Source organism: Sodiomyces alcalophilus, assembly GCF_042370955.1.
Source record: "Sodiomyces alcalophilus JCM 7366 unplaced genomic scaffold ACRALscaffold_5, whole genome shotgun sequence".
Taxonomy (NCBI): domain Eukaryota; kingdom Fungi; phylum Ascomycota; class Sordariomycetes; order Glomerellales; family Plectosphaerellaceae; genus Sodiomyces; species Sodiomyces alcalophilus.
The window spans coordinates 5,029,561-5,101,649 of record NW_027263536.1 but is presented as its reverse complement, the minus strand read 5'-3'; the positions used below and the strand labels follow the sequence as shown (position 1 = coordinate 5,101,649).

Sequence of the window (72,089 nt, the reverse complement as noted above, 5' to 3'; positions counted from 1 at the left end):
AAGAGGATCGGCGAATAAGCGTATAGGGTTCGCCTTCCTGCGTAGTATATAAGGATACACGATATATTCCCGGTATCCTTATTAGAACCGTGGAAAGACCGAGTAGCTATAAAGCTATCGGCGAAGGATCTCCCGCTTCTAGAGGAGGAGTAAGATAAATAGGAGGTAGAAGATATCGTTAGTTATAAGGAAGAATAAGGGAAAACGTTCTACCTTATGAAGTAGGCGGGTTAACTAGTAGAATATAATACCTAGGGACTAAAGGACTACCTAGAGAACGCTCCAGGATCCGGAAAAGGTACTAGAAGTATAAAACACATATATATAAAAAGTAGGATAACTACGAGATAGTATAAAGCGCTAAAGGGTTATCGGATATAAAATAAGAAAACTTAATTTTAGGTTATAATAACCTTTTTTCCTTAATAGTGACTTAGTAAACGGGGTCGAACCCCGACTAGGTCTAAAATTCTAAACTATTAGTATGAAGTTTAACGCTATTATAGGCGATTAATACCGGCGAACGCTTAGCGGATAAAGGCGGAATTAATTATTAAAGCCATAGAAGTTAGTCTCTACGCCTAAGGTAGCGCCGGATAAACGGTAGCGATAGTTAGGATAGAAGGGCCCGGGGACCGCTTCCTCCTTATCGTTATTATTAGCGGTGGACAAGGTAGCGGGGGCATATCGATAAAGGGCGCGAGGGGACTCAGACGCCGGCTTAATAGAAGGAAGCTAGCTAACGGAGGGACTAGCCCGGGGCGTGTAATAGCGGCGAGGGGTCGCCGTGCGACCAGTAAAACAATAACCTAGGAGGCGTTAACGAGGTTCGTTAATAGCCGCTAATAAAGCGGCAAGGCCAGGTAAGGCTAGGAAGGCCTCGATACCTTCCTAATTATCCTTATCGGGGTGGGGGCGACGATATATATCCCGAAGATCAGCGAGATAATGCTAAAGGGACGTAACGTCCCGTAAATCGTCTTCGCGGGGAGGGCGAATCTAGTCTAAAAGGACTATAGCGTCGTTATTAGTAATACGGCCAAGGCGGTATATAAACTCTAGCGTTATAACCGAATAAAGGGAGGTAACCTTATCTAAAAGAAGCTATTAATTCTATTAATAATTAGTACACGGCCGCCGAATACTTAGCTAAAATAAAAAACTTATAGCCTTAACGGGAAGCTCGCGATCGCTATACAGGATAACCGCCTAGAATTATTTATAGGTATTAAAAATACGTGTATAGGCACGCTAACGCTGAATCGGTATTAGATTATTATTTTTATTAAGTATACGCTTACTATAGTTCTAGAATAGCTAAGCTACGCCTATTAAAAACTCCGGGATCTAATAATTCTTTTAGCACGAAAATAAGAAATACTAAAGGACCGTTGAATATACGGCGGTGTATTATTACTAGTCACGGGCGTAAATAATGTAGCGGCTAGCGCCTACACGGCCAGTAGATTTATCGAGGCATTTAACCTTGATATGGCTGCCTAAACGAGTAACGTAACACTAATAAGGCGCCTTATCGGCGATAAGGCCGAACTATCCTTAAGCATTATTAAATAGACGTTTACTTATAGCGATAACCACTTATAAAGAAACGTCCTATATAGTGGCGGCGAGATAACGACGAATGAAATAATATAATTAATAGAAGGGTAATAGAAAATTATCGCTAAATAATCGGCGGTTATAATACTAGAAAGATAGTTATAGGAGGAAGATTAAAATACTATAAGGAAAATTATATAACGGAACGATATTAAAGAAAGGCGACGCCGTTACTATGCAGAACGGCTCCGCTAGGGCCAAAACAAATAACCAACCAATAGGCTAGCCGAAAGGAAGGGTCAGGCTCGTCACGGGTCCGTATCTAGAGCTAGTGTCCTGAGGAGACGGTCGCCGGGCCTCTAGAAAGGGTCGGCAGTGGTCCGATCAGGGGAACGAATAGCTATAGATAGGCAGGCGGGCCTACGGTCGGCTCTTCTGGATCGTCTAGATAACCGAAAAAGGAAGGATAATGCAAATCGTGATTGTGGTGGGTGATAGATGATGATCGTAAAAGATTAGACGAAAAGCTCGCTAGATATAGTGGGTCTATTCCGAAGAATAGCCGTATATAAGACTAGATCTCTAGGACCGAGTAGTTACGTGATATCCAACGTCCTGACCCGGAACACGAGTCTGCCCCTTTGAAATATACTCGCCGCCGAATAGTTACTTAGGCTAGGTATAATATCCGTGAAAGGTTAGATAACTATAGGCAATAATAATAAGCGCCCCTATAGTGGACTAGTATTGCCCTAGTATATAACCACGAGGCGGTTAGGTCGGTTCGAATCCGGCTAGGGGCGCGCGTAAAAAGTTTTTCTTTTTATATTACCCGGCCCTATTCTCGGGTAGCCCTTATCTGCCTTAGTAAGCACGATAAGGGTTAAATAGGGGGGCCCGATAGCCCTACTCTGCCCGGCTTATAGCTAGTCGATAATAGGCGCCGGCAGCTCTGCTACTAAGGCCGATACGCCCTATATCGCTAAACTAGGGCAGGTAGGCCCTACTATTAATAGGGCCGTAACGGATTAGTCGCCTATTATATATATAGAGACGGTACTATGCTCCGGAGAGCGCAAAAATATCCCGGCGGGACCTACACGAAAAGTGGGAGCTACGAACTATACGATTACGTACAAGGCCGTCTATAGATAATATTAAAACCTTAAACGTGGGCCTAGGATACATTAAATCCTAAAGATAGGGTTACTGGCTTAGGATAGAATTAATTACTAAGGGTCTATCTTAGTGATTAATAAATAAGAGGATAATAGGGACTAGGACAAAGGAGTATAGGGCTTATATCAGTGGCTTCGTAATACGAACAGTGTTAAAAATACAGCGGCCGCATAGTGTCTTCGCGGCGGCCGCGTACGTGGAACGAATTTCATTACTATAAGGGGGAAGGGGTTTTTATCCGAAGAGGGTTTCCCCCCTTCTAAAAATCTAAGAGGGACTATTGCCTAGAAGGCTAGCCTAGTATTAGCTAAGCGATAACAGAGTAAGAATAAATAAATAAATAATAAGTATCATAGCCTTTCTTTAATAATATTCGGATAAATTATAAGATATATAGTCGGCGATAGAACGCCGACGAATAGGTAAATAAGGAGCGGCCACTTTTTTTCCTACGGGTTTTAACAAGGGCTTGTATAGAACTAAATAGAGAGAGATAATTAATCGCAAGAAACGCGTAAGTAAAGATATCACGATAATACGAGTCTGCGGGACCAGACTCGTTAGGGGGGGAGAGGGGGCAGTATAACGAGATAATCGCAGACCCATCGGCATATAGTCGGACCGATAGCCGCGCACGGACCACCGATCCGAACCTATCTCTGTACGTGTATTAAGGGATTAGTTTAATCCCTTAAGTGAAAGTCTTGGTTTAAAGTCAGCGCTTAGTTAACGAATATACTGCGATTACTCTGCGATACTAAGCTATCAAGCCTTTTCTATAATATCTTTTCCTTGACTAAAGTCTACGGACTTTCCTTTCGTTACACTAAATAACTATTACGCGACTAAGATATAAACTCTTTTTAATCCCTTTATTCCTTTATAGTCGGCTTTAATACCCGCGTTATACCAGACCTATTCTTTTTCCGGGTCTTTATCATTATTCGTGACTCCTATATAGATCGTCTTATTATCCGAGGTTACTAAGACCTTAGCTACGCGGGCCTTTTTTTAACCTTTAGCGATTCTTTTTTTTTAGAGCGGTACTTCCTAGTAAGGTATCCCTTCTTTTTATAGTTATAGCATACTCTCTTATCTCTTCTCTTTTAGTCTATACTCGATTAACTCCTTTTATCTTCACGTCGTTATCGTGGTCGTGGGTATAGTTATTATTATTACTATTCCAGGGTGCTTAACTAAAATATAGCCTTATAGCGAGGGCTTCGAGTCTCTAAGCGATACTCTATCCTTCGGTCACCTAGGTATAATAGCTATTTCGGAGTTTTGCAGTAATAAGTATAGTATAGAGGCAATTACTAAGCGCTCCCTCTAAGAATATAGTTTCTATAGTATTATCCTATTAGCCTCTACTAGCGATAGCCAGTTATCGCTTAAGCCCGGGTATAAAGCTCCCGAATACTTAGTCCTCGCGCTACTATAATATCCTTAGGGCGTTAGCCGTATAAGGTTATTTATTAACGTTTTTGTATATATAGTTAAATACCCGAAAAAGACGAATTAGGCTATTACCGCCGCGTAACACGAGTAAAAACGATAGAACTAATTAGAGAAGGAATCTAACTCCCTCCTTTAAGCCGTAATAGCACCGAGTAAAAGCCGTAATATAGACGCGGGGGCGGATATAATAGAAGGAGTGGTGGCAATTAGTCCACCGCCTAAAAATTCTTTAAACCGCCTCTGCCGATAGCGACTATTACTCGACTCTTACCGCCCGAATTAAGATACTCCCGTATATAACCAAACTAAGACCGATACGGGGGTAACGCGGGCCCCTAGAACGAAAATCCAATAAGTCGAGGCATTAATCCAAAGTCTATTAGCTAACGGTAACACGATTAACTAGGTCGTGGAGCTAGTAGAAGAGCTTATTAAGCTACGCTACCTTAACGGCTAGAGTGCCGTAGCGATACCGATTATCCACCTCTACGCTACTATACGGAGCGTAATTAAAGAGGAGCTCCGGAATAATATAAAGCCGACCTAGGTTATTATAGCCGTAGCACCGCCCGCTATAAGCCCCCCCTAGGACCTAGCCCCCCTAAAGTAATCCTAGCTAGATATTATAAAGAACTAATTATTAAATATAAAGACTAGCCTAACTAAGCACTCCTAGCCTGGTCGCCGAAGGAGATTATCTAAGTAATAAATACGGTAACCGGCCGCTCCGACGCTATAACGGCACGGCGCTATAAGCGGCTGGTCACAAGTTATTCACAGAGTGAGGCCGAATAATTGAATTATCTAAAGCTAAGGAGAAAAAAAGGAAAGGGGAAAACTCTATAGGTGCTTACGACCTAAATATAATATCGCGGCGACCCTTTAAAAGCACGCTATGATTAGTCGGAAGATCCGGTGCTTTACCGGATTATCTTTACGGGGTTAACCCGTAATATTACCCCCCTCCCCCCTCGGTGAGTCGTTAGCCTTCGGTAAAGCGTTATTATTCGATCGAATAACGCCTCTTTATTAATTAAATAACGGCCCTTAGTAGCTTTTTAATCCTAAATAACGTCTCTATTCGTTAAAGAGCGCTCGAGGTAGGCCTTTATAGTTATATAATTAATTAACGTGATATATACCGGTATTATTATTATTCGTAGACGGGTTATAGGATCGTTCCTTCTATATAAGGAACCGATATATATACTTTCCCTAACCGTATAATTCGCTTATTAATAATACTAACTTTACTATTACCTTTATTATTCCGTTTTTTTTTTCTTTAACTATATCCTTTACTATTAGTAGTACGTTTTCTATCGCCTATCACCCTTTCGCACGCCGTTTTATTATTCTGACCCCTTATCTCTCTCTCTAGAAGATATTTAAGTTTTTAGGATTATCTCCGGCCCCTAAGGTATATTCCCCGTTCTTCCTATAAGCCTCGCGCGACGTTTACTAACTTATATATATAATATAGGGGGCTAATAATAATAATAATAATAATACCGGCAAGGAGGCACCTACTCCCGCCCCGGCTAGTAAGGAGATCACTACTCCTGCCTCGGCTATAGACCGCCGCGCCTAGCCAGCCCGAGCCGCTAAGGCTAAGGGTAAGCGTTCCGCGGGCGAAGCTTCTATAGTGGTTAAGAGCCCCGCGAAGCGCGCTTATAGAATAAAATATCCTCCTAGAGGGACCCGTTCGGCCTTCTGCTATACTTACGTAAAGGCTATTACTAATAGCCAGGATAGGCGGCGCTACCGCGATTAATTAGGACCTAGAGCGAGGATACCCGATCCTAAGTGCTATAATTACTCGAAGAGCGGTTATAGGTATATTCCTCCTCCGCCTAGGATAACTAGTTTATTAGTAGCACTCCTAGAGGCGGTAAAGGTAGTTAATAACGACCCCTTTTATAGCCCTAAGGCGATAAAGGCGCTTATAGCGGCTTATTTAGCCTTTTAGAAGGCGTCCAGGGTTTTAAAAAAGACCTTTAATACTTTATAGGAGGATAAGCCTATCTTAACGCCTATTAACTCGGGTACCGGTAAGCCTTACTTATCGGTATAAGCCACTGCCTCCCCCCCCTACGGGGACTCTTATATTATAGTAAGTGGACTTATACCTATCGCGGCGCCTCCTATTATTATTATACCCGTTCCTAGTATAACGATTACCTTTATAAAGGTAAAAGGCCTACGCCGGCTCAACCGGTTCCTATAGGTAGTGGAGAATATTATAGGGGTTATTTATATTAAGGTAAAGGACGTTAAGTCCTTTAAGGGGAAGAAGACGGATAGGTAGGCCGAGGTTATAGCGTTTATATTATCTCCCGTTATCGCTAAAGGCGTTAATAGTTATAAGGATACTCGTAATAACGTTAATCTTGATACCTAAACCCGGTAGCTAGGGGCGGGGCTTATCCGCCCTAACTTAATTAATATAGACGGCTTAGCTATTATTCTAACCTTTATTTAATCCTTACCGCCTTTCTTATAACTCTTTTTCTTCTTATACCGTTCGCGTAGTCCGTTATTAACTTTAATCGGGCTATACTTCTCTTTATAGCGGTCTAGGGCGGTTAATTCTTATAGGGATTCTATCGGTTCCTAAGATATCTAGGCGTATCCTTCTTACTTTACTAACGCCTCTCTCCTTACGCCTCTACCTACCTTCCTATTCCTAGCGTATAAGATTTCCTTTACCGTCTATTCGTCTTCTTCTAGACCGTCACGAATTAGTCTAGGTTAGGGGTCGTGTAGAACTTAGCTAGGAAGCGGATCTTCGCTTATATATCGTAGGAGGTCTATATAAAACCTCGGGTATACGTTTAAAGGTATATCTAATTCTATAACGTGCGGGTTAATAACCTTAGTAACCCTATACTTTTAGTATAGCTAGCTTAACTTATATAACAGTCTTAGGGTAGAGTAGTTAGCGAGTAAGAGCTATATAAGGTCGCCTTTACGGAGGCGTTTAGCGGGGATATAACGCTTATTCGCTAACCCTTCCTATTATAGCTATATAGCCGCTATTAAAGCTTAGGCGAACTCTATAGCTTCTTAGAGGCGGTAAAGCAGGTTATAGGATATAAACTCCCGAGTATCGCTACTTAGTTCCTCGTGGATCTAGATCGGGTCGATATAGTATCCGTGTTTAAGGAAGAACGGACTTATCTTAGTAGTAAAGCTCTCTCGGTTATTTAATACTAGTTAGGCGGCGAGTAGTAACCTATCCTAATCGTTTTAGGCGTAGTAGACGAAGGCTCGGAGGTACGCCTATACTTCTTAGTTTACTTATTTAGTGGCTTTATCGGTTTAGGGGTGGTACGCTATACTTAATCGTTATTCGATTTTAGCTAATTTAGAAAAGTATCGCTAAAAGCGACTCGTTTAGTTAGAACCTTTATTATTTATAATTAAATAAGGTATATTATAGAACCGAAAATAATAGTATAGGAACCGTTTAGTATAAGCTTCCGCCTTTATAGAGTCTATCGCTTTAAGGGTAATAGCCTTTATAAGTCGATAGGTTATAACCTATAAGTATCTATACTTCTTCTCCTTAACGGGAGGCAGATCCGTTATAAAGTCTATTAATAGGTCGCTCCTTATTTATTCAGGAATTAGGAGTGGTTTTAAGAGTCCTTATCGAGTATTCCTCTATATATAACTTTAGTTATAAACGTCGTAGTTATATATAAACCTATATACGTCTCGGTTTATTCCTAGCTAGAAAAAGCGTCTCGCTATAAGGGTAATTATATTATCTTACCCCGGGTAACCTCTAATTATAGAGTCGTGTATAGATTAGACTACTCGTGTTCGTAATATACTCCTTTCTTAAGCTCCCGGCACCTATAGGCGATCTCGGAATATTAATAGTCCTTATAAGGTAATCCCGTATTCAGTAATCTAGGCTCGGAGACCTAATAAGGGGGAAAACTATCGATTACGTTTAGATACGGCTTATATAGCTTAGCGATACTAGTTATTGTCTTCTACTATAGCGTCCTATAGCCGTTATAATTCGTTATTAGCTTCGAATACTTATAGGTATTCGCGAAGGAGGCGGATCTTTAGGGGGATTAAGGTCTCTAGGATTAACTATATATACCGCGCCTATTCCTGTTTATTAAAGAAGTCCTTCGGTTCGTCTTATTCTCTTCGCGAGAGAGTATTAGTAGTATAGTTATCGGCACCCTTATAATATTTTAGCGCGAAGTTAAACTAGGCAAGCTCGCCGGCCTATCGGCTTTATCTCTTATTAAGTATCTTCTTCGTTATAAAGTATTCTAAGGCCTTATAGTCGGATAGGATTATAAAATAACTATAACTTAGGAGCTTTACTCTTTAATATATTATATAACTTATAATCGCTAATATCTCCTTATCGTGGATAGGGTAGTTATATTCGGCTCCTATAAGTCGCCTCGAGTAGTAGGCGACTATATAACGATATCCCTGTTTATCTTCTTAAACCAATACTCCTCCTAGTACGAATCCCGAGTAATCGGTTTCTATAAAGGTCTTATTATTTAAGACCTATTATCGTAAAATCGGTTCCTCCTAGAACCTCTTCTTAACCTCTTCGAAGGCCGCTTATTCGTTAAGACCCTAGGAGAATACTCGATCCTTTTTTATTAGTCTTATTAGGGCGGCTATAATATAGGCGAAGTTCTCCACGAATATACGGTAGTAGTTTATAAAGCCTAGGAAGCTTCGGACTCCCTTTACCGAGGTCGGGGCTTCCTACTCTCGGATCGCCTTTAGTTTATCGGGGTTACACGAAACGCCCTGGCCGGCGGTGACTATAAACCCTAAATACTTTATAGTCTTTACGCTAAACTCGTACTTCGCTAGGTTAAGCGTTAATCCTACGTCGCTTAGCGATTATAGTACTAGGTTAACCTTTTTCTTATAGTCGCGTAGGGATCCGCTTAAGTAAATCAGGATATCGTTAATATATACGGTAATAAAGTTATTAAGGTAACGCTATAGCGTCTTATTAATATATCGCTAAAAGGACGCGGGGGCGCTACTAAGTCCGAAAAGGTATACTAACTATTTAAATAAGCCGAATCGAGTTCGAAACGCTATTTTCCCCTTTATAGCTAGCGGCTATTCGGATCTTATAAAACGCAGTAATTATATTAAGCTTTATAAACCACTTAGCTTACTCTAGGTTTCGGAGTATCTCCGTAATTAGTAGGAGAGGATAGCGGTCTCTCTAGGTAATCGTATTTAGGGCATAGTAATTATAATAGAATTATAACCCTCCTCTTAGCTTCTTTATAAATAGAACTAAAGCTCTAGCGGCGGAGCTATTAGCTTATATAAATCCCTTATCGATAAGGTCGGTAAGGGTCTTTTATAGGACTAAGAGTTCCTTTTTAGATATATTATAAAAAGGGCCCTAGGGTAGTTCTGGTTCCTTACCGTCGGGCCCTTATATAAGGTTCACTTTATAGTTAACCCTAGGTTAATAAGGGGGGAGGCGGTTTATTTATAAGTCAGAGAATAAATCTAGGAATTATTATAGTATCTTTTCTAGGATATACTTTCGGGGGTTAACTAAGGACTTACCTTGGAGGGCCTTATCGATATCTTTAATACTAACTATATAAAGCGCGAGTTCCTTTTTACTAAACCGTTATTTCCTTTATAATCGCCGTATTATACCAGCGAACACTAACCCGGTTATTACTTAAGCTCCACGGATAGCTCTAATATTATCGGGATCTTTTTCGCCCTAGAGTCGGATATCTATCCGGGCCACTCTATAATAAAGGCGATATCTTTTTATATAATAAGTAATATCGTTATATTCTATCTAAGGTTTCCCTAAGAATATATTATAATCTAATCCTGGTATTATATAAGCAAATAGTCGTTATATATATCCACCGATCTCGAGATCGTATACGGCGATACCGGAACTCTTCGTGGACCCTATAGTATCGGAGAACCCCGAGAGGGGTCTTCTAGTCTTATCGACTAATAGGAGGCGGAGGGACTTTATAAAATAGTTACTTATAGCTACGTAATAGTTATATCTAGTATCTATAAGAGCGGTAATTGATTTTTTATTAATCCACGCTTATATAAAAGCTAAATAACTACTACGCGATTATAATATAATTTTTTCTAATCCCTCTATTCCTTTATAGTAGGCTCTAATACCCGTTTTTATACTAGAGCTATTCTTTTTCCGAGTCTTTGTTATTATCCGTGACTCCTATATAAATCGTCTTATTATCTAAGGCTACTAAGACCTTCGCTATACGGTTCTCTTTATAATCTTCGGTATCTTTTTTTCTTTAAGCGATACCTTTTAGCTAGGTATCCTTTCTTTCCGTAGTTATAGCACTCTCTTATCTCTTTTTTCTTAGTCTATACTCGATTAACTCCTCCTATCTTTACGTTGCCGTTATAATTATAAGCGTGATTATTATTATTATTATTATATAGCGCTTAGCCGAACCGTGGCCTTATAGCGAGGGCTTCGAGTCTTTAAGCGATGCTTTATACCTTAGGTACCTAGGCGTGGTAGCTATTCGGTAGTTTCGTGGTAATAAGGTTAGCGCGGAGGCGACTACTAAGGGCTCCCTCTAGGAACGTGATTTTTATAGTATTATCCTATTAACCTTTACCGGCGATAGCGAGCTATTATTCGAAACCGGGTATAAAGCTTCTAAACGCTTAGTCTTCACGCTAGTATAACGTTCTTAGAGCGTTAGCCGCGCGAGGTTATTCGTTAACGTCTTTATATATACGGTTAAGGTAATTAAGGAAGTCTTCGGGGTCGTATTAACTATCGGTTCCGCCTATAGCCTAGAAGGAGGCGATAACGCGGCGAGGAGCTTCGTTTAAGTAGGCGTTAATAAAATACTACTTCTCGCGAGGGCTTTAGAAGAGATATTAATCGAGTAGGAGCTTTTCGTGAATCTTAGATAACTAGCTCGCGTACTCGGAGCGTTTACCGTTAAACTTCTAGTGTAACAGAAGTGCTTTAGTTCTAAGGTTCGAAACGGGTGTTATATCGGGTATAGGCGTAGTAACGGGCGGCTAAGGGCCCTATATAGCCTTTTCTAATAGTATAGTAAGATAAGGCGAGGCTATATATTATTAGTTTTATATCGCCTATAATAGCTAGTTAATAGCATTCTATTATTCTTAGATATAGGTGGTTAAGGTCGCGACCTAAGTCTATAAAGGGTTAATAATCTCACTCCTCTACTCTATAGCCTTAGGCGACTCGCCCGCTAGGCGTGATAGAGCGCCGGGAGGTGGATCGAAATAATAGTCTATCTCTGTTAGCGTAGTGTATAGGTTTCGCTAAGCTTTAGATATATAAGCGGCTAGTTATAAGTTATTTATAGAGTAAGGCCGAATAATTAAATTATCTAAAGCTAAGGAGAAAAAAAGAAAAGGGGAAAACTCTATAGGTGCTTATAACCTAAATATAATATCGCGGCGACCCTCTAGAAGCACGCTGTAATTAGTCGGAAGGTCCGGTGCTCTACCGGATTATCTCTACGGGGTTAACCCGTAACAGGCGCCTACCTAGCAGAGATATCTACCTAACCTTTACTAAGGGGGTATAATAATAGTCTACCTCCGCTAACCACTAAGTCGAATAGGCCTTTAGCGCCGGAGCTAAAATATCTACCTAAACCTACCTAGTCCTAGTAAAAGCTATCCCCTATTTAATACTAAGCCCTCTCTCCGAAAATAAGCTCCTCTAGACCCTATAAGCTATTAACCCCGACACGAAAATATACTAAGTAAGGACCCGGCTCCTTAGGTACGGTATTAGTAAGGTAGCGATACTACTTATTAAGGCCACTACGCCGGAAGGTATAGAAAGCCTTATATAGAATAGCCTCCTCTTCGAAAGGGGTAGCTTCCTATATAAGCCCTAGGACCCTAATATAAACCTTCTACGATACTATACCTACCTATAATTCGGGTATAGGGCCGCCTAGTGCCTAAAGGCAATGAAGCGGTGCCGTTATTACGCTAAACCCGAGTCTACCTATTAAAATAGTTTTAAGAACTGCCCGGTAACGGCCCTAAAGGCTACCCGAAGGTATACCGCCTATAATAGGAACCACGAAGCTTTTAATAACGCCTACTAAGTTAGGAAATAGGAGGCTATAAGAGCCTAGGAAGTATATAAGTACCGGGTAAAAGAGTTTAATATCTTAAGATAAACTAAAGCGGTATATTAGCGACCCCGCCTATACTAGCCCTCGCCCTTACCCTCCCCTACCTTATTATAGGCCGCCCCTACTCGCCACGGCCCCGGCAGCCCGCTAAAGCGACTCCGCGAATACCCCCCGGCTTCTAGACCCCTAGAACCGTTCCTAGTCCCCCGCGGGACCGACCCGCCCCCGATATAAGATACCTAGGGAGCCACTTAGGCTAACCCGACCCCGAACCCCCCCTCCTATTAATAAAGCTCCGTATCCTATCCTAGAATATAGGAGCTAAATAGGCCCGGGCTAAGCGCCCGCTACGGGCCCGCACCGAATATAATATAATCGCTATCTAAAAGCTAAGGCTTAACCCCTTTACGAAGGGTCTAAAAGCCCTAAGTAGGGCCCCGTACCTCCTAATCTAAGGAGGTGGCAGGGCCTTACTCTATATCTATAAACGATATCCCCCTAGCACGTGGATATAGCGGGCCTACTAGGACTCCTATACGGTCACCTTCGGCGTAGGCGACTAAGCTATCACGATCTAGTTTATCTACTCCGAGAATTACTAATCCGCCTTTACCCCGTAGTATACCCCTTTAACCACGGACCTTATAGGGACACCCCCCCGGGGCCGCTATATCCTCCTTAAAGACTTTAACCTCCACCATCCCCTCTAGGCTAGCTACCCTAGATTCTATCCTAGGTCTAGCACCCTCCTAAAACTAACTACTTACTAGAACCTTAACTTTATTACCCCCCCCGGAATAACTACCTAGTATAGACTAGGCCGGCGACTAAGCACTATCGACCTTATCTAGGTATCGTAAAGGCTCCGCTATAACTATAACGGTATAAACACTAAGGTTATCGGATTAAACCACCTCTCCTAAATTATAACTATCTATCTTAATATAGACCGCCCTACTAATATAGCCCCGCTACGGCCCCCCGACTACCTATACTAGGTCTAAAAGGAATTCGTCCCCTCCCTTACCTACTAGGCAGCCCCTAGGATCCTTATATATCCGGGCCCCTTAATAACGCCCTACGATATCGATAAGGTCCTTAACTAGCTAACCTAGGACCTTACCACTATTACTGACTAAACGGCCCTATATTACCGAACCGGCCCCCCTAGCCGCCCGCCTTACCCGTAGTAGACTAATAAGCTAACCTCCTTAACCTAAGAAGCGCGTAAATTATATAAGCGGTATATAGCAAGGAAATCACGGAATAGATAGGACGAGTATAAGGAAGCCGAACTCCGCCGCGATAAAGCTATAACAGTAACGAAAAGGTAATACTAGCGCTACCTCCTTTACTTAATATAGGTAAACGATAGGCTCCTTTAAAGGCTCTAGAAATAGGCCCGGACTAAGGGATATTAGCTACCCGGACCCCCTACTATACCACTATTACGCTATAACTACGGCGACCTAGCGACCTCCTATAATAAAAAAGCGGATATCCTATTCACTAAGTTCTTCCCCCCCCCCCCCGGAGACTTAGACCCTAGACCCCTAGGATAAGAGTACCCTTTTAGATAGGATATAGACTAAAGCGTTACCGTAGCGGATATCTAAGGCCGCCTCCGCCGGACTAAGCTATAGGCCGCTCCTAGCCTAGACGGCTTCCCGGTAGGCCTCCTAAAGGCCTATAGCCCGGCCCTATACTAAATCCTAGCTATAATCCTCTTAGCCTACTTATCCCTAAGCTACTTCCCGCGTTACTATTATACCGTTACCGTTATAATTATTCAAAAAGAGGGCCGCCTATAAAGTAATTACGAGATAGCTAGAGATTAGGGGCAGATCTCCCTCCTTAACACGATTAGAAAGCTACTTAAAGGTATTATAGCGGACCGCTTCGTGGCCGTAGCGGAAAAACACCGACTACTCCCTAGTAGCTAAATAGGAAACCGACTAGGGTATAGTATAGAGACGGCTATATAGCGCGCGATAGAGGCCGTTAGAGCCGCCTAGGCCCTAGGCGGTGCCCCCGTAATACTCTAGCTAGATATACGCGGGGCCTTTAATACTATCCCCTATACTAGACTCCTTAAGTCCCTTAAACGTAAAGGGTTCCTAGACTAGGCCGTCTAGCTAACTAATAGCTTCCTTTAGGACCGGATAGTCTACCTCCTTTTCGACCGCTAGGCGGTAACCCCGCGGCCCCTCCGCGCTAGAATACTATAAGGGTCCCTAGTCTCCTTAATTCTTTTTATTCTATATATATCCACTTTATATAAAGAACTCGAACACGCCGCGAGAACCACTACTATTAGCTTTACTAATAACATAAATATTATTATCTTTAGCCGTATAGAGGCCTAGACACGGCACCGCCTCGCCTCCGCCTAGCGGATATATAAAGCTTAGTCCTAGGTAAGTGGCCTTTAGTTTAAGCCCTCGAAATACGTATTTATACCCTTCACGAAATCCTATTCCCTACCCGTATCGCCTTTCTACCTTAGCACTATACTAGTCCCCCCTTTATTAGAGGCTAGGTTCCTTAGGGTATAGCTAGACCAGAAACTTAACTTCTTACGGTATAAAAAGGAGATCTAGAGTAAACTAAAGATATAAAACTATACCCTAACCCGACTCGCCGCGGTAGCCCAGGGCTATAGCTTCGCTAATACCCGGCGCCTTTATATTACTATAATCCGCCTAGCTATCTCCTACTACGCCCCTACCTTTTATTAAATCACCGACGGACCCCGCTATAGCCTCGCTACGGCCCTTAGCTTAGCCTAGAATAAATGCCTTAGGACTATTATAGGAGCCTATAAGGCTATACCGATCCGGATTCTAGAAAAGGAGACGTATATCCCCCCCCTTAATCTATATCTTACCCGCCTTATAGCTAAAAGAGCTCTTACTTACTAAAACGCCCGAACTACATAGCTTATCCTAGCTAGCACCTAGGCCGCCGCGAGAGTATTAGTGGCCCTAAGGCGCCGCTATATCGCCTAATAAATACTTATTTAGCCCGCTTAATCCTTTACCGCCTAGAACTGGATTAATAATAATAGCCTTAATACCGCCCTTTAGGAGGAATAAAAGAAAAGGTAGAGGGACACGGGGCCTACGCGGAACCCGATCTACGCTACGGCGGTACCGGACCGAAACCCCCGAAAAAAAGACCTCTAGAGATATATAGGTCTTCTAAAGCTATAAAGCTCCGTCCTTACTTAAATCCGCTCTAAGAAACTTAGCCTTAGGGCCTTCCTCTTTAAAGTAAGAGTCCCCGGCTTCGCTACCGCCTAGTGCCTTTATAAGGACGGAGGGGCGGAGATAGCCGAATATATTATTCTATAATACTAAAATACTATTCTAGAGTCGCGTAAAGACCTTCTTAGTACCGTAAGGAGGCCGATCTTAACCTAAGGAGACCTTTTTAATACCCTAAATTACCCCGATAAGGTAAAAGCAATCGCGAAGTGGTTTCTATATCTTAGTCGCCTAAGCGACTTCCGCCTCGCCTTAAAGATTACGAGGAAATACGCCCTAAAGACCCCGTAGCGGGACCGCCCCGGTATAATATATATAGAATAGAGATAGCACCTAAACCAGACTTTAGTATTCACTCTAGGGCCCTACTAGCCGGGGCCCCGGTAGCACCGGAGGGACGTACTATAGCGGTATCTATCCTTTACTAGGCCTTAGTGTCGCCGTTCTTTTCCTCCTCCTTACTTTTACGTTTAAAGGTACTATCTTTATCGGCGTTATACTCGTGTCCCTATCCTACTATATTAGCACCATTATACCACTAAAAGATCGCTATAAGACCGCGGGGGACTTATAGCCACCTTTAATAGGATAGCGATTATTCCCTCTAGCCGGTTTAGTTAACGCTTTAATCTAGCTAATATAGCGTTATTACCGCGGCGGCGGCTAGCGGGGTAAGCACGCTTAGCGGTGCGCTTAAAGGATATTACCGCCGCCGGAAGCCGACTATAAGCCTACCTAAAGTTAGCGCGGTATAGTTTCGGCACCCCTAGGGACACGACTTATAACCGCGCTGTCTTTACCCTCGTTAATAGCTGCTATAAGCTCTTAGTAACGTTCTAGGACACGCTATTAATGCTTTAGAGCTATAGCCGGGACCTATTAATTATTAAAACCTTATTATTACCGGCCCGGCACCACTAAGACCCTACCACTAGAACGACTTATATCCTTATAAGTTCAACGGCTATTAGTATACTAGTAGTATACCGCTCCCTTTTTAGTGGTATTAGCGTATACTTTTATATCCTCGGGTCTTTTACCCCCGAGACGCTTAGTATACCTAAGATAACTATTTATAATTAGAAATAGCTATTTATTAATATCACGCCGGTACCCCTAGGGCGCCCCTAGGAACACCTATAATAGGACTTTTAAGGCACTAGCCTCGTAGTAATAAGTATTATTCTTCTTTTTAGGCTACTTCTTTTTAGGAGGTATCTTAGAAATAATTAGCACCGAACCTATAACTAACACGTACCCCCCACGGCACCCTTTACTTATAGCGGCGGTTCCTTTATTAACTAATCTAACCGTTATTATTATATAATTAACTATACCCTATCTTATTAGCCCGCTCTAAACCACTAGCCTCCCGCCCGCGCTGCTACTTATAGATTAATAATATTAAAACAACCCTATATCTTTATAGACCCTAGATACGTATTATTAGTAACTACGGTATAGAGCCGGGCACGGAGACGGGAATAAAGGGGTGAGCGGCTCGTGGGTAAACCTACGATATCGTAATAAGGGGCTCAAAGGAGGAAAAATAAGAAGAAGAACAGAGGCCCTTAAAATTTTTAATTAACCTAACTATAGTTATAAAAGGCTGCCAAATTCGGCAGGCATATATAATAAAGGCAGGAGCTCCTACTAAACCCCTCGCCTAAAGGGAAGGTGTAAATAAAGCCGGCCACCCCGATATAGGGAGAATTCCCGGAAAACGGGACCGCTACGGCCCTTTTTCGGCTCCCTGCATAGTAGGCCGTATCCTAGGCTAACCCAAAACCCTAGCCTACTACTTTCCCGTTAGCCACTAGACTAGAGGTGTGATCTAGATACGTATTAAGTCACTACCGGGACCCCCGCGGCCCCGTCGCGGCACTAATCCTAATAAGGAGAGTACAAGGGTTTTTCTACCCGCACGGGTTTTTCCCCCCTATAACCAGCTATGAAGGACCGTATAGCCTAAGCCGGGCTCCTAGAATAGATAGGATAGCGGAGTAAGAGAATAATAATAATAATAATAATAATAATAATATATAAAGTTAAGGTAGTTAAGGAAGTTTTTAGGATTATATTAGCTATTAATTCCGCCTATTACCTAGCAGGAAGCGATAACGCGGCGAGGTGCTTTATCAAGATAAGCGTTAATAAAACACTATTTCTCGCGAGGGCTTTAAATAAGATATTAATCTAGTAGGAGTTTCTCGCGAACCTTAGATAACTAACTAGTATACTCCGAGCGTTTACTATTAAACTTTTATAATAATAGGAGTATTTTAGTCCGAGGATTTAAGATAGGCGTTAGGTTAGGCGTAGATATAAAAGTAGTTAGTTAGGGGCCTTATATAGTATCTTCCGATAAGGTAGCTAAATATAGCATAGTTGTATATTATTAGTTTTATATCACTTATAATAGCGAGTTAATAGCGTTCTGTTATTCTTAGATCTAGGTAGCTAAGGTTACGACCTAAGTCTATAAAGGGTTAATAATTTCCCTCCTCTACTCTATAACCTTAGGCGACACGGCTACTAGGCGTAACGGAGCGCCGGGAGGTGGATCGAAGTGGTGGTTTACCTTTATTAGCATAGCGTATAGTTTTTACTAAGGCTTAGATATATAAGCGGCTAGTCACGAGTTATTTATAAAGTAAGGGCGAATAATTAAATTATCTAAAGCTAAGGAGAAAAGGTGGAAAAGGAGAAATCTTTATAGGTGCTTACGACCTAAATATAATATCGCGGCGACTCGCCGGATATATAATATAATTAGTCGGAAGATCCGATGCCTACCGGAATATATCCACGGGGTTAACCTGTAACATTCGTGTATCTCTACTCTTTTATTAATAACCTCGGTTATTATTAGAGTCTGGACCCGGTAGCTTAGACTAGGGTTTAACTTTAGTAGGCGCTTTTTAATAACCTAATTAGGGAAACGGATAACCTTAGAAGTGGGTTTAACGACTCTCCTACTCCTAGTCGTGTATAGAGGCTATAGGGGGGGCTACTCTTTCCGAGTATTACTTAACGCGGCGTAGATATTTAGTTAATAATAACCAGAGGTAATAAAGACGAAATTAACACTACTAACCGCTATAAGAGCCTATAACTTCGCTTCTTCTTCCGTTAGTCTTGTATAAGATTCTAATATTACTCTTATAATATCTTTTATCTTACCGGGGAGACTTCTGGAATTAGCACTAAGATAATAGGCTTTAGCTAGGTCTTTATAGTTCCCTTACAGGCGCTTACTGAGCGAATAAGAGACGGACTGCCGGTACAGCTAGTCTAGCTACTTAAGGTATATATCCTAGGGGCAGGGCTACTACTCGTTATTCTAGTCTAAGGCGAAGTAATCGGGGTTGCAGAATCTAATTAGGTGCTAGGTTTTATCTAACTATAATACCCCGCACTACTCGTAGTAATAACGCTTTTATCTATAATAAAAGTAACGGGGGGCTAGTTATTAATAGGGTAATAATATAATAGGCCGCTAGAATAGGGGTAGGAATTCTTATTCCTATACTGCGGTGGCCCTCGCCTATACTATATATTATTCTTATATATACCGATATTAATTTACTTAGTGATAATATAATAAGCTACTAAAGCGGTATCCTACCTCTCCGAGGTAGACTGCTTTAGAGCGGTATTATCACGGGCATAATTTATTAAAGCCAGGGATAGCCTAAACAGGAGGAAATAATATATCTTAATAGTCACGAAGGGGATTAGATAGGGTATAGTGTTCGGAGATAGGCGGTCGAGTCGGCTCCGGGACTAGTACTATCTAGACCGACCTGGTATAGTGTTATAAGGAGGACCACCGACAGATGGGTTAGGGTCCTAGGAATGGTTTTTCGAGGGGATTCTCTAAGGTTCCCGGGGAAAAGGCTCTGGTTATCTATAAAAGGGGTGGGTGAAGCTAAACTCCTGACTTAGAGGTTTAGCGAATAATTTAACTCTTAATCTAACTTATTAGTTTATATTACTGTTTTAATTATCTTATAATATTTTTTTACTCTTTACACGAAAACCCCTAATATATTATTCGCTTCATCGTTTTAACGGGTATAACGACCGTTAAGAGTTATAAGTATAATTCACCTCTACTAGTTAGCTAATAAATAACTATACATCCTTATACGCGCTTTAAGATTACTCCCCCTAAGGATAGAGATTATAAATCGGTTCGTGAGTATACGCTATCTCCTAGTCCCGGAAGCGATACTACCGCGCCTCTGCCTAATAAACAGGACACTGCTATCCCGTTGGACCCTCTAGAGCTATAGCTAGAACCGTCTCTGGCACCCTAGCCTGAGCCTCCTATGATTTCTTAGCGCGAGACACCCGCGGCTTAATCGTCCAATACCATAAAGCTTTAGCCTTATCCTTAGTTAGGCACGCGTTATAATATCGAGGAACTAAAGAATCACCCTACGGATTAGTTATTTCTAGAAGAGCTAGACTTCCTTTTAAGCCACTATAAGAAACGTAGAGAACGCGAGCGTAAGTTAACGCGTCTAATGGCGAAGACCCGGACGTTACCCTGCCCCCTTACGGAGCCTCGGCGAACCACTATTATCCCTAAGGAGGTCGCGGTGATCTATTTAGGGTAAACCTCCTAAACCTAAAATAGGATAGTAAGTCGTATAACTAGTTTAGGACCTTTATAGAAGAGATTAAGGAACGCTTTTACCTTAATCTAGCTAGTTTTACGATAAAGGCGAAGAAGGTTTACTTTACTACTAGCTGCATTAAGAAGAATACCAAGTCCTGTTAGCGAGCTTATTAAAGCGTATTAGAGGAGGACCTATGGTTTTTTAATAAAAGCGATATAGGCCGAGTTAAAGGCTTTCTTAACCGAGTAATTAGTCGATAACGAGACCCGCGACTTATTAGTCACGGAATAGATCTTTTCGGAACGGACCTTTTAATAACCCGGTTAGACCTATAATTAATTTCTTAATAAGCTAGATTCCTTATTTAATAAGGTGTCTATCCCCCTTCCCGATAAGTAGCGTATATAGTTTATTATAACTACGCTAAATAGACCTCTACGCGATTAAATTATTACTAGAATTTGCCTAAGACCTTCTAGGAGTTAAACGTCGCAGCTCGCTAGACAAATATTATGTTAATACGTAAGGGTGAACCGTCTAATCAGGATCGCGGCTATTACTCGTATATATCCCGCGATCAGGGTTATAAGAGGAAGCACGGAACCGGTAATAAATCCTTATTATCCTAAGCTAACGGTCCCCGCGAAGATACGCCTACGTCTCCTGCTACTCTAGCCGCGGCTATTACCCCTACTTAGTAGCGGGATAATCTTAGTATAACCTCGGAACCCTTAGGCCCTTAGAAATATTATAAATACGGAGAGGACGGCTATATTCGACCTTTTTACCCTTGTTTATGAAATAGGCGGGCCGGCTAAAGTTTTACCTCGGCTACTAACCCTAATCAGGAGGCTATAGCTCCTAGTCCACCCACTTTAGGTTAAGTATAGGCCTTACCCTAAGCCTTATAGGGTTAGGCCTAAGATAACGCGCCGTTAAAGTCGTCCCCTCCCCCTAGTCTAGTAAGGGTAAAGCTTAATATACAACTAAACGGTGGATAGGACCGTCGAGTTATAATTCTAGATAGCGCTACCGACTTCGGTATTATCGATAAACGCGTAGTGCCCCCGGTAAAGTAATTACCGGACCTCCTAAGGAAGTTAGGTAGTTAAATAAGGAATATATAACCTGGATACTCGGATCGATTTTATCTATAGTTCGGATTATAGATAGTTAGAATCGTACGCGGATATAGTATATAGAGTTATATATTATGGATTTAGGTAAAGATAGGTCGGAGGTTATCCTAGGTATCCCCTAATTAACTAAGTATAGCCTAATAGTTAACTAGGTAAAGAAAAGTTTAATATTTCGGATTTAGAAGGAGGAGTTAAAGTTTATGGGTTTATAGAAGAAGTTAAAGAGGGCTATAAATAGGGCGAAGGTAACTATTAGGTTTCTTAGGGCCTAGGTGGCGCGGGTTAGTTATATCTAAGCCTATATCTTAGAGGATACGACCACGCCTACTCCTCTACCTAAACCACCGCCTAAACCCCCGGAGGACCCTTTACCTATAGGTTAAGAAGAGTTAATAATAGCCGTTCCGGAGTAGTATTATAAGTTCTTAGATATATTTAACGTGGAGAAGGCCGGTAAGCTGCCCGGATATTATTAATAGGACCATGGGATTAAGTTAAAGGAAGGGAAAACGCTACCGTTTAGGCCGATTTATCCGTTAGCGGAGGAAGAGTTAGTAGCGTTACGGGAGTACCTCTAGGGCGCCCTCGCTAAAGGTTAGATCCGTTATTCTATTAGCCCTACGGGTACTCCTATTCTTTTTATACCGAAGAAGGGTAGGAAGTTAAGACAATATATAGACTATTAGGGGTTAAATAAGGTTACTTATAAAGACCGCACGCTGCTCCCGTTAATATATAAGATTATAAACCGGCTTTTATTATTAAAGGTTTTTACTAAGCTAGACCTTAAGGACGCTTCTTATCGACTTCGTATATAACCCGGCGACGAGTAGAAAATAGCTTTTAGGACTCGCTATAGTTATTTTAAGTATATAGTTATACCCTTTAGGTATACTAATACCCTAGCTAGCTTTTAACGGTATATTAACTAGGCCTTAAGTGGGTTATTCGATACGATTTATATAGTTTATCTAGACGATATCTTAATTTATAGTAAGGACCTCGAGGTTTATCGAGTATATATTAAGGAGGTTTTAGGGAGGTTAAGGGAGTAGTCGTTATACGCGAATCCCGAGAAGTATATATTCGAGACTTAAGAGGTGGAGTTCTTAGAGTTTATTATTAAAGTGGATAGGGTTCGTATAGATTAGTCTAGGGTCGAGGCTATCCGCGATTAATAAGAGCCGAACTCGGTAAAGACTATCTAAGTCTCCCTGGGTTTTACTAGGTTCTATCGGCGTTTTACTAAGAACCATTTAAAGATTACGGCGCCGCTCTTAGACTTAACGAAGAAGTATAGAGTAAAGGGGGTATTTATATTATCTATAAGGGAGAAGGAGGCTTTTAATAAGCTACGTTAGAAGTTTTAGGAGGCTCCGGTTCTACGGTATTTCGATTCTAAGTTACCTATTCGACTAGAACCGGACGCTTCGGGATTTATATTAGGGGCGGTGATTAGTTAGTATATAGATCGGGTATAATACCCTATCGTGTTCTTTTCGAGGAAGCTTAGGGGCGCGGAGTTAAACTATTCGACTCTAGATACGGAGTTAATAGTTATCGTCTAGGTATTCTATTATTAAAGGCACTACCTAGCCTATAGCCAGATACTTATAGAAGTTCTAATAGACCACCTTAATTATCGGTACCTAATAGATAAGCTAAAGATTAAGCTATAGTATACGGGATAGCTAGAGAAGCTATCGGTATTCGACTTTAAGATTAAGTACCGGCTAGGAGCTTAGAATCTAGCTAATAGTTTATCACGGAAGCTATAGTATATTTCTAATTAAGCGGACCTAGACGCGGAGCGTTAGAAGCCTATTAAAAGGTTTACCCGTAAGTTTATTTTAAAAGTAGTAAAGAAAGCGGGCAGAGCACCTAGGGTTTCCGAGGACTTATTACTAAGTTTAAAGGAAAAGATAGCCGATACCTAAAGGGATAATCCCTTTTATATTCTTTATCTAGGAAGGACCGGTTATCCGACCCGTGGTTAAGGGATAAGGAGGGCCTAATCCTTTTCAAAGGTCGCCCCTTTATCCCGAATATATAGGGGTTAAGGAAGAAGATCCTATAGGCCTTCCACGATAAACCCACCGCTGGATATTATAGTTCCGGCAGAATAATTAAGAGGATTTCGGACTTAGTTTATTAGGGGTATATATCCCGGGACGTAAAGAAGTTTATGCCTATATATTGAGTTTATTAAAGGACTAAGGGGAGGCAGTATAAGCCTTATAGCCTATTAGCTAGCCTTCTAGTTCCGTCTTATCCGTTCTAGGAGATCTTAATTAATTTTATTATAGGTCTCCCTCCTATTAACTAGGACGGAAAGAAAAAGGATACGATCCTTTTAATGGTTTACCGTTATATAAAGTATTCCCTTTATATCCCTTATAGCAGTGTATTAACTGCTAAAGGTTTAGCTAATATCCTATAGTTAAGAATCTTTAGTATCTATGGGTTACTAGGTAGTATTATTTCGGATTAGGGCTCTTTATTCACGAGTAAGTTTTAGAAGACCTTATATAGTCTCTTAGGTATTTACTATAGGATATCTATTATATTCTATCCTTAGACTATTAGATAGACTAAACGTTAGAATTAAAGTATTAAGTATTACCTTCGTAGTTATTATTTACGGGAGTAGACCGACTAGGTAGATAAGCTGTCCCTTATATAGTTTACCTATAACACCGCGTAGCACTCGGCGATTAAGTAGGTACCCTTTATAGTGTTAATAGGCTATAACCCTTATAGCCCTAATAACGTCCGGTTACCTAAGTTATTAAATATTAGGGCGGTATCCGCTAAATAACGGGTAAAGCACCTAATCGCTAATCGTTAAGTAATAAGAACTTTTATTAGGAAGGCATAAGAGTCTTATAAGAGGTTCTATAATACTGGGCGGACTTAATAGCGGTTTAAGGTAGGAGACTATATCTTAGTCCCCTCGAAAAATATTAAGTAAAAACGGCCTAGTAAGAAACTCTTAGATAAGTACCTCGGGTCGTACCGTATTACCTTAGTTATTAGTTATTATAGTCTTACCTATAAGCTAGACCTCCCGTAATCGATAAAGACATATAATATTTTCCTAATCTCTTTGCTAGAGCCCTAGCGGTCCCGTGATAGTTAGGCCCCTAAGCCTATAAAGGTGGATATAGAGCCGTAGGAGTCGGAGGAGTATACGGTTAAGGAGATTTTAGCTTATCGGTTTAACAGGAAAAGGAGACAGTATTTAGTTAAATAGGCGGATTATAGGTATAAGAATAACACCTAAGAACCGAGGCGTTATATCCCGGGGGAACGTTTTTAGGACTATTATAATCGGTAAGAGAAAAGGGCTTAAAAAGTGCAGAGACTATTATAACCCTATAGGGTCCTTTATTATCATTATTGATTCATTATATTATAACCCCGGAGGGTCTTATTACTATCGTTATCTTCACTAATTTATTATATTATATCCTAAACGCTAAAAGAAAATAAAATAATAATGGTTATATAGTATATAGATAGTGCCCGACCGTAGTAGACTATTAGATCCACTTCTTACTATATACCCATAGACTATTAAAATACTTCTTATCGTTACTATTATTATTATTATCCTCTATACTATCACCGACCTTTAGTAGGTCCCGGATTTAACGAAGAACCTTTATTTATTTACGGCCCTCCCGCGCCTAGATATTATATAAGGTAATTCAAGCCTCCGTAACCGCGTTATCGCGGCGATACTTATATCGCGCCTTATCAAAGTCGCGGGAATTATAATACTGGCTATTAGTATAAGCATAGCGTCGCTCCCCCTAGAGCTTATCGGTAGTATAGTAGTAGAAAGGAGTTAGTATAAGCATATAAACGGAACAGGGGAGAGATAAGTTATAAGCTTTTTATCGGTAAAACCGCCGTATCTTACCGTATCTATAAGCGCCTCTTATATAGCGACGGCGGTATAAGTAGCATAAAGGTTTATCTATAAATAAGTTAGTATCCCGGGGCGGTCCACGTCGGGCGGGGAGTATAACTATACCTCTTTATACTTTTTATTATTCTAGTCCTCCTAGGAATAATAACACTTAAACGACTACCGGCCCGAGTTATAATATAAGCGAAAGATAATAGGACCTTAGCTATCTAAGATAATATTAAGGAATCCTAAGTAACACCGCTAGCAGGGAGGATCACGGAGGTCGCCCCTTATAATCACCTCCTAGACCGGGTAAAGGCCCGGGAGAGTGCCGTTATTAGGAGGCGTAGCGTCGCTATCGCCCCTATTAGCCCCCGGACCATTATTAGTAACGTTATCGTTACCGAAGATATTATTACCTAGGGAGCTTTTACCTCCGCTAAGAATAAAGTTATTATCCTCGCTCTTATTATTACTAATATAGAGGATACCGTTAGCGCTACCTAATATAGTTATATCCCTATTATAGTTACTGATATTATCCTTAATATTGTTATCGTCGCTATTATAGTTTACTAGGGCTAGAGTCAGAGTCCTTTAGCTACCGGCGGACTAGCTACTGGGCGAATTATTATCCGACCTAAATACTAGGAAGAAGCGGGCGAGAACCTTACTAACCTAGGGGTTAGGAACCGTGAAGGACTCTTTATTAGGGAGGGCTAGGCCCCTCGCTTTAATAGGAGTCGTAAGCGACCCCGTACTAGGTACGGCTAACCCCTTTATTCTAACGGGTATTTAGGACACTATGCCGGGTATAGCGGACCCTTTATTATTTAGGCGCGCTTTAATAGGAGTTATAAGTAACTCCGTATTAGGCGCGGCCAGCCCTTTTACTTTAGTGGGCGCCTTAGACGCCGTACCGGGTATAGTTAACCTGTTATTAGTGCTACCCTTCTTAGTAGTCTTTTTAATAGCGCTATCCTTAATAATAGGAGACTTATTGGTGGCGGTGTTAAGGCCACCGCCGGCCTTTTTACTATTCTTTATAAGAGCAACGGGCTTCTTAGCTAGAGAGTTACTAGCGGACTTAAGTTAGCGAGCTAACTTATTATCTGCTCGTAGTTAACGTTTCTAAGGAGCTATACTAGAATATAGGCGTTAGCTAAGCTTAGGGAAGCACGTATAATAACCACTTATATTATTATTCCATACGGAATTAAGGTATATAGTCGATAAGGATTATTATTATTTATATAAAGGATAATTATAATAAGCTACTTTAGATATTAAATTAATAAAACTAATAAACGGCCGGGGACCTCGCGTAACGCGATAGAAAGACCTCTAGAGAACTTAAGACGAACCACTAAGATAATGCCTTATAGCTAAGATATAATGATAAGGATTAACTTATAGATAGAGCTTTAGTATAAGTCTATTATAATAGTTACTCGACTAGGTAAGGAAAAGAAGAGGAAAATAATAATAAGCTAGGAGGACTAGCTAGGATATATTCTATATTAGTCACCGGATCCCGAGTAGAGCCTATATAGTTACTCCTACCTACTCTATAATCTGGGTATGCCTGCTATATTAGGAGCGTACCTATAATTTATTATTTAGATAATAATAAAGCGTCGCGTGCACTCCTTTAAGTCTATAGGCTTTATATTTAGCTAGGCGATACGATTATTCACTAATTATTTACGAGGCCTTTAACGATAGCTTAAAGGCGGAGTATTAAAGGCTTTACGAAGCTTTGTTTAGGCTTTATCACAATAGGGTTTAGGGAAGGTTAATCTTTATATTTATATTTAGCTCCGGTTTTAATAAGTTAATTATAAAAGGCCCTATAATAGGATAGCTATAACCTGGATACGAATAGTGGCTTATAAGCTAGAAGCCTGGTATAGGCTGACTTAAACTGTTCGTAGTCAGGTACTATCCCGGGCCGAGTTATCTTTTCCGGGAGCTATATCCAGAGGATATAGGTTAGACGGGAGAGGGTCCTTATAAGGGTACTCGGTTAACTATATTACGCCTAGGGATATAAGCACTAGAAGAGGGGGCGTGATATCACGGGTATAATTTATTAAAGCCAGAGATAGCCTAAATAAGAGGAAATAATATATCTTAATAGTCACGAAAAGGATTAGATAGGGTGTGGTGTTCGGAGATAGGCGGTCGAGTCGGCTCCGGGACTAATACTATTTAGACCGACCTAGTATAGTGTGATAGGGAGGAACACCGATAGATAGGTCGTGGTCCTAGGAATAGTTTTAAGGGGATTCTTTAAGGTTCCCGGGGAAGAGGCTCTGGTTATCTATAAAAGGGGTAGGTAAAGCTAAACTCCGGACTTAGAGGTTTAGCGAATAATTTAACTCTTAATCTAACCTATTAGTTCATATTACCTTTTTAATTATCTTATAACGTCTCTTCACTCTTTACACGAAAACCCCTAATAGATATAGAATAGAGTCTTTAGTTAAGGGTCGGTAGTTAGGATCGCGTTAACCTTATCGGCTGCTACTTAACGCGAGAGGGCCATGACTTAGGGGACTGCGCTCCTAATAGCTCCTATACTATCATAAACTATAAATATAGTATACTTCTCTAAAAGCCCCGTTAACTAATCTATATTACTCTTTATCTATATAGCTGGTTTAAATATTATAGTAGGCCTCTATAGGATAGTCGGCGCGTATATTATCGGGTTAGCCTAATTAGGCTAAGGTATAACGACTAGTATCGGTTTAATAGTTATTAGAGGGGTAGGAATATCTATAATACTCCCTACCTTATTAATAGGCCGCACGTCGGCTACTTAGATATCTTTAGCCTACTCTTTTAATATATTCGATAGGTTATCGCACCTTTATAGTCTAGCCTTTAGGTTAACGAACTTATACTTTATTCTACTTATAAGCTATATATTAGTATTCCTATATAGGATTATAAGAAAGATATCGTAAAGCTTATAGTCGTTAATAAAGGGACCGCTAACCTTATTAGCTTTTAATTTCCATACTATAACGCTAATTAATAGCTACTTAACTTACTAGACTATCTTAACCTTTTCGTGCGTATAAGTAAGTCGTAACTAGCGTACTTAGTCGGAAAGGTTAAGGTACTAATCGGGGTCTAGGTAGGAATATTTACTAATAAGCCGTTACTTTAAGTGCTTCTACGTGCCGCCGACCGCTTTGACGAGTTGGATTATCTTATAAACTATAGGACGGAGACTGGCCTATATAAACAGGCTAATATAGGAGATCCTATTAGCCTTACTAAGGCGGTTAAGCTTAGTATAGTCTTTATAGTCTCGGAGGAAGTTAGATAGGGCCCTTCTGCTAAAGCGAGGGGCTCCCACGGTAAAGGGGTTTGGGGGCGCGCGAGATATAATAGTACTCCGATTCTTCTCATCGTCGTATAGGCTACTATACTAGTAGATAGCCGTGAATATTTCTAGGGTAAGGCTCGTCTTAAAGTTCTTTAGGACGTTATTAGAAGCTATGTTATTTATACTAGGTATATCGGCCTATTAAGGGGCGCGTAGTCCGGGGGGAATAGGGGCTACCCCGCTACTAGGCGTTACGCTACCCTAACTAGGCGAAGGGGAAGCTAAGGCGGCTCTATAGCTAGTCGCCGGGACGCCCTAACTATAAAAGATAGTTATTAACGGGCCGATACCGGGGTCTATATCCCCTTAGCCGAGTAAGGCGGTCGCATAAGGAGGGTTGGCTATAGGAGTAGTATTACTCTAATTAGGCATAACCGTGGTTACTAGGGTTAGGATAGCCACTTATATACTATTATCGTTAGGCTTAGGGTCGCTATAGATTATAACTATAAAGGGAGGGTCGCGATAATCCGTCTATTATAAAGGTATTATATTATTAATAGGGGGAGGTTAATCTATTAAAATAACTAGTTTAGTGTTACGGCTTAACCCCGTGGATATAATCCGGTAAAGCACCAGATCTTCCGACTAATTATATTATATTCCTAGTAGGTCGCCGCGATATTATATTTAGGTCGTAAACGCCTATAGAGATTTCTCCTTTTCCTCCTTTTCTCCTTAGCTTTAGATAATTTAATTATTCGCCTTTACTTTATAAATAACTCGTGACTAGCCGCTTATATATCTAAAGCTTAGCAAAACCTATACGCTATGCCAATAAAGATAAACCACTACTTAGATCCACCTCCCGGTGCTCCGTTACGCCTAGTAGACGAGTCGCCTAAGGTTATAGAGTAGAGGAGGGAAATTATTAACCCTTTATAGACTCAGGTCGTAACCTTAACTACTTAGATCTAAGAATAATAAAACCCTATTAATTAGCTACTATAAGTAATATAAAACTAATAATATATAGCTACGCCACGCCTAGCTACCTTATCGGAAAAGGCTATATAAGGCCCCTAACCGTTTACCTCGATATTTATACCTGACTTAACGCTTATCTTAAACCCCTAGACTACGGCACTCCTATTACTATAGAAGTTAACGGTAACGCTTAGAGTATATAAGCTAGTTGTCTAAGATTCGTGAGAAGCTCCTGCTAGATTAATACCTCTTCTAGAGCCCTCGCGAGAAGTGGTATTTTATTAACGGCTACTTACATGAAGCCCCTCGCTATATTATCGCCTCCTTTTAGGCCATAGGCGGAACCGACGGTTAATATAATCCCGAAGACTTCCTTACCTACCTTAACTATATATATAAAGATATTATAAGCGGCTGGTTATAGGTTAATCGCACCAAGTGAGGCCGAATAATTGTATTAGCTAGAATTAAGGAAAGGAAAGGAAAAGGTCTATAGAAGAGTGCAGGATTTGCTAGGTTTATGCGAATCTACGGTAAGGGCAGCGCGAGATCCGAGTATCGGACTTATACGCTGATTAGCGGTTCCGGCCTTATACCGGAACTATACATTTAAGGGGTTAACCCGTGATATTACCCCCCTCCCCCCCCTCCTCGGGTCATAATAACCAATAGCCGGTCCCTGTTTTATCCTAACACCGCGCAAGGGAGATATATATCCTCCTTTATATTAGGTCGCTTCGCGTCGCCTATTATTCACGGCGACTTCGCTTATAGGTTATCGGTGCTTCGGGCTCTACCGTATACTTACTAGTTATATTAAATAACCCCCGGTTACTCCTTCTCCTTTATTCGTAAACTACTGTAATAAACGGTTCCGTAGGCTTTTAACGTATTCTATTATTCGATATCGTATTATAAGCATAGCTTCGCCCGGATTTTTATTTATAGTTAGTTCTTCCTTTTATAAGCCTATAACGTCGTTTTAGCAGTAAGCTCCGTTATCGGTTCCGTGGTAAGGGCCTTATTATTCCGTGCTAACTTATAGCGTAATCATTTTATCCTTATAATTATTTCGTTAATCTTATAATCCACGCCTTTTATTCGTCTCTTTAACTATTATAAGTTTCTCGATAAGCCCTTATTTTAAGCCGGCTAGGTAGTAGCTAATAGAGTGCGTTTAGATAACTACTCCCCGACGTAATACCCGCCACGCCTATAAGGGTACCGTTAAAGAATAGCCGGCTACTAGTAACGTCGCGTCCCCCCCCCCCCCCGCCTCTACTAGTAAGGAACGCGGTTAATCGGTTAAAAGCGTGGCTAAGGAGACCCTCGCTGCTATAACGAATACCGGTAAGCGTCCGGCTAAAAAGGAGGTTTATAATACGGCCTAATACTTCGCCGCGAGGATCCTACTAACTCTCTAGTAGGCCGCGACGCCTTCTAAGCGTTAATATAGCCTAGCCTACCCTCCTAGCCGCCCTCGCGACGCCTTCTATCGCCCTTATATCGATCGTATAGCCGGCGTTAAATAAAAATTTAACTAAATATACTATAATTCATCCAGGCCTAGCATGGCCCGTAATAATCCTAAATACTATAAATATAGGGACTCTCTAGGGAGACCTCACATTTCCATAGAGAGACCTTACCCGTGACTTTTTATAGAGCAATAATAAAGCCGCTAAGCTCCCTAACGTATATATATAATTTATATATACAGCTTAAGTAGATACTTATACCTAACATCACTATCTTTTAGGTTATTCCCGCTATGCCCTTAGGCTAGAGGGGCAATATATATAGTTACGATTTATATCTAGGTAGTATACCCACTATACCATTATTCCTATGCCCCCTTCCTTCCTAGTACTAGATATCTTAAGGGCCCCTTTTAGGCGGCCTTTACCCTATCACTAACTTCAGGGAAATCGAGTAGTAGTGCAAGACCAGTACAACGAACAGTTAAGCGTGTATATTAAAATAAGCATAGTACTTAAGCAGCTCGGCGGCTTTATTATGGCCCTATAAAAATATCACGTATAAGGTCTCTCTATGGAAATATAAGGTCTCCCTAGAGAGTCCCTAAATATACTATAGGATCCTATCCGTGTCGCCCTATAAGTTTCCTACGATTTATAAGCGAGGTTATTACGACTAACCTTCCTAGCTCCCCGCCGCCGCTATCCTATTTATTAAGCCTCTAGCCGATACGGGTTATATTATACGCGATAACCCTAATAATAACGATATAAGTAGGTTTAAGTTATTCCGACTATACCACTTAGTTATTCCGACTATAGTTCAGACATAGACCCTTCGTAACCACGGTCGTAAACCACTTCGACGTCTTTTTTTATTAATTTGATCGCTCGAACTTAATTAACGGATAGCTTGTTTGTTCGATTGAGCTAGTAGCAGTAGTCGCAGTAACTCCTTTGTCTTCGTCTTCGTCTTCCTCTTCGTCTTCCACGTCCACACCCACACCCACGCGACCGCGGCTATCTTATTCTTACTTTATATAACGAGGTAACGGAACGCGCTGCCTATATCTGTAGATTGACGACGTAGATTGACGACGTAGATTGACGACGTAGATTGACGATATAGATTGACTACGTAGTGTAGATTGATAAGGAAGATTGGTAGAAAGATTACGAAGGGTCTAGGTCTGAACTATAGTCGGAATAACTAAGTGGTATAGTCGGAATAACTCGAACCTATAAGTATCCCCCTTTATCCTTTTCTGGGTCGCTACTAACTCTAGCTTAGCTCCACGAGGCCTACGAATTAGCTCGTAGCGATTACTACGCCTCCTTATCTAAGACAGCCCCCGTTATCGCCGCTACTAACTCCGCCCCTGCCTCTATTAATAATAGTAAGGGTCTCCGCCGCGAGGTAGCGGCCCTCCGCTACGAGGTTCGCTTATAGGGCGTAGCGATAACGCGCCTCCTAGAGGGTATCCTCGCCGCCCTCTAGGGAGGTGGCGGTCCTGTTACCGGTAATAGTAATAATAATAGCTAAAAGGGCCCGGGCGATAAAGTCGCTAATTAAAGTCCTTTATAAAGGCACTATCTATCTCCTTAGAAACCGGTAAAGGGGCCGGTAAATTCCCCCCTTTTAATTAACTTACGATTATAGGTTATACCCCCCTTATATTAGGGTCTCCTTATCTTCGCGTATTCCTTATAATATAGTCCTATAAAGGCCTATTATTCTTATCCGCGGGGCTATATTCCGCTTTAAAATCATCTAGCGCTTTAGTATTCTATACGGCGTCTAGCGGTTCCTAAGTAGGTTCCGTGTATCCCGTCTATCGCACTAATACCTTATATTATATACTATAACCTTACCGTTTATTCTATACGTATAAGATACTGTCTACCTCCTACTCTTTATCGCTATAAAGGGCGTCCTTAATCGGTTCGGGTTAGGGGTCGGTTACGACTTATCTAGGGAGGGGGTTATAGCTAGCTCGTTTTAGGATATTAACGTAAAAGTAAGGATATATCCCCGAGGGCATATCTAACTCAATAATATAAGAGTTAATCGCTTTTATTACTTTATACTTTTAGTATAGCTGGCTTAGCTTCTTCGAAGGCCTAGGCATAGAGTAGTTAGTTATAAAAAGCCAGGTAAGGTCTCCTACTTCGAAGCGCTCCGCCAGGAATCACCGCTTATTCACGGATTCCTTATCCTCTAGTTAGTTCGAGGCTATAGCTACCTATACGAAGTCTATAGCTCCTTATAAGCGACTTAGTAAATTATAAGCGGCGGCTTTTTTCGGGTATACGGGTAAAGGGTTATAGATTTAGATAGGGTCGATATAGAACCCGTATTCTAAGAAAAAAGGGCTGAGCTAGGTCGTTAAGCTTTTCCTGCTATTAAGCGATAACTATACGGCGGGTAATAGGCGACCCTAGTATCACGGGTTAACCCCTCGAATATATAGTTCTGGTATAAGGCCGGAACCGCTAATCAGCGCGCAGGCCTAACGCTTAGACCTCGCGCTGCCCTTACCGTAGATTCGTATAAACCTAGTAAATGCTACGCTCCTTTATAGACCCTTTCCTTTCCTTTCCTTAATTCTAGCTAATATAATTATTCGGCCTTAGTACGATTAACCTATAACTAGCCGCTTATATAGCTAGAATTCAGCGAACCCCACGCGCTATATTAGTATAGACTTAGATACGAACGCGCTATTAGGCGGCGGCGGTCCTATAAACCCCGCTAAGCTAGCTAAGTAAACGGATAAAAGGATCACCGAAGCTACTAATACGATACTCGGTCCCTTATAAGAATAGATAGCTTAATAATAAGAGCTACTCTAATAACTTATAAACGGTCTCGCGAACGCCTAGGCCCCGTAGTAACCTACTCTTAACCTCGCGCCTCCCTTAGAGGGAGCCCCTATAAATATACCCGTGGAGTTAGTAGCGGGCCCTTCTACCCTAGTAACCTTTACTCCCCCTCCCTAAATTAAAGTCCTATAGGAACCGTGTTAGGAATTATATCCGCTATATACTAAGCCTTTACTATACCCCGCGAAGTTTAGTAGGAGGCGAATATAGTACGCTACCTAATTATAATAAATACGTAATAAGCTACTATTAAATAAACACTTATTTAATAACTAAGCTAAAATATAGTACTATATTAACTTATACCTAGAGGGGAGTGCTTAGTAAGTGGTGTTAGCCTTTTACGCCGCTAAGGGGCTAGGAGGTACCCGCGACCTAGAGTTATTCCTTACCTACCTAGACCGTATATATAAGGACTAGAATGAATAGCCTCGCGCGGCCTTTACGCTATATTCCCTTAGATAGCGCGAGGAATAAACCTTCGCGTAGTTCCTACCGAAATTTAAGAAATAGATCGCCTAAGTAGACGGTAGCGAGTAGGTAGACTTAGCGAAGATTACCGTCCTTAAGGGAGCCCTAAGCTAGAAACTACGTAACGCCCTAGTTACCGCGAAGTGACCCTATAATTATCTAAGTTAGGTTACTAAGGTCTAAAGTATCGCCTAGAAGCTAAAAGGCCTACGCCTAACTAGCTGGAATACTTATATACTAAACTAAACCTGGAGCTAAGAGACTAACGCTAATAGGGATATCGTGATAAGAGGGATTAATTAGGTCCGGCCTAATACGACTATAGACCGACCTTATAATAACCGGGAGTGCTAAGGGTACGGGAAAAAGGGATATATCTATATAAACTATAAGTCTCGGGATATAGGCTTAAAAGCTAAGGGCGCCCGCGTAGCGAAGGTTTAGGCCGGGGATAGTGACGTCGCTATAAGCTCGGATAGCTTAGATAATAAGGAGTCGGAAAAAGAATAGCTTTAATATAAAAACGGGCGTTAGAGCTAATAGCCGCCTTATAGTAGGAGTAAGAGGCGTTTAAGTACTTAGCTAGCGGCGACTTAGCCCTAATATTAACGCGAGTAAATAAAAGATATATATATACTCTTATAGATACGGGTTATAACTACTATACTATTATAAATAAACGCTTTGCCTAAAGACTCTAGTTAGTATTAGTTAATAAAAGGAAATAACTATTAAAAGGATTCTTAGATACGTCTAAGCCGGCTATTAGCGCCGGGATTATTATGTTTAAGCTAAAGATTAGCGGCTATATATAACGAGTCTTCGCCTATATAGTTAAAGGGCTAGATTAGGATATATTCCTAGGGAAGCCGTGGCTAGAATATAATAACGTTATATATTACGCGAAGAATTATAGGTTATACTATAGAGTCGCTGATATTAACCTAAGACTAGTAGGCGAGGAAGAACTAGCTAATATAGGAGCTATCCACGAGGCTAGGCTAGTCTCGGGATCGGTGTTTACGGCTATAATACGATAGATAAAAAGGGGGTTAAGAAAAAAAGAAAGAGACGAGTTTAACGCTTTAATCCGTGCTATTAGTATACCGGATATCGATAAGGCCCTCTATAAAAAGGAACTAGTAGACCCTTAGGACTATATTCCTATAAATATACTATAAGAGCTTAGCGACCTCTTTATACCCGATAAGGCTAACGACTTACCCCCTTACCGACTAGGCGTCGACTATAAAATCACCCTAAAATAAGGTCCTAATAGACTTAAGCTAACCCTATTATAGGGGACCCCTTTACGGTATATTAAGGGAAGACTTACTAATACTCCGGAAAACGCTTAACGACCTAATAGATAAGGGATTTATACGAGCTAGTAGCTTAGCGGCGTCTACGCCGGTCCTATTCGTAAAGAAGCTAGGGGGCGGGTTATATTATTATTATAACTATAAAGCCTTAAACGCGATTAGCTAATAAGATCGTTACCCCCTCCCCCTAATCACTAAGACCCTATATAACCTAGCTAGCGCTAAGTGGTTTACGAAGCTTAATATAGTCGCTACCTTCTATAAGATCCGTATAGCTCCCGGATATAAGAGTAAAATAGCCTTTAGGACGCGCTTTAGTCTCTTAGAGTAGCTAGTATACCCCTTTAGACTAAGCGGCGTACCCGCTACCCTTTAACGCTATATTAACTAAACGCTATAGGAGTTCCTTAACGACTTTATTACCGTATATATCGACGATATCCTAATCTACTCTAATAGATCTCGTAAAGACTATAAAGTAAACGTCCTGCTAGTACTATATAGGCTCGCGGATACCGGCCTAAACCTAGACCCGGCTAAGTATAAGTTTAGCGTAATAATAATAAAATATCTAGGCTTTATCGTTATAGTAAATAAAGGAGTATCTTATAACCCGAGAAATTAAAGGCTATCCGCGACTAGGAGGCCCTTAGCTTAGTAAATATTACGGGTTAACCCCTTAAAAGTATAGTTCCGGCATAAGACCGGAACCGCTAACCAGCACGCAGAACCGACGCTTGGACCTCGCGCTGCCCTTACCACGGATTCGTATAAGCCTAGTAAATCCTGCGCTCTCTATAGACCTCTTTCCTTTCCTTTCCTTAATTCTAGCTAATATAATTATTCGGCCTTACTTAGTACGACCTACCTATAACTAGCCGCTTATATAGCTAGAATTCTAGCGAACCCTATACGCTGCGTTAGTATAAAGCTAGATACGAACGCGCTATTAGGCGGCGGTGGTCCTATATACCCCGCTAAGCTAGCTAAGTAAACGGATAGAAGGATCACTAAAGCTATTAATATAACGCTTAGTCCCTTATAAGAATAAATAGCTTAATAATAAAAGCTACTCTAATAACTTATAAACGGCCTCGCGAATATCTAGGCCCCGTAGTAACCTACCCCTAACCTCGCGCCCCCCTTAGAGGGAGTCCATATAAACACGCTTACCGAGTCGGTGGCAGGTCCTCCGACCCTATAACCTTTACTCCCCCCTAGATTATAGTCCTATAAGAACTAAGTGAACCACGCCCGCTATATACTAAACCCCTACTATACCCCGCGAAGTTTAGTAGAAAATAAATAAAGTATACTACCTAGTCGTAATAAATACGCGATAAGCTCCTACTAGATAAGCACTTATTTAATAACTAAGCCGAAATATAGTACTATATTAACTTATACTTAGAAGGGAGTGCCTAGTAAATAGTATTAGCCTTCTACGCTATTAGGGGGCCGGGAGGTACCCGTAACCTAAAGTCGTTCCTTACCTACCTAAACCGTATATATAAGGACTAGAATAAATAGCCTCGCGCGGCCCTTACGCTATATTCCCTTAGATAACGCGAGGAGAAAACCTTTTTATAATTCCTACTAAAATTCGAAAAACAGATCGCCTAAGCAGGTAGTAGCGAGTAGGCAGACTTAGCGAAGATTACCTTCATAAAAGAAGCCCTAAGCCAGAAGCTATATAGCGCCTTAGTTACCACGAAGTTACCCCACGATTATATAAGCTAGGTTATTAAGGTCTAGAGTATTACCTAGAAGCTAAAAGGTCTACGCCTAACTAGCCGGAACACTTATATACTAAACTAAAACCGGAACTAAGAGACCGACGCTAATAGAGATATTATAATAGGCGGGATTAATTAGGTCCGGCCCGACGCGACTATAGACCGACCTCGCGATAACCAGGAGTGCTAGGGTTATAAGAAAAAGGGATATATCCGTATAAACTATAAGTCCCGAGATAAGGGCTCGAAGACTAAGGGCGCCCGCGTAGCGAAGGTCTAAGCCGAAGATAGCGACGTTACTACGAGTTTAGATAGTTCGGATAATAAAGAGTCGGGAAAAGAATAGCTTTAACGCGAAAACAGGTATTAAAGCCGATAGCCGCCCTACGGTAAGAGTAGGAGGCGTTTAAATACCTAGCTAGCGGCGACTTAGCCTTAATATTAACGCGAGTAAATAAAAGATATATATATACTCTTATAGATACGGGTTATAACTGCTATACTACCGTGAATAAACGCTTTACCTAAAGACTTTAGTTATTATTAGTTAATAAAAGAAAGCGATTACTAAAAGGATTCTCGGATATATCTAAGCCGGCTACTAGCGCTAGGATCGCCGCGTTTAAGCTTAAGATTAGCGGCTATATATAATAAGTCTTCGCCTATATAATAGAAGGACTAGACTAGGATATATTCCTAGGAAAACCGTGCCTAGAGTATAATAATATTATATATTACGCGAAGAATTATAGACTATACTATAGAGTCGCCGATATTAACCTACGACTAATAGGCAAGGAAGAACTAACTAATATATAAGCTATCCGCGAAGTAAGGCTAGTCTTAGGATTAGTGTTTACGGCCACGATATAACGGATAAGAAGGGGGTTAAAGGGAAAAGAAAGGGACGAGTTTAACGCCTTAATCCGTGCTATTAGTATATAAGATATCGATAAGGCCCTTCGTAAAAAGGAACTAATAGACCCTCGGGACTACGTCCCTATAAATATACTATAAGAGTTCGGCGACCTCTTCGCGCCCGATAAGGCTAACGACTTACCCCCTTACGGACTAGGCGTTAACCACGAAATCACCCTAAAATAAGGTCCTAATAGGCTTAAGCCGACCCTGCTATAGGGGCCCCTTTATAGTATATTAAGGGAAAAGCTGCTAATACTCCGGAAGACGCTTAATAACCTAATAGATAAGGGCTTTATATAAGCTAGTAGCTTAGCTATAGCTACGCCGGTCCTATTCGTAAAGAAACTAGGGGGCGGATTACGCTTCTATTACGACTATAAAGCCTTAAACGCGATCACCTAGTAAGATCGCTACCCCCTCCCTCTAATCACTAAAACCCTACGTAACCTAGCTAGTACTAAGTGGTTTATAAAGCTTAATATAATCGCCGCCTTTTATAAGATCCGTATAGCTCCTGGATATAAGAGTAAGACTGCCTTTAGGACGCGCTTCGGTCTTTTTAAGTAGCTAGTATACCCCTTCGGACTAAGCGGTATACCCGCCACCTTCTAACGTTATATTAACTAAACGCTATAGGAGTTCCTTAATAACTTTATTACTATATATATTAATAATATCCTAATCTACTTTAGCGGATCTTATAAGGACTATAAAGCGAAGGTCCGGCTAGTATTATATAGGCTTATAGATACCGGCCTAAACCTAGACCTAGCTAAGTATAAGTTTAGTATAATAACGGTAAAATACCTAGGCTTTATCGTTATAATAGATAAGGGAGTGTCTTATAACCCCGAGAAGTTAAAGGCTATCCGTGACTAGGAGGCCCCTACCTTAGTAAAGGGAGTATAAAGTTTTTTAGGATTCGCGAACTATTACTAGATATTTATCTACGACTTCGTAGGCATCACGGCCCCCCTCTCGGCACTAATAAAAAAGGATCGGCTCTTTAGGTAGGGGGCTAAGGAAGACGCCGCCTTTAAGGAGCTTAAACGACTTTTTTAGATAGAACCTATCCTATAATTATAGAACCTAGACTATAAGACTATATTAAAGAGTAACTATTCAGGCTATATATTAGGTAGTATCCTATCCTAGGTGGATAAACTAGGATATCGCTATATAGTCGCGTATTACTCGTATAAGCTTACCCCGGCGGAGTATAACTACCCTATTTATAATAAGGAGATATTAGTAATTATAAGCTATATACTCGCCTAGAAGGCAGAGCTAACTAGCTATAAGTAATTTATAATATTATCGGACTATAAGGCCCTTAAGTATTTTATAATTAAACGGCCCCTTACCGAAAGATAAAGCCGCTAGGCTAGTAAATTAGCCTAGTTTAACTTTATACTAGAGTACCGGCGAGGTACTAAGAACTTTATAGTAGATACGCTCTCCCTTCGCGAGCAGGACGCCCCGAAGGGTAGCTTAGATAACCAGGAATAAGGGCGGGTAATTTAACTAATACCCGACTCCGTGGTCCCCAAAACGACCCCCGAGCCGATTATATAAAGGATAATATCCGTTAAGCGTGTATTTATAGTAAATAAAGACCTTTAATAACTTTAGGATAAAACTATAGCGAATAACCCGTAATACTAAGGTATCCTCGCCGAGATTACTATAAGAGCTTATAGCTTCGACCCGTCCCTTAGACTATAACTTTAAATAACGGAGTGCTCTCTTAACCCTATAGGATATATAACCTTCCGGGACCGTCTTTAAGTCCCGAGCTTAGGAGAAGACTCGCCGCTAACAGGATACTTAGTATAGGCGATCCATAACTCCGCTATTAGCGGCTACCCGGGCAAGGAGAATATAATCGTTATAATAGCCTGATAATTCTTCTAGCCCGGTATAAATAAGAATATATAAAAGTTCGTTTATAACTACGACCCTTATAACGGAGGTAACTAATAGCGGAACGCGAAGCGCGGACTATTAAAACCACTACCTATACCAGAGTAAATCTATAGCCACCTCGTAATAGACTTTATAACGGACCTACCACCTACTAGTAAAAGCAAAGCGTATTACTTATAGGTAATCACGGACCGGTTAATAAAGTTAATAACGTTAAAAGCTATAGAAATAATAAAAGCAAAGGCTTACACGGAACGCTTCCTAACCTATTATTTTAGGTTCTATAGTATACCCCTCTTAATCGTTAATAATAGGGGCTCGAACTAGACCAGGAGGTTCTAGCGATACTTTTATAAACTTATAAGGATTAAGCAGCGACTTAGTCTGGCCTATTACCCCTAAACTAATAAAGGGCCCGAAAAGCTAAATTAAGATATCTAGGCCTACCTCCGTGCCTTTATATACTATTCCTAGGATAACTAAGGTCGCCTATTACCCGCCGCGTAGTTATCGCTTAATAGCAGGAAAAGCTCCACGACCTAGCTAAGCCTTTTTTTCTTAGAATACGGGTTTTATATCGACCCTATCTAAATCTATAACCCGACGCCCGTATACCCGAAAAAAGCCGCCGCTTACGACTTATTAAGTCACTTATAAGGAGCGGTGGAGTTCGTATAAGCAGCTATAGCCTTAAAGTAGCTATAGGATAAGGAGTCCGTGAATAAACGGCGACTCCTAGCTGAACGCTTTAAGGTAAAAGACCTCGCCTAGCTTTTTATAGCTAACTACTCCACGCCTAGACCTTTAAAGAAGCTAAGCTAGCTATACTAAAAGTATAGAGTAATAAAAGTAATTAATTTATATATTATAGAATTAGATATACCTTCGGGGATATATCCCCGCTTCTATATCGATATCCTAAAATAAGCTAGCCGCGACCCCCTCCCTAAATAAGTCATAACCGACCTATAGCCTAAACTAATCCGGGACGCCCTTTATAGCGATAAAGAGTAAAAGGTAAAAAGTATCTTATACGTATAGAATAAACGGCGAGGTTATAGTATACGTCGTAAAGTATTAGTATACTAGGCAGGTTATATAGAAGCTATTTAGGAACTATTAAACGCTATAAAAGATACTATAGCGTTAAACGTTTTTAAAATAAAATACGGCCTAGCTAATACGAATAACGGGCCTTTATAAGACTATATTATAAGGAATACGCGAGGATAAGGAGACCCTAGTATAAGGGGAGTATAACCTATAGCCGTAAATTAATTAAAGGGGGGGAATTTACTAGCCCCCTTACCGGTTTTTAAAAAGATAGATAATACCTTTATAAAGGACTTTAATTAGCGGTATTACCGCCTAGACCCTTCTAGCTATTATTATTACTACTACCGGTAGCAGGACCGCTATCTCCTTAGAGGACGGCGAGGATACCCTTTAGGAGGCGCGTTATCGCTACGCCCTATAAACGAACCTCGTGGCGGAGGGCCGCTACCTCGTGGCAGAGACCCTCGCTATTATTAATAAAGGCGGGAGTAGGGTTAGCGGCGGGGGCGGAGGCTACCTTAGATAAAGAGGCGTAGTAGTCGCTACGAGCTAGCTTATAGGCCTCGCGGAGCTAGGCCCGAGTTAGTAGCGACCTAGAAAAGGATATAAAGGAAAAAAAGAAAACACTTATATTATCGTTATCGGGGTTATTATATAAAGCACGACCCGTGTCGGCTAAAGGCTTAATAAATAGCATAGCGGCGGTAAGGAGCTATAAAGGTTAGTTATAATAACCTTACCTATAACTTATAAGAAACTTATAAGGCGGCACGGGTAGGATCCTATAGTATATTTATAGTATTTAGGCTTACTATAGGCCGCGCTAGGCCCGGATTAATTATAACACGTCTAGTTAAATCTTTAATTAACGCTAGCTATACGGTTAGTATAAGGGCGATAAAAAGCGTCGCGGGGGTGGCCGGGGGGGTAAGCTAGGCTATATTAACGCTTAGAAGGCGTCGCGGCTTACCGGAGAGTTAGTAGGATCCTCGCGGCGAAATACTAGGCCGTATTATAAACCTCCTTTTTAGCCGGACGCTTACCGGTATTCGCTATAATAGCAAGAGCTCCCTTAGCTATACTTTTAACCGATTAACTATAACTTTCGCTATTAAAGGCGGGGGGGGGGGCGCGATATTACCGTTAACCGGCTACTCTTTAATAATACCCTCGCGGGCGTAGCGGGCGCTATAATAAAAAGGAGATATCTATATATACTCTATTAGCTATTAGCTAACTAGCTCGATATAAGGGCTTATTAAGGAACTTATAATAATTAAGGGAATAAACGAAGGTATAGATTATAGATTAATAAGATAACTATAAGTACGTAATAACTACGCTATAAGTTAGCGGAGAACGATATAGCCCTAGGCACGGAATAAGCGATAAAGCTTACTACTAAAATAAGGTTATAGGCTTATAAAAAAAGAATTAACTATAAATAAAAAACCGGGTAAAGCTACGCTTATACTATAATATTAGACTATAGAATATAATAAAAGCCTATAAAGGTATTTATTATAATAGTTTATAAATAAAAAAAAAGGAGTAACCGGGCGTTTTTAGATATAAAGGGTAAGTGCTTAGCGTAACACGGAATACTAGCGACTTAGGAGCGAGTTCGCCGCGAACGCCGCGCGATACGAATATATCCGATATAAGGGAGGATACACACCTCCCTCACGACGCGTTCAGGAAATAACAGGTTCGGCGCTTAGTTATTCCGGCCCCGGAGGAGGGGGGGGAGGGGGGTAATATTACGGGTTAACCCCTTGAAAGTATAGTTCCGGTATAAAACCGGAACCGCTAACTAGCAAGCAGAACCGATACTCGGACCTCGCGTTACCCTTACCGCGGCTTCGTATGAACCTAGTAAATCCTACGCTCTTTATAAACCTCTTTCCTTTCCTTTCCTTAATTCTAGCTAATATAATTATTCGGCCTTACTTAGTGCGACCTACCTATAACTAGCCGCTTATAGTAAAGGGAGTATAAAGTTTCTTAGGATTCACGAACTATTACCGGATATTTATTTATAACTTTATAAGTATTATAGCCCCCCTCTTAGCACTAATAAAAAAGGATCGGCTCTTTAGGTAGGGGGCTAAGGAAGACGCCGCCTTTAAGGAGCTAAAACGACTCTTCTAGATAAAACCCGTTCTATAGTTATAGAACCCAGATTAGAAAACTATATTAGAAACCGATTATTCGGGTTATATATTAGATAGTATTCTATCCTAGGTAGACGAATAGGGATATCGCTATATAGTTATATATTACTTATATAAGCTTACCCTGGCGGAGTATAACTACCCTATTAACGATAAGGAGATACTAGCGATTATAAGCTATATACTCGCCTAGAAGGCTAAACTAACTAGCTATAAATAATTTATAATACTATTAAACTATAAGGCTCTTAAGTACTTTATAACTAAACGGTCCCTTACTAAAAGGTAAAGCCGCTAGGCCGGCGAATTAGCCTAGTTTAACTTTATATTAGAGTACGGCGAGGTACTAAGAACTTCGCGGCGGATATGCTCTCCTGTCGCGAATAGGACGCCCTAAAGGATAGGTTAGATAACCGGGAATAGGGGCGGGTAATTTAACTAATACCCGACTCCGCGATCCCTAAAATAACCTCCGAGCCGATTATACGGAGGATAATATCTATTAAGCGTATATTCGTAATAAATAAAGACCTTTAACGACTTTAGGATAAAACTATAGCGACCGACCCTTAGTACTAAGGGGTCCTCGCCGCGATTACTATAAAAGCTCGTAGCTTCGACCCGTCCTTTAGGCTTTAATTATAGATCGCAGAATACTGTCTTGACTCTATAGGATATATAACTTTCCGGGATCGTCTTTAGGTTCCGAGCTTTAAAAAAGACTCGTTATTAAAACGGCGCTTAGTATAGGTAATCTATAACTCTACTATAAGCGGTTACCCGGGTAAGGAAAATATAATCGCTATAATAGCCTAATTATTCTTCTACCCTAGTATAAATAAGGATATACGGAAGTTTATCCGTAACTATAACCCTTATAATAAAGGTAACTAATAGCGGAATATAAAGCGCGGACTATTAAAACTATTACCTATACTAGAGCGAATCCGTAGCTACCTCGCGATAAATATTATAACGGACTTGCTACCTACCGGTAAAAGCAGGGCGCGTTTTCTATAGGTAATCACGGACCGGCTAGTAAAGTTAGTAATGTTAAAAGCTATAGAAATAATAAAAGCAGAAGCCTACGCGGAACGCTTCCTAACCTACTATTTTAGGTTCTATAGTATACCCCTTTTAATTATTAGTAACCGGGGCTTAAACTAAACTAGGAGGTTCTAACGATACTTTTATAAGCTTATAAGGATTAAGTAGCGACTTAGTATAGCCTATTACCCCTAAACCGATAAAGGGCCCGAAAGGCTAAACTAAAATATCTAGGCCTACCTTTAAGCCTTCGTATACTATTCCTAGAACGATAAGGGTCGCTTACTACCCACCGCGTAGTTATCGCTTAATAGCAGGAAAAGCTTAACGACTTAGCTAAGTCCTTTCTTCCTAGAATACTGGTTTTACGTTAATCTTATATAAATCCACGACCCCTTGCCTATACACCTAAAAGAAGCCGCCGCCTATAAGCTACTAAGTCGCCTATAAGGGGCCGTGGAATTCGCGTAAGCAGTTATAGCTTTAAAGTAATTTTAGGATAATGAAATTATAAATAGGCGGCGACTCCCGGTAAAGCGCTTTGAAGTAGGAGACCTCGCCTAGCTATCTATAGCTAACTACTCCACGCCTAGACCTTAGAAAAAGCTAAGTTAGCTATACTAAAAGTATATGATAATAAAAGTAATTAACTTTTATATTATTAAATTAAATATACCCTCGGGGATATATCCTCGCTTTTATATCGATATCTTAAAATAAGCTAGCCGCGACCCCCTCCCTAGGCAGGTTATAACCGATCCCTAACCCGAACCGATTAGGGAGGCTTTTTATAGTAATAAAGAGTAGGGGGTAGAAAGTATCCTATACGCATAGAATAAACGGCGAGGCCGCGGTGTATAGCGCGAGGTATTAATATAATAGGCGGGATACGTAAAACCTACTTAGGAACCGCTAGATACCGTATAGAATACTAAAGCACTAAACGATTTTAAAATAGAATATATCCCCGCGGATAAGAATAATAGGCCTTTATAAGATTATGTTATAAGGAATATATAAAGATTAGGAGACCCTAGTATAAAGGGAGTACGACCTATAATCGTAAATTAATTAAAGGGGGGGAATTTACTAGCCCCCCTATTAGTTTCTAAGGAGATAGATAGTGCCTCCGTAAAGGACTTTAATTAGCGGTATTACTGCCCGGACCCTCCTAGCTATTATTATTACTATTACCGGTAGTAGGACCGCCACCTCCCTAAAGGGCGGCGAGGATACCTTTTAGGAGGCGTGTTATTATTACGCTATATAAGTAAACCTTATAGCGGAGGGCCGTTACCTCGCTGCGGAGACCCTTATTATCGTTAATAAAGGCGGGGGTAGAGTTAGCGGCGAGGGCGGGGGCTGCCTTAGATAAAGAGGCGTAGTAATCGTTACGAGCTAATCTATAGGCCTCGTGGAGCTAGGCCTAAGTTAGTAGCGACCTAGAAAAAGATATAAAAAAAGAAGAAGACACTTATATTATTATTGTTAGGGTTATTACGTATAGCGCGACCTGTGTCGGCTAAGGGCTTAATAAAAGGGACTGCGGCGGCGGGGAGCTATAAAGGTTCCTTATAATAACGTCGCCTATAAATTATAGAAAACTCACGGGGCGGTATAGGTAGGATCCTATAGTATATTTATAGTATTTAGGATTACTACGGGCCGCGCTAGGCCCGGATTAATTATAGTATATTTCGTTAAACTTTTATTTAATACCGGCTATACGATTAGTATAAGGGTAATAAAAGGCGTTATAGGGGCGGCTAGGGGGGTAAGCTAGGCTATATTAACGCTTAGAAGGCGTCGCGGCCTGCCGGAGAGTTAGTAGGATCCTCGCGGTAAAGTACTAGGCTATATCACGAACCTCCTTTTCGGCTAGATACTTACCGGCATTCGCTATAATAGCGAGGGCCTCCTTAGCCACGCTTTCGACTAATTAACCGTATTCTTCGCTATTAGAGGGGGGGGGGGGGGGCGTAATATCGCCGGCGGCTAGCTACTCTTTAATAATGCCCTCGCGGGTATAGCGGGCACTATAACAGAGAGGGGATATCTATATATACTCTATTAGCTACTACCTAGCCGGCTTAATATAAGGGCTTATCGAGAAACTTATAATAGTTAAAGGGATAAATAAAGATATAAATTATAAGATCAACGAAATAACTATAAGAACGGAGCGATTATGCTATGAGTTAGTATAGAATAATAAGGTCCTTAGCATAGAACCGGTAACGGAGCTTACTATTAAAATAACGTTATAGGCTTATAAAAGGAAAAACTAACTATAAATAAGAATCCGGATAAAGCTACGCTTATACTATAATATCGAATAATAGAATACGTTAAAAGCCTATAGAACTATTTATTATAGTAGTTTACGAATAAAGGAGAAGGAGTAACTAGGGGTTATTTAATATAATTAGTAAGTATATAGCGAAGCGTAAAGTATCGATAACCTATAAGCGAAATCGCTACGAGTAGTAAGAGACGCGAAGCGGCCTAATATAAGGGAGGATACACGCCTCCCTTACGCGGTATTAAGATAAAATAGGAACCGGTTATTAATTATCGCGATATAAGGAGGGGGGGAGGGGGGTAATATCACGGGTTAACCCCTCGAATATATAGTTCCGGTATAAGGCCGGAACCGCTAATCAGCGCGTAGGCCTATCGCTTAGACCTCGCGTTGCCCTTACCGTAGATTCGTATAAACCTAGTAAATTCTACGCTCCTCTATAAACCCTTTCCTTTCCTTTCCTTAATTCTAGCTAATATAATTATTCGGCCTTACTTAGTACGATTAACCTATAACTAGCCGCTTATACCTAGTTATCCTTGGAATAGTATATAAAGGCATAGAGGTAGGCCTAAATATCTTAGTTTAACCTTTTAGGTCCTTTATCGGTTTAAGGGTAATAAGCTATACTAAGTCGCTACTTAATCCTTACGAGTTTATAAAAGTATCGCTAGAACCTCCCGGTCTAGTTTAAGCCTTAGTCGCTAATAATTAGAAAGGGTATACTATAGAACCTAAAATACTAGTTTAGGAAGCGTTCCGCGTAGGCCTCTACTTTTATTATTTTTATCGCCTTTAATATTACTAACTTTATTAACCGGTCCGTGATTACCTATAGGAACCGCGCCTTACCCTCGCTAATAGGTAGCAGGTCCGTTATAAAGTCTATTACGAGGTGGCTACGGATTCGCTCTGGTATAGGTAGTGATTTTAGTAGTCCGCGCTTTATATTCCGCTACTAGTTACTCCTATTACACGGATTATAGTTATAAATAAACTTCCGTATATCCTTATTTATACCGGGCTAAAAGAACTATTAGGCTACTATAACGATTATATTCTCCTTACCCGGGTAGCCGCTAATAATAGAGTCGTGGATCGCCTATACTAAGTATCCTCTTAGCGGCGAGTCCTCTCCGGAGCTCGGAACCTAGAGGCGATCCTGGAAGGTTATATATCCCGCGGGGTTAAGAGAGTATTCCGCGATCTATAGCTATAGTCTAAGGGATAGGTTAAAGCTACAAGCTCTTATAGTGATCGCGGCGAGGACCCCTTAGTACTAGGGGTCGGTCGTTATAGCTTTATCTTAAAGTCGTTAAAGGTCTTTATTTACTTCGAATACACGCTTAATAGATATCCTCCGTATTATCGACTTAGGGATCGTTTTCGGGATCACAGAGTCAGGTATTAGTTATATTACCCGCCCTTATTCCTAGTTATCTAAGCTATCCTTCGGGGCGTCCTATTCGCGATAGGAGAGTATATCCGCTACGAAGTTCTTAGTACCTCGCCGGTACTTATATATAAAGTTAAACTAGGCTAGTTCGCTAGCTTAGCGGCTTTACCTTTTAGTAAGGGACTGTTTAGTTATAAAGTACTTAAGCGCCTTATAGTCCGATAATATCGTGAATTACTCGTAGCTAGTTAGTTCTACCTTCTAGGCGAGTATATAGCTTATAATTACTAATATCTTCTTATCGTAAATAAGGTAGTTATACTCCGCGAGGGTAAGCTTATACGAGTAATATACGACTATATAGTAATATCCTAGCTTATCCACCTAGGATAAGATACTATCTAATACGTAACCCGAGTAGTCGGTTTTTAATATAGTTTTCCGGTCCGGGTTCTATAACTATAGAACGGGTTTTATCTAGAAAACTCGTTTTAGCTCCTTAAAGGCGGTGTTTTCTTTGGCCCCTTACCTAAAGAGTCGGTCCTTTTTTATTAGTGCTAAGAGGGGGACTATAATACCTATAAAGTCATAGATAAATATCCGGTAATAGTTCGTGAATCCTAAGAAGCTTTATACTCCCTTTACGGAGGTAAGAGCCTCATAGTCGCGGATAGCTTTTAACTTCTTAGGGATATAAGACACTCCCTTATCTATTATAACGATAAAGCCTAAATATTATATTATTATCACGCTAAACTCGTAGTTAGCCGGGTTTAGGTTTAGGCTAGTATCTATAAGCCTATATAGTATTAGTCGGACCTTTACCTTATAGTTCTTATAAGATCTACTCGAGTAGATTAGGATATTATCGATATAGGCCGTATTAAAGTCGTCTAGGAACTCCTATAAGGTCTAGTTAATATAGCGTTAGAAGGTAGGGGGTACGCCGCTTAGTCTAAAGGGGTATACTAGCTATTTAAAAAGACCGAAGCGTGTTCTAAAGGCTATTTTACTCTTATACCCGGGGGCTATACGGATCTTATAGAAGGCGGCGACTATATCGAGCTTTATAAACCACTTAGCGCTAGCCACGTTATATAGGGTCTCGGTAATTAGAGGAAGGGGGTAACGATCCTGCTAGGTAATCGCGTTTAGAGCTCTATAATTATACTAAAAGCGTAGCCTGCCCCCTGGCTTCTTCACGAATAAGACCGGCGCGGTAGCCGCTAAGCTATTAGCTTATATAAATCCCTTATTTATTAGGTCATTAAGCGTCTTCCGGAGCACTAATAACTCTTCCCTTAATATACTATAAAGGGGCCCCCACGGTAGGGTCGGCTTAAGTCTATTAGGACCTTATTTTAGGGTGATTTCGTGGTTAATACCTAGTCGGTAGGGGGGTAAGTTATTAGCCTTATCGGGTATAAAGAGGTCGCCGAACTCTTATAGTATATTCGTAGGGATATAGTCCTAAGGGTCCACTAATTCCTTTTAACGGAGAGCCTTATCGATATCTTATATACTAACGGCCCGGATTAAGGCGTTAAACTCGTCTCTTTCTTTTCCTTTTAACCCCCTCCTTATTTATTGTATTATAGCCGTAAACACCGATCCCGAGACTAGCCTTACATCGCGGATAGCTTATATATCGGCTAGTTCTTCTTCGCCTACTAATCCCAGGTTAATATCGCCGACTCTATAGTATACCCTATAATTCTTTATATAATACGTTATATTTTTATATTCTAGCCACGGCTTCCCTAGGAATATATCCTAATCTAGTCCTTTTATTATATAAGCGAAGACTCGTTATATATAGCCGCTAATCTTAAGCTCGAACACGGCAATCCTAGCGTTAGTAGCCGGCTCGGATATATCTAAGAATCCTTTTAATAGTCGTTTCCTTTTATCGACTAATAGTAACTAAAGTCTTTAGGCAAAGCGTTTATTCATAGTAGCGTAGTAGTTATAACCCGTATCTATAAGAGTATATATATATCTTTTATTTACTTATATTAATATTAGGGCTAAGTCGCCGCTAGCTAGGTATTTAAACGCCTCCTACTCCTGCTATAAGGCGGCTATTAGCTTTTACGCCCGTTTTCGTGTTAGAACTATTCTTTTTCCAACTCTTCGTCGTCTAAGCTATCCTAGCTTATATCGATATCGCTATCCCCGGCCTAAACCTTTACTACGCGGGCGCCCTTAGGCTTTAAGCTCTTATCCCGGGACTTATAGTTTATACGGATATATCCCTTCTTCCTGTACCCCTAGCATTCCCGGTTATTATAAGGTCGGTTTATAGTCGTATCGGGCCGGACCTAATTAATCCCTTTTATTATAGGGACTCTCTAGGGAGACCTCACATTTCTATAGAGGGACCTTACACGTGATATTTTTATAGGATTTTGTGGGGCTATAACAAAGCAGTGAAGCTCCCTAAGTATCCTATACAATTTATATATACAGTTTAAGTAGATACCTGTACTTAACATTTCCATTTACCTATATACAGGGACATTTTTTAGATTATTCCCGCGGTGCCTGGCTATACCTAGGTAGCACTTTAGTGGCTACGATTTCGAATATAGTAAGTACTACGTTGCCTATGCCCCTTTTCTTCCCTGTACTAGATGACTTAAGAGCCAGTTTTAGGCTGCTTATGCCTTAAAAAATCACTGACTTTAGGGAATATCGAGTAGTGGTATGAGACCAGTATAGTATAACGTATAGTTAGGCGTGTACATAAAAAGAGGTGCGGTACTTAAGCGACTATCATAGCCCTATACAAATATCACGTGTAAGGTCTCTCTATGGAAATATAAGGTCTCCCTAGAGAGTCTCTTATTATAATATCTCCGTCGGTATTAGTCTCCCGGCTCCGGGTTTAATTCGGTATATAAGTGTTCCGGCTAGTTAGGCGTAGGCCTTCTAGCTTCTAGGCGATACTTTAGACCTTAGTAACCTAGCTTAGATAATTATAGGGTAACTTCGCGGTAACTAAGGCACTATATAGCTTCTAGCTTAGGGCTCCCTTTAGGAAGGTAATCTTCGCCGAGTCTACCTACTCGCTATTACCTGCTTAGGCGATCTATTTCTTAAATTTCGGTAAGAACTACGCGAAGGTTTATTCCTCGCGCTATCTAAGAGAATATAATATAAAGGCCGCGCGAGGCTATTCGTTCTAGTCCTTATATATATAGTCTAGGTAGGTAAGGAACGACTCTAAGTCACGGGTACCTTCCGGCCCCTTAGCGGTATAAAAGGCTAACACCACTTACTAAGCACTCCCCTCTAGGTATAAGTTAATATAATACTATATTTCGGCTTAGTTATTAAATAAGTATTTATTTAATAATAGCTTATTATATATCTGCTATAACTAGGTAGTATACTCTATACGCTTTTTACTAAACTTTATAGGGTATAGTAAAGGCTTAGTATATAGCTGATATAGTTCCTAATATAGTTCCTATAGGACTTTAATTTAGGGAGGGGGGGTAAAGGTTACCGGGGTAGGAGGGCCTACTACGAACTCCGCGGGTATATTTATAGGGGTTCTTTCTAATAGAGGCGCGAGGTTAAGAGTAGGTTATTACGGGGCCTAGGCGTTCGTAAGACCGTTTATAAGTTATTAGAGTAGCTCTTATTATTAAGCTATCTATTCTTATAAGGGACCGAGTATCGTATTAATAGCTTCGGTGATCCTTTTATCCGTCTACTCGGCTAGCTTAGCGGGGTTTATAGGACCGCCGCCGCCTAACGGCGTGTTCGTATCTAAGTCTATACTGATATAGCGCGTAGGGTTCGCTTAATTTTAGCTATATAAGCGGTTAGTTATAGGTTAATCGCACTAAGTAAGACTAAATAATTATATTAGCTAGAATTAAGGAAAGGAAAGGAAAAGGTCTATAAAAAAGTACAGAATTTACTAGGTTTATACGAATCTACGGTAAGGGTAGCGCGAGGTCCGACTATCGGACCTACGCGCTGATTAGCGGTTCCGGCCTTATGCCGGAACTATATATTCAAGGGGTCAACCCGTGACAGATATTAACGAATAACCTTATATAGCTAATACCCTATAAACGCTATAGTAACGCAAGGACTAAGCGTTTAAGAGCTTTATACCCGGCTTCGAATAATAACTAGCTATCGCTAGCGGAGGTTAATAGGATAATACTACGAATATTATATTCCTAAAAGGAGCTTTTAGTAATCGCCTTTATACCATATTGATTATTATAAAACTTTCGAATAACTACTATACCTAGGTAATAGAAATATAGAGTATCGCTTAGAGACTCGAAGCCTTTATTATAAGACCACGGTTTAGCTAAGCACCCCGTAATAATAATAATAATAATAACCACGCTCACGGTTATAATAGCGATATAAAGATAGGTAGAGTTAATTAAGTATAGACTGAGAGAAAAGAGATAAAAGAGTGTTATAACTACGGAAAGAAGGGATACCTTACTAGGAAATACCGCTTAAAAAAGAAAGACGCCGAAGATTAAAAGGGGAGCTGTGTAGCTAAGGTCTCGGCGACCTTAAACGATAAAACAACCTATATAGGAGTGACGGATAATAATAAAGACTCAGAAAAAGAATAGCTTTAGTATAAAAGCGGGTACTAGAGCCTACCATAAAGGAATAAAGGGATTAAAAAGAGTTCATAACTTAGTCGCGTAGTAATTATTTAGCTCTTATACGAGTATAGATAAATAAGAAGTTAATTACCGCTTTTTATAGATACTGGATATAACTATTACGTAGCTATAAGCGAAGGTCTTATAAAGTCCCTCCGCCTCCCATTAGTCGATAAGACTAGAAGGCCCCTCTTAGGGTTCTCTAATACTATAGGGTCTACTAAAAGCTTAGGTATTACCGTATACGATCTTAAGATCGGTGGACATATATAACGACTATTCGCTTATATAATACTAGGATTAGATTATGACGTGCTAGGAAACCCTGGATAGAATATAACGATATTACTTACTACGTAAAGAGGCGTCGCCTTTATTATGGAGTCGCCCGGATAGATATCCGACTATAAGGCGAAGAAGAGCCTAATAATATTAGAGTAATTCGTAGAGCTTAAATAATAACTAGATTAGTATTTACCGGTATTCTATACCGGTTATAAAGAAAATAAAGGTTTAGAAGTAAAGAACTCGCGCTCTACGCGGTTAGTATTAAAGATATCGATAAGGCCCTCCGTGATAAGTCCCCGGTTAACCCCTAGAAGTATATCCCGGAAAAGATCTTATAACGATTTCGCGACTTATTCTTAGACTTATAAATAAACCGCCTCCCTCCTTACCGACCTAGAGCTAATTATAAAGTTAACCTTATATAAGGACCCGATAATAAGGAGCCAGAACTGCCTTAGGGCCCTCTTTATAATATATCCAGAGAAGAGCTACTAGTCCTATAGAAGACCCTTACCGACCTAATCGATAAGGGGTTTATATAAGCTAGTAGCTCTGCTACCGGGGCTCCGGTTCTGTTTATAAAGAAGCTACGAGGCGGGCTATAACTCCATTATAACTACCGCGCCTTAAACACGATTATATAAAGGAACCGTTACCCTCTCCTATTAATTACTAAGATACTCCGGAACCTAGAATAGGCTAAGTGGTTTATAAAACTTAACGTGGTCGCCGCTTTCTATAAGATCCGAATAGCCACCGGCTATAAAGTAAAGACTGCGTTCCGGGCCCGATTCGGCTTATTTAAATAGCTAGTATACCCCTTCGGACTAAATAGCGCTCCCGCGTGCTTTTAATAATACATTAATAAGACGCTTTAGTGTTACCTCACTGATTTTCTTACCGCGTATATTAACGATATCCTAATTTACTCGAGTAGATCTCTATATAAGTATAAGAAGAAAGTTAAACTAATACTATAATCTCTAAGCGACGCCGGGTTAACGCTTAAGCTAGTAAAGTACGAGTTTAGCGTAAAGACTATAAAGTATCTAGGGCTTATAGTTACCACCGGTTAAGGTGTCTTATACGATCCCGATAAACTAAAAGCGATTTAAGAATAAAAAGCCCCGACCTTAGTAAAAGGAGTCCGAAGATTCCTAGGCTTTATAAACTATTACTATATATTTATAAAAAACTTCGCTTATCTTATAGTAGCCCTAATAAGACTAATAAAAAAAGACTAGGCGTTCTCTTAGGGTCCTGATAAGTAAGCAGCTTTCAAAGAGGTTAAGAAAAAGTTCTAGGAAGAACTAATCTTACGATAATAGGTCTCGAGTAATAAGACCTTTATAGAAACCGACCTTCGGGATTCGTATTAGGAGGCGCTTTAATTTGAGAAGACGAATAGGGATACTGTTATATAGTCGCTTATTACTCGCAGCGACTTATAGGGGCTAAGTATAACTACCCGATTCACGATAAAGAGATACTAGCGATAATAAGCTATATAATGTACTAAAAAGCTAAGCTCTTAAGTTATATTCGCTTTATAATCCTATTCCACTATAAGGTATTAAAGTACTTTATAATAAAGAAGATACTTAATAAGAGATAAAGCCGATAGGCTAGTAGGTACGGTTAATCCGACTTTATACTAGAATACTATAAGGGTACCGATAACTATATAGCTAATACCCTTTTATAAAAGGAATAAGATAAACTAAAAGATTTCTTAGATAAACGGGAATAGACATAGTATATATAATTAATACCGGAGACCTTAATTCTAATCAAGATCTATCTCCTTTACGAGAACCTATAAGTATTTAAAGCCGATAATAAGCTATAAGAACTATAGGACTCTACTATAAAGGAGGATAACTAATACCGCCTAGCTATTTAAGCCGTATCCAGAGGCGATTAATAGTTCCCTTCCTTATTAAGTCTCCGAGCCTAGATCGCCGAGTATAGGATTACCTCGTAAGGGTTATTAACGTTACGAGACCGCCTATACGTGCTAGGAGCCTAAGAAGGGAGCATACTATACACTCGAGTAATCTAGGCTATACACGACTGTTTAATTAGAGGCTACCTAGGGCAAGAGAATATAATCGCTTTTATAGCGAGACGCCTCTTTTAGCTAAGGATAAATTAAGATATACGTAGGTTAATACGGAATTATAATATTTATAACTAAGGCTACACGTAGAGGAACGCTAGATAGGGACTCTTAAAGCCACTTCCGATCCCCGAATAAATAAGAAGCGATTTATCGATAGACTTTATAACGGACCTCCTACTAGCTAGAAAGAAGAAGTGCAGGTATTTATAGGTTATAACCGACCGATTCATAAAGACTATTACTATTAAAGCGATAGACTCTATAGAGACGGAAGCCTATACTAAAAGGTTCCTATACTATTATTTTCGATTCTATAATATACCTTATTTAATTATAAGCGATAAAGACTCTAACTAAGCGAGTCGTTTCTAGCGATGTTTTTATAAACTAGCTAGGATTAAATAACGATTAAGCACGGCCTATTATTCCTAGACCGATAGTGTTACCGAGTAAGCGAATTAAGAGGTATAGGCGTACCTCCGAGCTTTTATTTATTATACCTAAAACGATTAGGATAAGCTATTATCTATAGCTTAATTAGTATTAAATAATTAGGTGAGTTTGATTATATTTTTCTTAGAACACGGTTACTATATTAACCCGATCTAGATCTACGAAGAACTAAGTAGCGATAATTAGGAGTTCGTAGCCTATAACCTACTCCGTTGCCTCTAAGAAGCCACGGAGTTTACCTAAGCCGCGATAACGGCTATATAACTATAATAAGAAGAGTCCGCGAATAAACGTTATATCCCCGCCGAATAGCTCTAAAAAAGCAACCTTATATAGCTTTTACTCGCGAACTACTCTACCCCGTGATTATCGCGTAAATTAAGCTAGTTATATTAAAAGTATAGGGTAATTAGAGTTATTAACCTGTATATAGTGGAATTAGATATACCTTTAAATATATACCCGAGGTTCTATATAAACCTCCTACGGTGTATAAGCGAGGACCCGCTTCCTAGCTAAGTTCTATACGACCCTAACCCAGCCCGATTCGTAGCAGCTTAGAAGAAAACGAATAGACTATAAGAGAGATTATATAGGCTAGGAATAGGAAAGTAGGTAGAGGCGTGATAAGAGAGGCGTTAGTAAAGTAGGAAGAATATGCTTAAATATCCTAGGAATCGATAGAGTCTCTATCAAAACTAAGCGCCTTAAATCGTTACATAGAAAAGTATAGCCCGATTAAGACTAATAATAGACCCCGTGAATGTTATAAAAAGAAAAAGGGTTATAGGAAAGGTAATAAGAATTAAATAAAGATTAGAATAGTAGTAACGCCGCCTATATTAATTAAATTCGGGCGGATAAGCCCCGCCGCTAGCTACCGGATTTAGGTATTAAGATTAATATTGTTATAACCGCCCTCGCGACTATTATCGCTTTTAGGGATAATAGAGACGGTATAATAACGCGACCTTAGCCTACCTACCCTTTTTTTTTCTTTCCCTTAAAGGATTTAATATCCTTTACCGCGATATCCATAACCCCTATAACGGTCTCAACTACCTATATAAACCGGTTAAACCGGTATAGGCCTTTTACCCTTATAAAGGTAATCGTTATACTAGGAGCGGGCGTAACGATAATAGGAGGCGCTATAACAGGTATAGGTCCACCTACTATAATATAAGAGTCCCTATAGGGGGGAGACGGTAATATATATTAATAAGTAAGGCTTACCGGCTCCTAAGTCAATAGGCGTTAAGATAAACTTATCCTCTTATAAAGTATTAGAAGCCTTTTTCGAGACTCCTAACGCCTTCTAAAAGGCCGAATAAGCCGCCGTAAGCGCCTTCATAGCCTTAGGGCTATAAAAGGGGCTATCGTTAATTACCTTTACCGCCTCTAGGAGTGCTACCGATAAACTAGGTATCCTAGGCGGAGGAGGAAAGCACTTATAACCGCCCTTTAAGTACTTATAGTATTTAGGGTCGGCTAACCTCGCTCCGGGTCCTGATTAGTCACGGTAGCGCCGCTTATCCTAGCCGGAGGTAACTGGCTTTATATAAGTATAGCAGAAGTCCTCGCGGGCTCCTCTAAGAGGATATTTTATCCTATAAACGCGCTTTACGGTGCTTTTAACCACTATAAAAGCATCGCCCGCGGAAACGACGTAGATTAACGATATAGATTAACGACATAGATCAATAAGGTAGTAGGAAGATTGGGTCTGATTGGAACTACAGTCCGAATGACCAAGTGGTATAGTCGGAATAACGAGCCTCTATTATAAACGAAGCGCCTTACTAGTACTATATTACTCGCTTAGGTAGCTATATTAAGGTCGAATATTTCGATAAATCTAATAGCCGAGTAGGTGCGAGTCGTTATATTACTTATACCCGTAACTAATAATTATATACCGCTATATATTCGATAATCTCTTAGCGTTTCTTATTTTTATACTAAAAGAAATTATTAGATTCCGGAGTTTTTAATAGGCGTAGCTTAGCTACTCTAAAACTATAATAAGCGTATACTCGATAAGAATAACAATCTAACGCTGATCCAGTATTAGCGTGCTTATACACATATCTCTAATACCTATAAATAATTCCGGGCAGTTACCCTACGTAGCAACTAAGAGCTTCCTATCAAAGCAATAAGGTCCTTATTTCGCTAAATATTCGGTGATTATATACTAATGGTTAATAGAAGTAGCAGCTTCTCTTAAATAAAGTTACTTCTTTATAGTCGATTATAATATTAGTGTTTATATACCGCCTTAGCCGCGTTACTAATAATAATGCTATAGTCCTTTTAGACTAGATTCGCCCTCTATAAGGATATTTTACGGGCTATTATATCCCTTTAGCGTTACCTCGCTGACTTACGCGCTATATACCGTCGCGCTCACCCCGATAAGAACGGTTAGGATAGTATTAAGACCTTCCTAGCCCTGTCTAGTCTTGCCGCCCTATTAGCGGCTATTAATAAGCCCCGCCGCCCCTTAATTAGATATCATTTCGCTATTTATTCCGCGACTTCCCGCCATAGTTATATCACTTATAATAGTCCTTCTGTTAGCTAGTTTCCCGCCGCTAAGCCCACGCCGTCTAATAAGCCTGCCCGCACCCCTCGCCGCTATACCTCCGCTACCTTATCCGCCACTAATAATAATAATAAGGATAAGGTCAAGGCCCTGCCCGGTCCTTTCCGGCCTAACTATCAGTGCTATTTATCCAGCGCCACCTCGGGCTTAAAGACCGATTTCTATAGTTTCAATAACTAATTTTCGTTTTTATTCGCTAAGCGTTTACCGGTAATAATCGCCTATAGTAGCGTTAAACGTTATTCTAATAGTTTATGATTTTAGGATTAGTTGATGTATCTAGCGCGGGGCGTAAGCCCGTAAATCGCCTATAAAGTCTCTATTTATTTTTTAGTTACTCTTAATTATAGTCTTTATAACTAATAAAATAATTTATTTTTATATCCGATAACCCTTCGGCGACCTTACGCCTCGTAGTTATCCCACTTTATATATATATATATATTTCTTATACTTCTAATGCCTTTTCTGGATCCCTAAAGCGTTTTCTAGGTGGTCCTCTAGTTCCTAGGTATTATACTCTACCGGCTAACCCGCCTAATTTATAAAATAAAACGTCTTACCTTATTCTTCTTTATAACTAATAATATCTTCTACCTCCTATTTATCTTACTCCTCCTCTAAAAGCGGGAGATCCTTCGCCGATACCTCCGCGGCTACTCGGTCTTTCCACGGTTCTAATAAGGATACCGAGAATATATCGTGTATCGTCGTATACTATACAGGAAAGCGAACCGTATACAGCTACTTACTGATTCTCTTAGTTACGTATACCCGAATATAGTATAGTATTAGCTTTAACTCTTACAGGACTCGGAAGTTCTTTATGGATAGTTTAATGATATCGCTTACCGTATACTATTATAGTTAGTAGCATCTATTATAATACTTAAGTCGAATACTCTATAGTATACGGCTAATAGTCGCGGACCTTCCGCCGAACCTCTACTAGCTTCTTATATATTCCTATACGCGTTACACCCGGGTATTATCCCTAAGGCGAATATACTCTACTATATATAGATAATGCCCGTATAACGCTTTATACGCTAAGATACCAAGCGAGGAATGCTCGCTATTATTATAGGCGAACCCTACTTCTAATAACTAAACAGGCCACTATATCATTATATTACTAGCGATTATTTATAGGTACTTAATTAGGAACTAATATATTCGTTCCGTCTAACTATCTATTTATAGATGGTATATAATAAATAATTATTAAGTATTCGCCCGTTAATAATAAAACTCGATCTAAAACTAACTAATAAATAGCTTATCACGGTCTATTACTATACCCTCCGGGCTACCGAATCGGTACTTAACCTCCCTATATAATAGCGCCGCTAGCTAGGGTGCTATTAAGTCCTTCTATATAGGAATAAATGGAGTATACTTTGTATACTAATCGACGATTACTAGGATAGTATTATATATTTACCTACCGGCCCCTTTTATAGGCGGTAGACCCGTAATAAAATCTATACTAATCTCTTAGAACAGATATATAGGTAACCGCAGCGTCTATAGCTAACTATATAGTTTATATCACGGCATCTATACCCCCTAACACGCTAAATATATATCGATATAATCACGAATATCCGCCGCTAAGTCTACTTAATAGAACTTTCAGGAAATCAGCTTAAATATCTTTTTCGCTCCTATATACCCTGCCCTAGGGTTATTATAATACTATTATAGGACCTCCGCCCTTAGCGAGCCCTATATCGGTAGTACTAGCTACCCCTTAAATAATAATATATCCTTTTCTCTAAAAGAGTACCCCGCTCTTTTTCTGGTCCCTTAACGAATATTCTTAATCAAGGAGATATAATCCAGGTTAATAGTCTATAGCCGTTTAACTAAATCTTCTAGCTCCTCGCTAACTATATGCTAACCTACCATTTTATTCCTGGCTAGCTCTCTACCTATAGAATATAGGATATATTAATCCGGTATTATAGTAGCCCTAGCCTTAACCTCGGGTATCGGCGATATCTTATCGGTAACCCTTTATTAAGTAATCGCTTTATACCCCGTTTTATATTCGGGAGCGGGTAATAGCAACGATAGTAATACGCTAGGTGCCGTTGATAGAATATAAGAGTTATAGCCCTTTTCTGTCCTGATCTCTTAAGTAAGGTAGGGGCCTCTCCTATGGAGTCTATGCCCGCTTATACTTATTAGGCCTATATTCGGGTAGCGTTAGCCCAGCGGCTTAAACGTATACGATCTTTACCGCGTTGCTCGTTGAGGTAAGGTAGATACTTATAATCCGCTAACGAATACTCGTCGGGAGGTCGCTAACTAATCGTAATCTTTATAATAGGCTAAGAAGTATATTATCGTATAGCGTCTTATCCACTATATAATCCGGCCGTCTTAATAGGCCGTTTACTGTATTCGTCTTACCCGGATAGTATTAAACCTCGAAGTCGAATAATAATAATCGATATACCTATCTAGTAAGCCTTTTATAAAGGTCCCGCGCCGGCGCGTTTAGTATACCCTTAAGCGTCCAATAGTCCGTTAGCACTATAAATGCCTATCCTATACCTTTAAGATAATAGCGCTAATACTAAAGGCTCTTTATTATAGCTAGTAGCATCTATTACCTTATACCCTATAGTTACTCTGTTTTAGAAAGTTTCCGTAAAAAAAAAGCGACTAGTCGTTATCCCGTCTTATACTTCTAACTTGGGATCTCCGATACCGCCTTACTCAAGGTATCCGTCTTAACCTTTATATCTAGCACCGGGTTCTAATAGCGTAGAATAGTCGCTAAGGTAAAGTCGACCTTTAGTAAGTCGAAGGCCCACTTATCGTTATCTAGGAACTTAAAAGGTCCTTTTTTCTTACCCGCTAAACTACATTTTAGTAGTATAGTTAATAGCATTATTACCTTAGAGTATCCTTCGATAAACCTCTTATAAAAATTAGTAAAGCTAAGGAAGACTTAGATATCGCGGAATAACTTAGGCGCCGGCTATGTAGCGACCGTATATATATGATCAGGGTTTATCGCTATACCTTTACGGGTTATTACGAACCCTAAGAAATCTACTCGGTTATAGTAAAATTCGTACTTCGATAGTTTCGTGTATAACTAGGCCCTATACAGCTAATCTAAAACCTGTTATAGGTCCTTCGTATACTATTCCTGGAATATAGAATATATAAGGATATCGTTAAGATAAGCGATATAATATATATCTAATAGACAAATAAGCGCTCGGTGAATATACGCTTAGAAGGTAGCCGGAATATCTATTAGCCCGAATAGTATAACCGTATACTTATAATAGCCGTACCGCGTTCCAAATACTATCTTCTAGCGGTCCTCCCTCTTAATCCGGATCCTATAGTAGGTATCTCGGATATCTACTTTTAAAAAGTATTCTACCGCGGTAAGCCTATCTAATAGCTCGCCGACTAAGGGTAAAGGGTATCTATTCTAGATAATAGTAATCCGAGGGCTTCTAATAATAGGAGTGGTTATAAGGGTATTCGTAGTTCCGCTAACCCCTTTTACCGCTATCCCTTAATCAATCGGAATAGCCGCTAAGCATAGTATATACTGCTAAGCTATTACGGGTATTCGTCTTCGAATCATAGATAAAATCGATAAAGAACTAGCTGTGATTAAGGATCTCGGGTTAGATATTCTTCCTACGATAATCGCCTAATTGGAGTAGCTTAGTAAAGGACTATTAGGGTGTAAAGCGATATATAGCTAGTATAAACTCGCGGATTACTAAAATCTCGTTTACCTCCTTCTATCTATAGTTTCTGGCGCGCGATAATTAACGGATCTAAGCTTTATACTAAGCCTCCGGCTTAGTGCTTCCGTGTTAGGCGTTGCGTAGAATAGATCGATAGTCGTTCTAGATAGTCGAAAAGATAACGAGCTTACTAGGAGCGTAGGCGTCCTCAAGAGCTTTAAGTAGCTAGCGAATGGTATAGCGACCCTCGCGGACCGTGGATATAAGCGGCTTTACCCGCGTCCCCGAGATAGCTTTAGCGATAGCTATCTCGAAGCCGGCGGCGTTAGTAGTTTTCCGGATTAGAGATAGGATTATTTCTAGCTTCCTGTTAAGGGGTTAGTATTCCTTCCTCTTTAAATCCGAGGACTATAGCGCCCTAAGCAGAGCTGCTTTAACTCTATTTTCGGTTAGTTATATAACGGTATTGTTATTATAAACCGTGAGGCGCTCGCGGATCTAGTGCTCAGAAACAGGATTAAGCTCTGGTAGGATATCGGTGGACTAATTAGGCTAATCCGGATCGATTATATACCATATTCCTAGTATACGAGCCGCGCCTTTAACCGCAGAGTACTAGTCGATTTAGTGATTCGAGTATATAAGCTTAGGTATATCCGAAGCATTAACCACGTAGTCGATCTCTAGGGTATAGGCTATAATGCTTAAAAACGGAAAAGTAAGCGAGGTGTAGGTATAGGGGAATAGGTGATATATAACAGAAATAGATAGGGGATAAAATCAATATTAAGAAGAGATAAAGGAATTATAACTCGGAACGGTATTTACGAGTAATAGAAGTTACTGGTATACTGCTACTACCCGGGCTAATAACTATAATATAAAGCTATGATTAACCGACCCGAGCTATATAGATATAATAGATTACCTTAATTCTATACTTTAGGCTCCTTAAAGGCTAAGCTATATATAAGCTGTGCCTTAGCTAAATACAGCTAATAGGAATCTCCTTCTAGTAGCCTGTTTTATTAATAAGCCACACCTGCTCTAGTGGCTAATAGTCTAGGAACTCGGAGACTAAATACCGCGCTGCGTAGCCGCATTAGTATAACTGTATTTATATAACCCATTTAGTTATATAATACATAGTATAGAAAGGGATTAGGAGCGTTAGAATAAGCTATATCTCGCTAAGGGGAGCTTACCGATCCGTTTAATAGATATAATATATCTTATATTAAGCGATATATAAGTCGACCTTTTTACAGAGTCATGGCATTAGAAAGCGGCTAACTAAATTATATTATATCCGTTTAGCTCTAAAATAATACCGGTTATCTTAAGCGGCCTAGAGGAATTCCTTATACAGGGAGAAGGGGATATAAAGGCGTTTTCTCCTATTTAAGTCTATTTAGTATAGGAGACTATTATCCACCTTAAAAAGGATCTTAACTAATAAGTTATAGTTAGTGGTTTAGGTAAGGATAGGTGCTTATTTCGAATTATTAGCGTACCCTTTAATAATCCTTTATCGTATATTATCCTTTATTTAGATTTCGCTAATATATTATATAGAGTAGTCTTCCTAAACCCGGTTTAATTTGCCTAGTCCTTTAGCCGGGGGGCCGTTAGTAGTAGGTGGCTAAGATAAAGCGTTAGCTATTATATTAGTCTTACCGGGAATATATCGATGATCTAGCTAGAATTAGCTAAGAAACTCGGAGGAGAGGGTAAGCTTTATATTTAGCCTGGCCTTATCGGTGCTAGATAGGGCGGTCGACTTTATAATACTAATAGTAGCGGCGTGGTCTATAAAGACTATAGTCGGGTTATAATAAGCGGACTAAATAATAGTATAGGTCTTATAAACGGCCTATACTAGATAGGCGACCTTAAGTTCCGCGGCCTAGTACTTTTCTTTAGCGGCGTTTAGCCCCTTACTAATATAGAGTATTAGTCGAATATTAGTTTTCTTCAAGGTTCCTTTAGTAAGCTATTTAGTTTTATAGGCTAGTTAAAAGAGTATAGCTAAAAACCTGTGCTCTTTAAAGGCGTCTAGCTAGATAAAGAGGATCTTAGTATGGATATAGTAGAATAGGTAAGCGTCCGAGATAAGAGCGCCGGTGATATTATAGAATATAGCTAACCTTTTGGCTATAGCCTTAAATATCGTGTATTTAGTATACGCTTTACGGGCCTATCCCTTATCTTTCCTAATCTAATAAGCCTTAGCGAGAAGGGTCGTTTTTTATTACTATAGGGGAGCGATTTAATAGGAGAATCGGGGAATAAGATAGCGAAGCCACCCTATTATCCCGATCTAACGTTTTAAGGATTAAAGAGAAGTCGGAGGGCGAATCTTTTATAGGGCCTTAGTATATTCTTTTATATTCGATAACTTAAGGGTATTAACTTTAAATCCTAGTAGTTAGACTAACGGATATCTAATAAAGGACTTATCGGGGAGATACTAATCCTCTTTTTATTAAATAAAGAGAGTATTATATTTAAGTGCTTAGTATAATTATCCTTAGTATCTTATATAATAACGATATTATCTATAAAGGCAGAGATAAAGTCCTAATATAGGCCAAGGAGCTAGTCTATATAGCGGTAGATATACGCGGGAGAGTTATAAACGCCTATCAGAGTAAACTTTAGTTATTCCTATCCTTATTAACAAATAATAATAAACCGCTCGCGGTGTAGTTTATATATAGGGAACTAGTAGAAGAAAGCCTGTGTGTTAATAACGGAGATAAATCTTTTCCTGCGGGGTCGCTTAATAACTTTATCCTAGAGTAGTATCGGGTACGTATCGGGGATAGTAACCTTATTTAGGATATACAGATTAACTATTATATAGCCTTTACGTTTACCTTTTGCCTCTTACTATATAACGAAAACCGGAGTATTAAAGGGCGTTAGCGCTAACGTCTATTCTATACGGTCCTGGTTATAGAGTCCGTCTAGGGTCTAGTCTAAAAAGGCTTAGTCCTTATAGCTAAGCGGATATAGCTTCTAGCTAATCCTCTAGGTATATTATCCGTTAATTAAGGGAACGCGTATATAGTCCTTCTTATCTATATTAATAACGCCTTAGTCCGTGTAAACCTTAGGATAATTACCGATAATCCTAGTAAAGCGTTATATAAAGCGGGCTTCGTGGTTATAGATAGTTACGCTTTCTGGAGTCGCTTTAGTCGGGGTATCCGGGCTCTTAGCGATTCTAAGCTTCCTGTTAATAAGTAAATACCCTTTAAAGATACCGCCTTATCCTTCCAGACTCAGGGACTTCTTAGCGGCCTCTACTTGTTTTATTAGAATATTATAGGTATTATCCTGCTTTATATTAAAATACCCGTCCGTATAAAAAGCATCCGTATACCCTAGCCTGCTACCCCGGGAAATAAGTAACGGCCGGTTACTAGTATTATAGATTAGGACGGATATCCTTTCGCTAAGGATATAGTTTAGTAAACCCTCGATATCTAGTTAGAATTCTATAGAGTCTAAGGTTATATTCTATTCCTTAAATAGGATAAATCTATATTAATGTAATAGAATAATAACCTTCTTAATGGCTTGTAGTCGGCGCCTAACTAATAAGCGTTTAGCGAAGATATATACCGGGATAATAAGACCTTTATAGGACCTAATCTAGATAGCGTCCCGCGAGTTAAGGATATCGACCTTATTCGGATAGTTAAATTCCTGCCTAAGGAGTAGACCGGCTTTTAGCTTAGGAACTACCTAAGCTTTTATATATAGCCGTCCGACTTAGGGCTAGCGGTTTACTATGCCTTATATTAGTAGGATAAATAAAGCCTATCCGATAGTATCTAAGGAGCCTATACTATAAAGCGTGGATCTCTTAGATATATTAATTTCAGTGTTATAGATATAAGAGAGAAGGTGCTGGCTTATAATACACTATAAGATACCTAAATTAATATAAGCTTTAAAAGGAGCGTTATCTAGGGTTACTCGGACTTAGACTCTTATATATATATACCCGTATAGGCCGATTACGGGGTCTATTACTTCCTATAAAGCGCCTTTAAGTAGCAGAGAGTCCTAACCGCCTTATTCCTTTATTAGGAATAAATAGGAACAGGACTTCTTAAAGCGGAGGGCCTTATTATTAGATCTTATTAGCTATCTATACCTAGTATATTATCCTTATACCTAATAGAGATTATAGTATTTAGGTACGAATCTGGGTTTATCGGCGACCTAGTATAGTTAATCACTACCGTTATCGGTCGTAGCTTTATTATCTATAAGGCCGTTAGAATTATTAGACTCCTCTTCGAAATAATAAAGGTCCTTTAGTTCCTTATTATTCTTATATTGTTTATCGGAGGCCTTATCGTTAATAATAGTGTTTATAGGGTCCTAGGATCGCTTTTAGCGGAAGTTCCTATTTCTGTATACTAGTTAATCGGATACGTTATTAGCTAAGAGCCGTTAGCGGCGTTTATTTACGTAGTGGTTTAGCGTTCCTGGGGCTAATAGGGCGCGGTTATTCTAGTAGAATTATCCTAGTCTTAGCGAGCGATATTCCGGTATTAGTAAGCAATAATTCGGCGCTAGGGAATATTATTCAAGCTATAATAAGCGGTATAGAGCCGGGCTACCGCGTCGATTCGGATACTAAGGAAAAGGAGAATATACCTAGGAGGATTAGTTTAATATTAATATCGGTTTAATCCGCGGCAGGGTTTATTAAATAACGAGTACCTTCTAGGTCTTATTAGTATAGTTCCGGTACTATCATAGTATTATACTAGCTAGGCTATTTATAAAGTCGGTTATTATAGGTTCTAGTCCGGGACGGGGAATAATATTTACTAGGTTAATATCTAAGCGGTCCTATATAAGAGCTAAATACTTACCTCTAGGCTTATTAGCCGCCTTTACTAATCGGATTACCTAATCTACGAAGATATATATATTATAGTAGGTAATTATATCGTTTATATAAACGGCTAGTTATAGGTTAATCGTACTAAGTAAGGCCGAATAATTATATTAGCTAGAATTAAGGAAAGGAAAGTAAAAGGTCTATAAAGGAGCGTAGGATTTACTAGGTTTATACGAATCTGCGGTAAGGGCAGCGCGAGGTCTAAGCGTTGGTCCTGCGCGATGATTAGCGGTTCCGGCCTTATACCGGAACTATATATTCGAGGGGTTAACCTATAATATTACCCCCCTCCCCCCCCTCCTCGGGTCGCGATAATTAATAGCCGGTTCCTGTTTTATCCTAACACCGTGTAAGGGAGGCGTGTATCCTCCCTTATATTAGGCCGTTTCGCGTTACTCGCTGCTCGTGGCGAGTTTGCTTATAGGTTATCGATACTTCGCGCTTCGCTATATACTTACTAATTATATTTAAATAACCCCCGGTTACCCCTTCTCCTTTATTCGTAAACTACTATAATAAATAGTTTTATAGACTTTTAATATATTCTATTATTCGATATTATAGTATAAGCGTAGCTTAGCCCGGATTTTTATTTATAATTAGTTCTTCCTCTTATAAGCCTATAACGTTATTTTAGTAGTAAGCTCTATTATCGGTTCTATACTAAGGACCTTATTATTTTATACTAACTTATAGCGTAATTACTCTGTTTTTATAGTTATTTCGTTAATCTTATAATTTATATCTTCGTTTATCCCTCTAACTATTATAAGTTTCTCGATAAGCCCTTATATTAAGCCGGCTAGGAAGTAGCTAATAGAGTACGTATAGATATTACCCCTCCGCTATAGCGCCCGCTATGCCTATAAGGGCACTATTAAAGAGTAGCCGGCTACCGGCGACGTTGCGCCCCCCCCCCCCCCCCCCCTCTAATAGCAAAGAATATAGTTAATCGGTCAAAAGTATAGCCGAGGAGGCCCTCGCTACTATAACAAATACCGGTAAGCGTCCGGCTAAAAAGGAGGTTTATAATACGGCCTAGTACTTCGCCGCGAGGATTATACTAACTCTCCGGCAGGCCGCGACGCCTTCTAAGCGTTAATATAGCCTAGCTTACCCCCCTAGCCGCCCCCGCGACGCCTTTTATCGCCTTTATACCGATTATATAGCTAGTATTAAATAAAGTTTTAACTAGATATACTATAATTAATCCGGGCCTAATATAGCTTATAGTAAGTCTAAATACTATAAATATACTATAGAATCCTACCTATACCGCCCCGTAAGTTTTCTATAATTTATAGGCAAGGTTATTATAACTAACCTTTATAGCTCCCCGCCGCCGCTATTCCTTTTATTAAGCCCTTAGCCGACACGGGTCGCGTTATATATAATAACCCTAATAACGACGATATAAGTATCGTCTTCTCTTTTATATCCTCTTCTAGGTCGCTACTACCTTAGGCCTAGCTCTATAAGGCCTATAAACTAGCTCGTAGCGACTACTACGCCTCTTTATCTAAGGTAGCCCCCGCCCCCGCCGCTAACTCCGCCCCCGCCTTTATTAATAACGGTAAGGGTCTCCGCCGCGAGGTAGCGGCACTCCGCTATAAGGTTCGCTTATAGGGCATAGCGATAACGCGCCTCCTAAAGGGTATCCTCGCCGCCCTTTAGGGAGGTAGCGGTCCTGCTACCGGTAATAATAATAATAATAGCTAGGAGGGTCTAGGCGGTAATACCGCTAATTAAAGTCCTTTACGGAGGCACTATCTATCTCCTTAGAAACCAGTAAGGGGGCTAGTAAATTCCCCCCCTTTAATTAATTTACGACTATAGGTTATACTCTCCTTATACTAGGGTCTCCTTATCTTTACGTGTTCCTCGTAATATAATCTTATAGAGGCCCGTTATTCTTATCCACGGGGCCGTATTCCGCTTTAAAATCGTTAAGTATTTTAGTATTTTATACGGTATCTAGCGGTTCCTAAGTAGGTTCCGCGTATCCTATCTATTATACTAATACCTCGCGCTATATACCGCGACCTCGCCGCTTATTCTATACGCATAGGATACTTTCTACCTCCTACTCTTTATTATTATAAAGAGCGTCCCTAATCGGTTCGGGTTAGGGATCGGTTATAACCTACCTAGGGAGGGGGTTATAATTAGCTCGCTTTAAGATATCGATATAGAAGCGAGGATATATCCCTAAGGGTATATTTAATTCGATAATATAAGAGTTAATTATTTTTATTACCCTATACTTCTAATATAGCTAACTTAGCTTCTTCGAAGGTCTAGGCGTAGAGTAGTTAGCTATTAATAGCTAGGTAAGGTCTGTTACTTCGAAGCGCTTTACTAAGAGTCGCCGCCTATTTATAGTCTCTTTATCCTAAAGTTACTTTAAAGCTATAGCTGCTTACGCGAATTCTATAGCCCCTTATAGGCGACTTAGTAGGTTATAGGCGGCGGCTTCCTTCGGGTATATAGGTAAGGGGTCGTGGATTTATATAGGATCGATATAAAACCCGTGTTCTAGGAAAAAAGGACTTAGCTAAGTTATTAAGCTCTTCCTGCTATTAAGCGATAACTATATAGCGGGTAATAGGTAACCCTAATTATCCTAGGAATAGTATATAAAGGCTTAGAGGTAGGCCTGGATATCTTAGTTTAGCCTTTTAGGCCCTTTATCGGTTTAGGGGTAATAGGCTATACTAAGTCGCTACTTAATGCTTATAAGCTTATAGAAGTATCGCTAGAACCTCCCGGTCTAGTTTAAGCCCCGGTCGCTAATAATTATGAAGGGTATACCATAGAACCTAAAATAGTAGGTTAGGAAGCGTTCTACGCAGGCTTCTGCTTCTATTATTTCTATAGCTTTTTATATTACTAACTTTATTAGCCGGTCTATAATCACCTATAAAAAACGCGCCTTACTCTTACCGGTAGGTAGTAAGTCTATTATAAAGTCTATCGTGAGGTAGCTACGGATTCGCTTTAGTATAGGTAGTGGTTTTAATAGTCCGCGCTTTATATTCCTTTATTAGTTACCTTCGTTATAAGGGTTATAGTACGGATAAACTTCCGTATATCCTTATTTATACTAGGCTAGAAAAACTATCGGGCTATTATAGCGATTATATTCTCCTTACCTGGGTAACCGCTAATAATAGAGTCGTGGATCGCTTATCCTAAGCGCCCTCTTAGTAGCGAGTCTTCTCCGGAGCTCGGAACCTAGAGACGATCCCGGAAGGTTATATATCTAATAGGGTTAAGAGAGTATTCCGCGATCTATAGTTATAGCCTAAGGGACGGGTCAAAGCTACGAGCCCTTATAGTAATCGCGGCAAGGACCCCTTAGTACTAAGGGTCGGTCGTTATAGTCTTATCCTAAAGTCGTTAAAGGTCTTTATCTACTACGAATACACGCTTAATAGATATCGTTCCCCGTATAATCGGCTCGGGGGTTATTTTAGGGATCGCGGAGTCGGGTATTAGTTAAATTACCTGCCCTTATTCCCGGTTATCTAAGCTATCCTTCAGGGCGTCCTATTCGTGTTAGGAGAGTATATCCGCCGCGAAGTTCTTAGTACTTTACCGGTACTCTAGTATAAAGGTAAACTAAGCTAATTCGCCGGCCTAGCGGCTTTGCCTTTTAGTAAGGGACTATTTAGTTATAAAGTACTTAAGAGCCTTATAGTCCGATAGTATCGTGAATTATTCGTAGCTAGTTAGTTCTGCCTTTTAGGTAAGTATATAGCTTATAATCGCTAGTATCTCCGTATTATAAATAGGATAGTTATACTCCGCCGGGGTAAGCTTACGCGAGTAGTATACGACTATATAGCGATATCCTTATTCGTTTACCTAGGATAAAATACCACCTAATATATAACCTAAATAGTCGGTTTCTAATATAGTCTTACGATCCGGGTTCTATAATTATAGAATAGGTTTTATCTAAAAGGGTCGTTTTAGCTCCTTAAAGGCGGCGTTTTCCTTAGCCCCCTACCTAAAGAGCTAATCCTTTTTTATTAGTGCCGAGAGGGGGGCCGTGATACCTATATAATCGTAGATAAATATCCGGTAGTAGTTCGCGAATTCTAAGAAACTTCGTACTCCCTTTACTAAGGTAGGGGCCTCTTAGTCGCGGATAGCCTTTAACTTCTCGGGGTTATAAGACACTCCTTTATCCACTATAATAATAAAGCCTAGATATTTTACCGTTATTACGCTAAACTTATACTTAGCCGGGTCTAGGTTTAGACCGGTATCTACGAGCCTATATAGTATTAGCCGGACCTTCGCTTTATAATCCTTATAAGATCCACTAGAGTAGATTAGGATATTATTAATATATACGGTAATAAAGTCGTTAAGGAACCCTTATAGCGCCTAGTTAATATAATATTAGAAGGTGGCGGGTACGCGGCTTAGTTTAAAGGGGTATACTAGCTACTTAAAGAGACCGAAGCGCGTCCTAAAGGCTATTTTGCTTTTATATCCGGGAGCTATACGGATCTTATAAAAGGCAGCGACTATATCGAGCTTTATAAACTACTTAGCGCTAGCTAGGTTATACAGGGTCTCGGTGATTAGGGGGAGGGGGTAGCGATCTTACTAGGTAATCGCGTTTAAGGCTTTATAGTTATAATAGAAATATAGCCCGCCCCCTAGCCTCTTCACGAATAGGACTAGCGTAGCCGCTGCTAAGCTACTAGCTTATATAAATCCTTTATCTATTAGGTCGTTAAGTATCTTCCGGAGTATTAATAACTTTTCCCTTAATATACTGTAAAGGGGTCCTTATAGTAGGGTCGGCTCGAGTCTATTAAGATCTCGCTTTAGGGTGATTTCGTGGTCGATACCTAGTCGGTAAGGGGGTAAGTCGTTAGCCTTATCGGGCGTAAAGAGGTCGCTGAACTCTTATAGTATACTTATAGGGATATAGT

The 72,089-nt window shown here is 40.2% G+C and overlaps 1 protein-coding gene across 1 annotated transcript; it reads left to right on the top strand.

The window, feature by feature from the left end:
- Positions 1-35,781: 35,781 nt before the first annotated feature.
- On the top strand, positions 35,782-39,025 carry ACRALDRAFT_2107844 (uncharacterized protein; the record flags this gene model as incomplete). Its single annotated transcript, XM_071023348.1, has 2 exons — positions 35,782-35,869; positions 38,865-39,025. Coding segments are annotated over 2 exons (249 nt in total), but the record flags the coding sequence as incomplete, so codon positions are not given.
- Positions 39,026-72,089: the final 33,064 nt, after the last annotated feature.